This window comes from Echiichthys vipera (genome assembly GCF_963691815.1).
Source record: "Echiichthys vipera genome assembly, chromosome: 13".
In the NCBI taxonomy this organism is placed as follows: Eukaryota; Metazoa; Chordata; class Actinopteri; order Perciformes; family Trachinidae; genus Echiichthys; species Echiichthys vipera.
The window spans coordinates 1,790,310-1,862,398 of NC_139838.1; the positions used below are offsets into that span (position 1 = coordinate 1,790,310).

At 42.5% G+C, this 72,089-nt stretch overlaps 1 protein-coding gene across 1 annotated transcript; it reads left to right on the plus strand.

Moving 5' to 3' along the window:
- Nucleotides 1-4,705: 4,705 nt before the first annotated feature.
- Nucleotides 4,706-50,331, plus strand: ccn2b (cellular communication network factor 2b). Its single transcript, XM_083926054.1, has 5 exons — nucleotides 4,706-4,835; nucleotides 28,831-29,047; nucleotides 34,498-34,749; nucleotides 36,065-36,321; nucleotides 49,702-50,331. The coding sequence occupies exons 1-5, from the start codon at nucleotides 4,782-4,784 to the stop codon at nucleotides 50,005-50,007; spliced, it is 1,086 nt and encodes a 361-aa protein (XP_083782180.1). The 5' UTR covers nucleotides 4,706-4,781; the 3' UTR covers nucleotides 50,008-50,331.
- Nucleotides 50,332-72,089: the final 21,758 nt, after the last annotated feature.

Here is a 72,089-nt window from a genome sequence, read left to right on the forward strand (position 1 = left end):
GAGGCGTCACATTTCTGCTAGGGAATGACATCGCTGGTGGCAAAGTGATGCCAGTTTTAGAAGTTCTAGAACGACCTGAGATTTTGCAGCCTGATGTGTTGGCTCAGGACTTCCCTGAAGTGTTCCCTGTGTGTGTGGTCACACGTGCTCAAGCACGTAGTTTGGGTGAAGTAGTTGGTTTGTCGGATACTCTGTTCGCGACTGAGTTGACCGGCCAGACTGTTTCTCCACCTGTGTTTCCTCAGTCTTCTGCTGAGCCGAGTGTCCAGCCTAAGGTTCAATGTGATACTTCCACCAAAGAGACAACTAGTTTGCCTATGATAAGAAGTAATCTTATTGCTGCTCAGAAAGAGGATGTGACTTTAGCGAAGTGTTTTGATGCGGCTCTTGCTCCAGAGAGCGCTAAAAATAAAGACAGTGATTATTTTGTTGAAAATTATCTCTTGATGCGGAGATGGAAGTCTCGCGCTGAGTTGAATAATGAGTGGACTAATGTCTTTCAAATTGTTGTACCTACACCGTACCGACAGTCCGTTTTATCTCTGGCTCATGACCATCTCTGGTCTGGTCATCTAGGGATTACAAAAACCTATGACCGAGTGTTGCGACAGTTCTTCTGGCCAGGTTTGAAGCGAGATGTGTCGTTGTTTTGCCGTACATGCCATGTATGTCAGGTCACGGGGAAGCCTAATCAGGTTATAAAGCCCGCGCCTCTTCACCCGGTCCCAGCTATAGGTGAACCATTTGAGCATGTACTTGTGGATTGTGTTGGCCCTCTGCCAAAAACGAAATCCGGTAACCAGTTCCTGTTGACCATAATGTGTGTAGCTACCCGGTACCCTGAGGCTATCCCTCTTAGGAGCATAACAGCCCAGTCAGTAGTAAAGGCCCTGATCAAGTTCTTTTCTACTTTCGGCCTCCCTAAGATTGTGCAAACCGATCAAGGTACCAACTTCCTTTCTGGGATTTTTGAGCAGGTTTTAACATCACTGTCTATCTCACACAGGATCTCGAGTGCTTATCACCCGGAGTCACAGGGCGCGCTCGAAAGATGGCATCAGACGTTCAAGTCAGTGTTGCGAAAATACACTATCGAGAGTGGTAGGGAATGGGATGAAGGAGTCCCTTTGGCTTTATTTGCGGTTAGGGAAATAGTGCAAGAGTCACTAGGATTTAGTCCAGCAGAGCTGGTGTTTGGTCACACAGTGAGAGGCCCGTTAAGGATGTTGAGAGACCAGTTAACTGGCGAGAGTTCGCCCATCCAGCGAAACGTTCTGACCTACGTGAGTCGCTTCAGAGAACGACTGCACGAGGCTTGCAGTATCGCTAGGGAGAGTCTCCCTGTTGCACAACAGGGTATGAAGCGGCATTTCGATAAGAAAGCACTTCCACGGTCTTTTAATGCAGGTGACTTGGTTTTAGTGTTGCTGCCCATTCCAGGTAGTTCAATGAGTCCACGATTCGGAGTCCGCAAACTCCGAAATGTTGTTAAAACTACCGTCTTTAATGCATCATTTAAGAAGGGAACAGGAAGCTGACCTACTCTGCCTTATCTCTGAGTTCCCCTGTCTGTTTGGAGATGTGCCTACCCGCACCACGGTGTTAGAGCACGACATAGAGGTGGGTGATTCCAGACCAATTAAACAGCACCCATACAGAGTAAATGCTTTCAAAAGATCTCTGATAAAAAAAGAAGTTGATTATTTATTGGAACATAATTTAGCACAGCCCAGCTCTAGCCCATGGAGTTCTCCGTGCTTATTAGTTCCAAAGCCTGACGCTACTGTCCGATTCTGTACAGATTATCGTAAGGTAAACCATGTAACTGTACCTGACTCTTTTCCTATGCCCCGCGTGGATGATTGCGTGGATACCATAGGATCAGCTCGATTTGTCACAAAGTTAGACCTATTGAAAGGTTATTGGCAAGTTCCCCTTTCACCACGGGCTTCTGCCATCAGTGCTTTTGTGACTCCAGATAATTTTCTACAGTATTCCGTGATGGCTTTCGGGATGCGAAACGCACCGGCCACTTTCCAGAGGTTGGTGAACATTGTATTTAGTGGTGTGCCTAACTGTACTGCATATTTGGATGATGTGGTAATACACTCGTCTGAGTGGCCTGATCATGTGGATTCGCTCAGAACCGTGTTTCAACGACTGGCTGATGCGTCTCTGACATTGAACCTCGCGAAATGTGAGTTTGGGAAGGCGACGGTGACCTACTTGGGTAAACAGGTGGGCGGAGGCCAAGTGCGTCCCTTGGAGGCCAAGATCGCAGCTATTACGTCTTTCCCAGTACCCACCACTCGGCGAGAGTTACGCCGATTCCTCGGAATGACAGGTTACTATAGAGGGTTCTGTAGGAACTTCTCTTCTGTTGCAGCCCCAATGACTGACTTGATCAGTCCATTGGTTAAGTTTGTATGGTCAGATAGGTGTCAAATCGCCTTTGAATGTTGCAAAGCGTTATTGTGTAATGCCCCAGTACTGAGTGCTCCTGATTTTAATAAACCGTTTGCCATCGAAGTCGATGCGAGCTGTATTGGTGCTGGTGCAGTTTTAACTCAGATGGATTCTGAGGGTTTGGTCCACCCTGTAGGTTTCTTTTCAAAGAAATTTAATAGTAGCCAAATGCGCTACTCTACAATAGAGCAGGAGACGTTGGCTTTGCTGCTCGCACTCCAATTTTTCGAGGTGTATGTTGGGTCCAGTGCGGAGCCTGTGGTGATTTACACAGACCACAATCCACTGGTGTTTTTGCATCGCATGCATAACCAAAACCAGCGACTTATGCGTTGGTCTTTGGTTATCACGAATTACAACCTGGTGATCCACCACAAAAAGGGCACCGAGAATGTATTTGCAGATGCTCTGTCTCGGGTGTAACTAGTGTGGGTCAGTAGTTACTGGGGGCAATTTTGATTGATTTTGATTTTTGTACTATTAAAGTTGTGTTTACGGGATGGTTTGAGGTATCAGCCATGGGCTGACTCTTAATGGGGGGGAGTGTTACGTACAGTGTTCTGTACGTCATTTATGTTATACATGTTATAGGCCTACATGTATAGTGTTCTGTTTTGTGTAGTATGTTTGTGTTGTTGTTCTGTCTCCTCCTCCTGTTTTCATTCTCCAAATTCTCAGATGTGCACACCTGGTCCCAATCACCAAATCACCACACCTGGTCCCAATCACCAAATCACCACACCTGTTCCAGATCTCCCATCAACCATTCCCCTTTAAATAGTCGTGTTTGTTTGTCAGTGGAGGAGTGCTTTGGTTTGAGCTGTGGCAGAGCTTTGGTTGAGCGCTGCTGGCTTGTTTTTTGGAGTGTATTTTGCTAGTGTTTACTAGTGGTTGCGAGTGCTTGTGAGTGCTTGGCTTCTTTGTTAGTTTATTGTCTTTGTCTTTGTTAATTCTTTTGTTGTGCGCACAGGGTCACTAAGGATAGGTAAGATACCCCGGGGTTTACATATTTCATACACGTAGGTTTACCTGTTGTTAATGCCCTAGGTTAGAGTGAGCACCACCCACTGTACTTTTGGGTGCAAAGCACCGTCAATGGGGGGGTGGGTTTTGTTATGTTCTTTTATTTGGTGCCACTGACAGTCCTTGTTGATCCCTGTGTTGCCTTTTTGTAAATAAACACTTTATATTGAATTCACCTTTTGTCCTGGATTTTGTGTGACTGCACCCTCACTTGCCCAAACCTGTTGCCCTTATGTTGCGTCCTACTCCGAGCCATCAGGGGGCGTAACATTAGTCCTAAACCATTCGCTTTGTAAACCAACAGAAGTATTTTGAAATCAATTATTGGACAGACAGGAAGTCAGTGTAAAAATCTGAGGACTGGAGTGATATGATCGACTTTTTTGGTCTTAGTGAGAACTCGAGAAGCAGCGGTCTGGATTAACTGCAGCTGTCTGATGGACTTTTTAGGGCGACCTGTAAAGACACTGTTACAGTATTCGGGCCTGCTAAAGATAAATGCATGGACAAGTTTTTCCATGTCCTGTTGAGACATAAGTTATTCAATCTGTGATATATTCTGTAGGTGATAGTAGGCTGACTATGTTATTACTTTGATGTGGCTGTTGAAATTCAGGTCTAAATCCATGACTACACCTAAGTTTCGAGCTTGTTCGGGGTTTTTAGCATTACCGTTTGAAGCTGGGTGCTAACTTTTTAATTCTTCTTTGGCTACTGTTTTACTACATTAGCAAAAGAAAGAAACCTGTAATATTTGTTGATGCTCTCTAATTTGAGAGCACACGCCTGCTACAACAAAGAATAGGCTCCTTCTTATCTCAAAGTTAAAACGTCCCTAAATGGCATTTTCAATTCAATTCAGTTTTATTTACAGTACAAAATCATATCAAAAGTTATCTCAAGACATTTTACATATAGAGTAGGTAAAAACAACACAATATGAAATATTTATGATTTAGAGACCAAAAAATTCCTCCATGAACAGCAAGAAGTCACACTATCTTTAATAAACATAGTAATTATTATTACCATTTTAGCCACCTATACACCTCTATGGACTAAAGAGATGACTGAGGAGCCTGTCTCTGTAAGAAGGCCATTTGATTTTGAATATGTTCACCTATCAGAGCAGAATGGCATGGCTCTGGTTTCTCCTGCTACACCCATGGGGCTGGTATTTAAGTCAGTTCCTCCTCCCAGGCTTCATCAGTCAGCAGCTGGGAGAATAACAAGAGTGAGCCTCCTGCCACAGGACCCAGTACAACTCAGTGGACTGCAGCCTGCAGAGAAACATGTCTGTGGAAACATCAGCTACATTCTCCCTTCTCCTGCTTATTATCTCATCGGTAAGTTTTCTTTTAACAAAAAAAAATTCTTTGTCGAAAAAAGTCATTTGGGGAGGAACTCATAGTAAGATTGAGGTATTGTGCTGCTTTGGAAATCTGATTAATCTGATTGAAGTCTTCCATCATAAAAACGGATCCTCTGTTGTTCAGGATTGCTGCATTTGAATAGAAGGGATCTCCTGCTGGTTCTGGCCGTTCATAGAAGTAGTTTTCTTCACCATTTCCCATCTGTTTCTGTCTTGTTTTCTTTCTCCAAACCTGCCCCCTCTCTGTTGGGCTGATGCTGAACAGTGGGATTGAAACAAACATGGAAAATAGTTGCTGGCTCATGTGATCATAGTCTGTTGTCGCCATCTTGTGGCATTCTTTGCAATCATTAAAGACCACAACAATAACAGCCTCACTCCAGAAGCCTTTACTACATTTGCTATAACAAAGAATCTGCTCTCTTTGTAAAGTGCAGTGGTAAAAGTATTCGGAACCTTAACTTAAGTAAGTGGCAACACCACAGAGGGAAAGTCTTGCTTTGAAATCCTTTCGCAAGTAAATTATGTATTACCAGCAAAACTACTGTTCTTAAAGTGGGAAAAGTATTCATTCTGCAATGTTCCCCCAGTGTTTTACTATTATAGAAGGTGTTTTTGGATTATTATTACTGCTGCAGTAAAGTGTAAGTGGCAAGTAACTAGTAACTAAAGCTTTCAGAGTAAAACGTTTTTTTTTTAAATGTTGAAGTGTAAAGTTGCATTAAATGGAAATACTCAAGCAAAGTACGAGTACCTTGAATTTGTACTTAAGTACAGTACTTAAATATAGTAAATGTATTTAGTTACATTTCACCACTGGTTAAGTTTATTCTCACTTCTCACATTATATGTAGTAAATGTATTGATATATCGATAATTGTTACATTTTTTATAGTTTATTGTGGAAAATATATATTTTTCACCATGGCATCAGTTAGCTCTTCTTCTACCACTTAAGTTATTTTTCATAAGCTATCAGTGCTGTCATGTGTAGCTCTGCAGGTTTGCTTTCTATTCTACTTACTGAGCTCTTGTCTGCCAACATAACACAGAGCCCTGCACCACCCAGAGCAGGTAGCAATTTGTGGTGCAGGGCCGTACAGAGACCTTTTGAGGAGCAGGGGCTCTGACCTCTCCTCGTTCAGACTCTGACAACAGACCGATGATAGATAGCAAGATGACATTCAGCCAAAACGTTTTGAAAAAAAAAAAAAAAGAAAGAAAAGCAATTAAATGAATAATACTGATTAAAATAAATAAAAAATACATGGTTCAAACAGGGGATTCAGGGAAAAAACTCTTCATAATGACTCGGTAAGGTTCTACTTTTTTGTTATTTAACAAAATCAGAGATTTAAGCAAGAGCTCCGTTCCAGGAGGAAAGGAAAAAATTTAGATATACAAATGTTTGTTTGTGAATAAAGGATTTTGCGTATAGGAGAACTAAATTAATCAGAGGTTCAAGAGCATTATCTTCTGGGTTAACATAGTAGCAAATAACATCTTTAAGGGTCAGAGAGTAGACAGAGAGAGTTGGCAGCATCAAAAAAATTAGATTCAACATCACTTCAAAACATCTTTGAAATATCACAGTAAAAAAACAGATGTGACATTGTTTCTGTGTTCATTTGTCAAAAAGTCAAGAAATCATCAACATCTATAAACTTCTCAATACTAACTGGGAATATATTATGCAGTATTTTAAAATGTACTTCTTTGGCCTTGTTAGATATGCAATATGTGTGGGGTAGAAGCCAAACTCTTCTGCAGTTTCTGTCCGCTATTAAGGATCTCCAGTAAAACAACTCCATTGATACTTTGAATACACTGGTGAATATGTTTATTATTACACTTATTTGCTGTTGGTTCAGTTCCACTCAGCCTCAGTACAGGCTGACTTGTTTTATATCCACTGTAACTCAAGTGTTTTTTTACAAGTTGAATTAACTATTGGAAATGCACGGGTTACAGATAGAAATGCTCTGGAGGGAACAGGAAAACTGAACAGACATAACGTTCATAAAATAACACATTACCAGCATTATCAAAAAGCTCAAGGATATTGATATCTCTTTCAAACCATTTTAGAAAGAATAGGGACTTGTTTCTTATAAGCATATTGCTATTATTCCAGAGGAAAGCCTTGTGGGGTGAGAAATTGTGGACAAAAGCAGCTTCATGCTAGAAGAGTTTTTTGATGAAATTTTGATAGTGTAATTGGTAATATATTGGGTAAAATAAATTACATTTCAAAAGAAATGAAAGACCTCCATTTTTTATTAAAGATGTAGTTTGAGATGAGAAACCAGATAGAGTCAATATTTCTGAGACACTTTCTCAACCAGTTCACCTTAAAGGTATTGACAGTGTCGATAAAATGTAGGACTTCCTTCTGCCTTACTGTTGGAGACAGTGGCTAAAAAATGTTATTGACTTGTGTGGTAGTTGGTTCACTTACAAATAGGGACAATGCTGGATATACAAAGCGAGACAAGCCATTTCCTTCCATTGGCGCTGACTGAAATTCAGAATCACAATCAGCTCAGGAAAATCTCCACAACAGTACTTACAAAACATTAACATTATATTGTTGTATTTAAAGTTACATGTTCAACACATCCAGATAACCTAATAATACCGCCTTGAATCTGCAATCAGTCATCATATAATATATACACATCATATGTTAGCCTGTTAACTTGTTCTCAGCTTACCTCACTTTTTTTTTTAAATTATATGTTTATTGATTTTCCATAAAGAAGAGAAAAAAAGTAAAGAACACAGCACATCAAGCCTTACAACAATACGCCATGGTCATACAATTGGCGTAAACAAAAGACAGACTATAAGAGCACAGAAAACAATAGTTAAATAGGTCTGTAGACTTATACAAGATCATGTTCTTGTACAATAGTCAGTGTCTATGGGCTCCTATTTTTAAGGTAGTTCCATACTGGGTCCCATGTTTAATCAAACATATCCCCTCTATCATCATTGTAGAGTCTCAGTCTCTCCAGATGTAAAGTGTTTGAAAATTTTCCCAAACAATAGGTTATAGGTAGGCACAGAGTCTTTTTTTTGAACTCCTCTTCTTTCAAATGTATTGACAGAGGAAAGGACACTTGTGGCCCCTAGAATGGCGACCAGAGGGTTGGGTGCCAGATTTTTACCAAAAGCCTTAGAAAAACACTGAAAAATACGTTTCCAAAATAAATGAAGTGTACTACATGCCCAGAACGAATGTGTTAGAGTACCTATTGAGGATTCACATCGGTTACATGTTGGTGGGACATCCAGGTAAAATTTATGTAGCTTTTCTTGCGAGTAATGGAGTCTATGGAGGATTTAATACTGTATTAGGTTGTGCCTTGTGTTAACTGAACACTTTTGTACGTTTCGCAGACATTCTTCACAAATCTCGTCAGTTATTTCCATATTTAACTCGTCTGTCCATGCTTTTTTATAAGTTTAAGTATAAGATAGAAAACAGCGATTGCCCAACGAGTGCCCGGGTCCAGACTATTGATAGTCTCCAGAGAACAGTGTTTATTCAAAACTTCAAAGCTTGATACATTTTTTTTTAACAAAATCTCTAATCTATAAAATCCTGAAAAAACCTGAGCCAGGTAGTCAATATTTGGCTTGTAGCTGTGTAAACAAGGCAAAAATGTCATCATTTATGTTAACAATACCCTTCCGTTTCCAAGCAGAAAAAGCAATATCATTTAGGTCTGGTATGAAAGCGTGATTATCACAGATTGGAGTATCAATATATACACTTGGGGCCTTGATATGAAGTTTTATCTGCTCCCATGTGCGTAGTGTACCATTGATTACAAAGCTGTTATTATACTGTGACTTCTTAATTTTGGTGGGGCTGTTGAGCAATGTTAGCAAGGAGGTCTTGTTACATAGCGACCGTTCTAAGCATTACCAGGCAGGGCAGGAGTGTGAAGAGGAGGGGGGGGCCTTTCCTCCACCAAGCAAGTAGACAAATGAGCTGCCCATCTCATCTCAAACTACATCTTTAATAAGCTGCCCAATTATTGTACCTTCCTAAGGAAAGATACAATAATTGAATCTAATTGTTTGAATCAGTACTGGGCGATGTAACATGGAAGAGATTAAAAAAGATGTAGGAAATGTGGCAGCGCAATCATCTTAATATCATTAATCTTTCATACAAGAGTAATCGGAAGAGTCTTCCAATAATTTATACTTTGTTTAAGTTGCTCCACTTTATTATGCCAATTTTTTGTAGAAGGTCCTCAGGTTTTTTTGTGACAATTATACCAAGATATGAGAAGTCTTTAAATGCCTTTTTAAAAGGAGTGGACTGTATATATGTCATATCAACTTCGTAAGAGATTGCCATTAACTCACTCTTATCCCAGTAATCCAGAGAGTCTGCCAAAGTTATTAATTAAAGTCAAAAGATGAGGTATGGAGACTTGGGGATGAGAGATGAATAAAAGAATGTTGTCCGCGTACAGTGAAATATGATGTTCTTGTCCGTGAATGTCGATAGGAGATATTAGGCGACTTTGTCTAATACTAACTGCTAACGGTTCTATAATAATCGAAAACAGGAAAGGGGGGGGCACCCCTGACACGCCCCGCGACTGATCACTAAAGAGGGTGAGATATTTTGATTGGTTATGACTGAGGCAGTTGGGTGAGAATAGATAAGCTCGACCCACTTCATAAAGGAGGGCCCGAAACCAAATTTTTTTTTAGTGTAAACATCATATAGGGCCATTCAACATGATCAAAGGCACGCTGTGCATCTGGAGAGATTATCACTGATTCCTCAATATGTTCGATATACAAAATATGGAGCAGGCGGCGTAAATTTAAGTACATATGTCTGCCTGGCACGAAACCCGTTTGGTCAGGAGGAATAATAGAGCAGATGTGCTCCTTTAATCTGTTGGCTAAGACTTTCCCAAGTATTTTGGTTTAAATAGGTAGCAGGGAGATAGGACAATAAGAGGAGACCAGATGAGGGTCACTCCCAGGTTTGGGTATGAGAGAAAAATTAGCCTTATATAGATTAGGGGGCAATTTACAGACTATCAATGAGTGATTATACAATTTTAGTATAAGTGGGAAAGTTTATGACTAAATACCTTGAAGAATTCAATGCAAAAGCCATCTGGCCCTGCTGCCTTATTGCTGGGAAGAGAGGAAATCACTTATTTTATCTCATTCAAATTTAGGCCTGCATCTAATGAGGATGAAGATTCTCTTGACAGGCAAGGCAGTCCCAGATTTTCCATTTTTCCCCATATTCTCTGGTTCAGATCCTCCCTGTGACAAGTTTGTAAAAATTAGCAAAACATTCATTAATTTTTTCGGGATCCCTCAGGGGAGACCCATCACCCTCTTTCGGTGAGTGTATGGACCTGAATGCCTAAGATTGTCTTAACTGGCATGTAAATAACCTTTGGGGTTTATCCCCAAACTCAAATTCTTTCGTATTACCTGAACCAGCAGATGCAAAACATTTTTGGACAGTATAGAGTTGTACTCATATTTTAATGCTGAGATCTTTTTCAGTACTTCAGGCTGGTTATCCAACCTATAACACGCCTCTAGATTTGATAGTTGACTATCTATTTCAGTTCATCTAGCCATAGATTTTCTTGTTTCCGCTGCCTCATAAGATATGATGTGGCCCCTGAGAACAGACTTCATGGCCTCCCACAGTGTGGAGTCGCCAACTTCACCATTATCATTAATGTCTACATAAAGATCAATTTTGCTTCAGAGGAAAGAGCTAAATTCCTTCTCTTTCATTGAAGTATTATTTAGCTGCCAATTGAATTCTCAATGTTTATGATTCAGACTAAGCTTTAAAGAGACCGGGGCATGATCTGAAACTAGAATGTTATAATATTTGCATTCTGTGACTTTCGACAATAATTTAGAATCCAATATAAAATAATCAATCCTTGAATTTGATGTATGAAAGGCTGAGAAATATGAAAAATCTCATGCTGTGTGATTAAGGAGCCTCCAGAAGTCTACCAAATTATAGGACTGTACCAGATTATTAAGAGTGATACTGCTCTTTGATACATTAATTTGGGAGTGTTGCCGATCGAGGACTGAATCCAAAACACAATTAAAGTCTCCACCCAAGATTATATTTGGGATAGACATATTGGACGTAGTATTGAAAAGATTTTGAAAGAAAATGGGGTCATCAAAACAGGGCCATATAAATGTATCATCATCATAATTCATCAGAAATATCCTCAAAGCAATTTCAGTCAAAAACAACTGGACTGGTTGTTTGTCTAGGAAGACGCTTCACCTCTTATCCAAGAGGCTTCATCAGTTCATGTACACATCTGACCAGGCTGGGACTGGTCCAACTAACTGGTGTGAGATTCAGGTATTTAACCTCTCACAAGGCCAATGATGTCACTGAAACCCTTTGTGCTCCAAATGCCCACGCCCGTCGTTAGAGTGACAGTCGTTGGTGGGCAGTTGGTTTCGACTTCATTAGTGCTCCATTGAGTCTGATCGACAGTCGTTGGGGTCCCACGGGGCCATGTGTGAACAGTTGTCCTTTGAGGTTAGATTGTTGAATCTCCTGGGAAGGGCTGAAAGGGCAGCATTGTAAATTGGAGATAAGTGGTGTCTCAGACCTCCTCCTCTGTTTAGAGATCTTTCCCACCCAGAGAAGGAGGTCTTAGCCAAGGGTTTGAACTTTGCCATGACACCAAAAGAGGTACCCGTTGTGGAGTTGATTACGGCTATGGAATCGGCTATAAAGAAAAACAACCTTAATGGAACTGAGGCTGAACAGCTAAGGTTGAAAGTGTCAGCAGCGTTGTCCCAGGCTAAGGTCCCCCCATCCAACCTCACCATTGAGGAGAGAAAAGCAGTAACGGCACTGAGCAAAGACCACAGCATCACTATCCTTCCAGCAGACAAGGGTAGATGCACAGTTGTTCTCAATACAACTGATTATCAGGCAAAGATCTCTGCATTACTCAGTGACTCTAACACTTATGAAACTCTGAAACGAGACCCTACCAGCGGTTACAAAAAGAAGGTGATAAATGTCTACAGCAACTACAAAAAGAAGGAGTCATTAGCAAACCACAGTATTACAGGCTTTACCCCCAGGACTCAACCCCCTGCTTATATGGACTCCCAAAAATCCATAAAGAAGGGGCCCCGCTCAGGCCCATTGTCAGCAGCATAAACTCGGTCACTTATAACATTGCCAAGCATGTTGCCAATATTCTGGCACCACTGGTGGGAAACACCCCACGCCACATCCAAAACTCCATAGACTTTGTGAACAAAGTCCGAGACCTAAAAATGGATCCGGATGAAACCATGGTGTCCTACGATCTGACTTCCTTGTTCACCTGTATTCCAACCATGGAGGCCTTGGCCACGGTAAGAGAGCGGCTCACGCAGGAGAATTCCTTACAAAACCGAACAAATCTCAAACCAGACCACATTTGCCAACTTCTGGATTTGTGCCTGAATACCACATATTTCCAGTTTAATGGCATTTTTTACAGACAGAAACACGGCTGTGCCATGGGTTCAGCCAGTATCCCCTATTGTGGCAAATCTGTACATGGAGGAGGTAGAGGACAAGGCGTTGAACTCCTTCAAAGGAGTAACCCCAAGCCATTGGTTCAGATATGTGGACGACACATGGGTTAAGATCAAATCCGAATAGGTGCAAACTTTTACTGAACATATCAACTCAGTGGACAGAAACATCAAGTTCATCAGAGAGGAAGTTAAGGACAACAGCTTGCCCTTCTTGGACTGTGACGTCCATATGGAGAATGATAGGAGCCTCCACATAGGGGTATACAGAAAACCCACTCACACGGATCAATATCTACTTTTTGACTCTCACCACCCTTTCGAACACAAGCTTGGTGTTATCAGAACACTGCAGCATAGAGCTGATAACGTACCCACTAGCTCACAGGCTCAAGGGGAAGAACGCAAGCACCTGAGAGGCGCCCTCACAACTTGTGGCTACCCTAGCTGGACCTTTGTTAAAACAGCAGCTGCCTCCAGAAAGAAAACCAAAGTGGTTGAGAAAGAAAAAGATAACAGGAGAAACAACATAGTCATCCCATATGTGGCTGGGGTATTGGAGAAACTCATTAGGATCTTCAACAAACACTGCATCCCTGTGTATTTCAAACCCAGTAACACACTCAGACAGAGACTGGTACATCCGAAGGACAGAACACCACACACCCACAAAAGCAACCTGGTGTATGCTGTCCAATGCAACGAGGAATGCAAAGATCTTTACATTGGAGAAACAAAACAACCACTGCATAAACGCATGGCCCAACACAGGAGAGCTAACTCCTCTGGCCTGGACTCCGCTGTCCACTTACACCTCAAAACACCCTCATTCCTTTGACGACAGCAATGTCCAAATCTTGGACAGAGAGGACAGATGGTTTGAAAGAGGAGTAAAAGAAGCCATCTATGTAAAAGTGGAGAAACCATCTCTAAACAGAGGAGGAGGTCTGAGACACCACTTATCTCCAATTTACAATGCTGCCCTTTCAGCCCTTCCCAGGAGATTCAACAATCTAACCTCAAAGGACAACTGTTCACACATGGCCCCGTGGGACCCCAACGACTGTCGATCAGACTCAATGGAGCACTAATGAAGTCGAAACCAACTGCCCACCAACGACTGTCACTCTAACGACGGGCGTGGGCTTTTGGAGCACAAAGGGTTTCAGAGACATCATCGGCCTTGTGAGAGGTTAAATACCTGAATCTCACACCAGCTAGTTGGAACAGTCCCAGCCTGGTCAGATGCGTACATGAACTGATGAAGCCTCTTGGATAAGAGGTGAAACAAAAGGACAAAATATCCTAGCGGTTGTTTTTTAATATTTGTTTCCTGGAGGAAACATATATCAGCTTTGAGTGTACGTAAATGAGCATACACTTTTCCTCTTTTTAATGGGCTATTTGTCGCCCTTACATTCCAGCTGACTAGAGTCATTTACTGTACTTTCTTGGACCTCTTAGCATAGATTGATAGATATTGTCTACAGTGTAAAGTGATGTACTACATGACCATGACAAAAGGGATGAGCAATAAACTGAGAAAATACTGATGTGCTGAAACACAGAGAACCCTGTACAGTCCCTGAACATATGGACACGTCCCAGGAGAAAACAAACCCACCAGAGGTGACACCATACCCCAAACTCAAAGTCGAAGCTAGACACTGGCGCTGGGTTAAAGCCCAGGTTAGCATATAACTACTTATCTCCCTACATACCACGGCAGAAACCACCTCATGACCATGAGATAATGAGGCCTTTAATCTCACCCAAATCACAGTGAAATTGACATTACAGGCCAAAATTCAGTCCAAGTCACGATCTTGTCAAATGTCTGTGTCCCAGTCCTTGGCCGCCCGACTCAGGAATTTCTCAGCTTTTGCCGGGGCACTGAAAGTGCTCATGACCAATAACCTTGCTGGATGCCTGAAGCCGCACCAAATTCTCCTGTGTAAGCTTTACACATGCCAATCGTATAAAATAAATTAATGAGTGACACCTCTCAAAACAAATAATCATAAAATAATAAAACTTCTATGAATCATCAATCTGTGGATTGTTTATATATTCGGTATATTTTTTTATATATTCGGTCATCAAAATATTTTAGCAAGGGCTACATCCTCACCCTTCTAAATGTCTGGATGTCCCCATCAGACCTAAATGAATAGCTAAACACTATCAATCACTGACTGGTTTGCTGTGCCCTGGTTACCGGTCTCTTTGGCTGCGTTGTCCATTCTGATTGAGTGGGCATTCTCACCAGGTAACTAATGGGTAGCAGGTGGTCTCGGTGTATTGTTTTCACAACGCCAGTTCCTCTCTCCGGTTTTACCCAATACACAGGGATATTAGATAACTTGGCAATCACTACATAGGGTAGTGAGTTCCATCTGTCTTGTGTTTTCCTGTGATGCCAAGATTGCTAACTAGTACCCAGTCACCTTTCTCCAAAGTCTGACTTCAAACTCTCGCATCATATCGTTTTTTTGTTCTGTTCATGGTTCTTGGAAGCTGCATTAGCTGCTAGCTGGTAAGCGTTCCGTAGTTCCTTTCTCATGTTGGCCACATACTGGTGATGTTTCAAATCATCATCATCTGATCCAATGCCAAAACTCAAATCAACTGGTAGCCGTGCCTCTCTTCCAAACATAAGGAAGTAGGGCGAGTGCCCATTGACGTAATGTCTTGTGCTGTTATAAGCATGCACTAGCTGAATTATATACTGGCTCCATTTTGGTTTCTGAGCTGGATCAAGTGTGCCAAGGTTAAACCGCTCAGGCTGAGGATCACCCTGAGGATGGTAAGGTGATGTTCTGGACTTTCGGACGCCAAGCGGGGTTAAGAGCTCTTTTATGAGTTTGCTTTCAAAATATCAACCTTGGTCTGAGTGTATGCGAGCGGGCAAACCATAATGCACAAAGAACTTTTCAAAGAGGACTTTGGCTACAGTAAGAGCTTTTTGATCTTTTGTGGGAAATGCTTGAGCATATCTGGTATAATGATCAGTGACAACTAGCATGTTATGCCTTTAAAATCGCGCTCAATGGAAAGGAAATCTATGCAGGCCAGATCTAGAGGGCTGCTGCTTGTAATCTGCTGTAAACGGGCAGCTTTCTGGGGGACGGATTCCCTAGCTACACACTTTCCACAGTTCTGGATGTATGTCGCAATTTCAGAGGCCATTTTAGGCCAATAAAACCGGTCCTTAACCTGTTCTTCCCAGAAGCCCCCGCCGGCGGGGGCTATCAGGCAGTATAACAGCATCCCCCTCTGCAGCGACATGTAGCTTGCATACAGACACACATGCTGCATACCCACAGAAAGATAAGAATCTCTTCTACACGCTCATATAAACCTTTTTTTATGACCAACAAACAGAGTTACAACACCGAGCGATCAAACAATGTGGGCGAAAACACAGAAATACTAGCGACACAGACAAATAAAGCCGGCGCAGTGGCTGCTCTGATGTCAGCAAGATTTCACTGCATCCACTCCATAGCAGAGTCTCCACACGTTCCAACAATACTATTTTTATCCCTCTTCCCAAGTTTCACTGATCCAGCAGCCAAATATGACAGAAAACAATAAGCGCATTTGATAATACCAGAAATGCTGTCTTACCTTTGTAGTATCAAAGTGAAAAGTTTAATCCACAGAAATAAAAACGGCTGAAATGGAAGGACTACATCTCCCAGCATGCTTTGGATGTCTTTCTGGCTTCTTTGACATGCTTAGCCCGCTTTTCAAAGGCCCTGGTTGGGTCAAAGCGCCTGTCCGTCATGTAGTGTCGCTCATCCTTATCGCTTTGTGATTCGCTAGTCGTGTGGTTTAACTGAAAACAATGCTCAGAACTTGATTCTATTGGTTCTTACGATTCCAACGAGGTGTCATGCTTCAAGATTGACCAATGGGGACGGAAGATATTGCCGCGCGTAAGGACAATGGGGCTCTGTCGCGCTAAAAGGTTATGACGCATAGTGACACACTGGAGGCTAGCTTGACGCAAGAATATACGGACTGACATTCGCTTTTCTGCTGCCTTTGTGTATTTTATCTTCCTGTGGCTGTGCAAGTCAAGGATTTGTGTCTTGTACATAGTTGTTTGCAGAATATTTTGTTGCTTTGCTGTTGCTATTGCACTTTGTTGTGGCACTTTGTTGTTGTTGCTGATGCACTTTGTTGTTGTTGCTGATTTCCATCATTATTGTTACTATTTTTTATTACTATGTCCCTACGATAATTATATTATTACAGTTATTGTTGTATTATAGCGAATAAAGTAATCTGACCCTGTTGGAGACAAATGTAGTCCTTTTGTAGGGTCTCTGTGTGTGTGTGTGGGGGGGGGGGATTCCTTTTTATTAATTTATTTTTCTTCAAAAACTGTTTTTCTTAGACCCATAATGACATTTAAATTAAATGAAATTAATTTTACAACTTGGTACCTAAGAAATCTCAAATGGCACTAGTGGTGCCAAATTGTGCCTAACTTGAGCTTGAACTTGAGGACGCCTATATATTTCTTTACTTAAACCTCTATAATTTTTTCTCTGCTTTATTTCAGCAGCATCAAACTTTCACAGGTGATGTCCAGATGTTGTTCCATGGCTTTATTGAGTTTTTTCGCTACTGTGGCATTATTTTCATAGGGATATTTATATAAAATGACATTTTTTTTTTGGCGAGGGAAGAAATTCTTCCATTATGCTCCATCTGCATTTACTCTGACACAGTTGCATTAGTAGTGCTGCTTACACTTCTGATGGAATCTCACAAGTGTTACCTTTATTGTCATACCAAGATAATGCACATAAAGCTTGTAATTACAGAGATATACCCTATTTATTCTGAGCATGTCATTTTCGAGCAGGAACCTCAAAAAGGGACTCAGGGAAGAACAGGTTAATGAGCTCAGCGGTTCGGTCTGCACTAATGTTGCACGGTATACCGAAATTAGAAAGGTACCGCGGTACCCAGCCGTTAAGAACGATACTTTTTCATGTTTTATTAGTATCGGTACTTTCTGAATTTTCTGCGACAGCGTGTCTGTGCAGCTTCTCTCTGCTTCCTCGCTGCCTGCAGACGGAGTGGGCGTGGCTTTACGGTGACAGACAGTCACAGAGCAGAGCGAGACAGACATGGCCGAAAGTCTCACGAGTGCTCCTGCCGACCGTCCGAGGCTTGTTGTAAAAGCAGACGCACGGAGCGAAATATGGAAATATTTCGCTTACATTGCAGACAGCGAGGGCAAGCCCACGGACACCACAAGGCCCGTATGTAAGAGATGCTATAAGTCGGTGATGACCAAGGAAGGCAACACGTCCAACCTGGCGAAGCATCTCGCGGACAGACACCCCGATTTGCACCGAGAGTTCAAAGAGCTGCAGGTTAGCAATAGATAACGTTAAATATCCCCCGGATGAAGTCAAGCGAACTGTTTTCCCCATCAGAATTGCAGGAGGCAGTCAGGGGAGAAGCTGTTTAACAGTCCGATGTGGTTCCACATATCTCTGTCTGCTAACGCAACGTTCACACTGGTGACATGAACTTTACGATAACATGCGCTGGTGTTCACAAGTATGATAATCAACAACACTCATTTTAAGTCAACCGGTGCTAGTAATATAATCATAGCATGTACATTATTGTCAAAAATCTACAAGATATATTGTAATTTACATTATTAGAAAATGGTATGGTAAGAGCACAGACCTCCACCGGGTCTGGGTCATTTGTGTTATACTTTACTGCACTAATGTAGTTTGCAGGCTGATAATACAAGGTTTGAATTTTATCAACTTAAAATACAAATTGCAAATTTCCCTTTTGTGGGACGAATAAAGTATTATCTTATTTTATGAATTGCCAGATTTACAATTATTTTTATGCTGAATAGAATTGTAGTTAATGTGCTGTTAATTTTTTTCTACTACAAACACTGAGCTTTAAATGGAAAATCAGGTCATTAAATAATCTGTGAGAGCAAACAAGACAAATAAACAACACAAGACACTTGTCTTTTTGGACACAGAGATGCTTGTAACCACATTGGCAGCTAAGTTAACTATCAGCCTGAAATAATGATGATAATATTAGTAGTATTGAAGCATAAGCATAATTTATCCATCTCTGCCCCCCACCCCATGCAGACAAACAAACAGATGCAAGCACAACCTACAACCAGCAAGTTGAGGCAGTCTCCCTTCCAGCTCTGTTTGATAGCAGCAGAAAATATGAGAAAGACTCAAAAGATGCAAAAAGACTAAACAAAGCAGTAGCTGAGTTTATTTGTCTTGATCAGGTGCCAGTATATACAGTGGAGAAAAGTGGATTCCGGAACCTTGTGCAGCAGCTGGACAGAAACTATGACTTGCCTGGGAGAAATTATTTCATGTATAGTGAAATACCAAAGCTGTACACTGAGACCAGGAATGTTATTCAGGCAGAACTTGCACACCATCCTTCCTTCGCCTGTACTACCGACATCTGGACGAGCAGGGCAGCTGATGCATACATGGCAGTCACAATCCAGTATATAACTGAATCCTGGGAAACACAGTCATGGTGTTTAGGATGTTCAGCTTTATATTCAGATCACACATCAGATAGTCTCCATGAAGCCCTAGAGGAGATTGTGTGTGAGAAATGGGGACTGAACCTGTCAAACATGGCCGGGATAACCACTGACAATGCCTCTAACAACAAAAAAGCATTTGAGAACTATACTTGGATTCCATGTTTTGGCCATAACCTTCATCTGGCTGTAGGCAAGGCTTTAAGCCTAGACCGTGTCTCAGCATGCTTGTCCAGACTCAGAAAAACCGTGTCTGCCTTTTCCAGGTCAAACAAAATGATCAGGAACTTGAAGGAGAAACAGAAGACCTTGAACCTACCTGAACACAAGCTCATTCACGACGAGCCTACACGCTGGAACTCCACCTTTGAGATGGTGGACAGATTCTGTACACAGCAACAAGCAGTCTGTGCGGTTTTGGCTGAAAATCGCAAGAAGTGGCACCTGATGCCTAAAGACTCAGACGTGACAACCCTGGAAACTATTAGAGAGGTCCTTGGCCCACTAAGCAGCTTCACAGATGCATTGAGTGGAGAGAAGGACCCCACATTGTCTTCTGTGCTGCCCCTGAAATGGAAAATATTTTCCTGTCTGATGGTGAAGGATGGAGAGAGCATTCTTTCACATGATATGAAAGACAAAATAAGAACAGACTTCACAGCAAGATATGAAAGCAGATTGCTGGACACTCTCCTCAACACTGCAACATTCCTTGACCCTAGATTTAAGGACACTTTTGTTACCAATGAGGAAGAGTTGAAGGCAATACTGATGCAGAAATGTGATGAAGCTCCACAGCAGGTCGAAGTAGCAGAGCAGCAGCAACAGGAAGATCAAGGAGGGGCAAAAAAAAGAAAAACTGATTTGAAAAGCCTGCTGTCAACCATCAAGTTTGAGAAGAGGGAGGAGGCAGGTGGGGCTGAGAGCAGTGTGGTTCACTCCACATCCCGTGCTGACCAACTTGCAAGTGAATTCTTGTTGTACAAACAAATGAAAGAGATAAGTGCTTCTGAAGACCCTCTCACCTGGTGGAAGAACCATGCAACCACTCTGCCAATTCTTGCACATTTTGCCAGAAAGTACCTGTGCATTCCAGCCTCAAGCTGCGCTTCAGAACGTGTGTTCAGCACATCAGGCTTCATCTGCAGTCCTAGACGTGTGAGGCTGACTGAGGAGAACATTGACATGCTTGTTTTCCTGGCCAAGAACCTTAAATTGGCCAAAGAATTGTCCAGATAATAAGATGTTCTGGTTTTCATATGTCCATGTTCTGTGACAAATCTTTTAATTTTTTTCACCAGCTGCATAATAATTTTGTTGTTGTTGTTGTTGTTACAAGTTAAGTAGCTATAAAGTTCTGCAGCTTTGACAAAAATCTCTATATTTATTTTGACTTTTTAAGTTTAAGTGTTGTAATGAATAAAAATAAATAATTTTAAGTTCCACATTTTGTCATCTAATATTTTATTCCATTACTTTTGCTGATGGTTTAGTTTTCTGCCGTGGTATCGTTTCAGTATCGGTATCGAGATATTTTAGGCAGGTATCGTACCGAAGTCATAATTTTGGTATCGTGACAACACTAGTCTGCACCGATCATGTACTGATCTCAATACCATCTGTCAACATTTAGCAGGTAAGATAAGGTGACTCACTTCTCTCCCAGAGGGTCTTTTGGTGACTCTGAGCAAAAGGCCACGCTTTACCTTAAGTTTGGAACTTTCTCTGTGCAGCAAGGTCACATCTGGGTTAGGGTGCTTAGGAGCTGGGGCACCTTCTCCTCGAGCAACTTGAAGCTTCACTACACCTATGACCGGAGAAAGTCTTGGGCCTCCGAAAGCTCAGCTGCTCCAGCTTGCTCATTTCAATCTGAGTAAGGCCAACATATACAGCAGGAATTGCGTCCGGCAGAACTCCTAACTGGTCAACAAATCTGGTGGTGGGTTGATGGGAACCCCCAGTGGTAATCCTACGACACAGGGCTTTTATGCTATAGGGAGGTATAGCCACCCACCCATCTCCTGTTTCTTGCAGACTCCTTGACAGTAAGTCAGCATCAATATTTTCCCGGCCAGGCTTGTAGCAGATCATGAAGTCATAGGTGGAGAGGGCCGCTAACCACCGGTGGCCTGTCACATTTAACCTTGCAGCCGTCAAGACGTAGGCAAGTGGATTATTGTCTGTTCTCACCGTAAACTTTGGACCATACAAATAGTCATGGAACTTATCAACCACTGCCCTTTTGAGGGCTAAAAATTCTTGCTAATGGACTAGATAATTCCGTTCGGCTTGACTCAATTTGAGGCTGGCAAAAGATACTGGGCGGAGGCCTTCTGGAAACTCTTGATTCAGCACAGCTCCCAGCCCATTTAGACTTGCGTCTACATGCAGGATAGAATGCTTAGTGGGATCAGCAAAGGCCAAGATCGGTGCATGCGTGAGTCTGTAAACAATGTTCTGAAAAGCATCATCACAAGCTGGAGTCCAACGACTACCAAAAGGCTCAGAGACTTGGAACTAAGTAGCTTTCTTTCCTTTGATGATATTCTTGCGACTCCTCTGTGCAGGAGTATATCCTTTGGTCAGTTTGGTGAGCGGGCGGACAATGGCAGAATAGCTCTCAATGAACGACTTGTAGTAACCACAAAATCCTAAAAAAGATCTTAGGGACTTTAGGTCAGTAGGTTTCTTCCAGTGGGTCGCTGCCCTTACTTTCTCTGGGTGGGTGGAAACTCCAGAGGCAGAATTGACTCCGTAATTCTTTGTTTATTCCAGCCGCCAAAAGTTCTTAGAGATGACGAAGAATGTCCTCAATGTCCGTTGGGGCGATTCTGCGGGATCTCTCCCTGAATGGCCTGGAGTCTCGCAGCCTGATGTGGTGAGTCACACCTTTTGCTAGACCGACGTCCCACTCCTCCAATGAGAAGACATTGGCTCTCTCGGCTAGCTATGTGGCTAACCTGGCTTTCCACGGCTCAGGGATGGGAGAATCCCCAAAGTTAAACAACTCAGGGTCAATAGACTTCTCTTTGACAGAGGTCTTCTTTAACTCAGTGACCATGTCCACTGGATACACCTGGGCCAGCACTGTGTCAGCAGTCTCTGTTTGGGACTCATTTCTTACCAGAAGTGTGAAACCATTGGTATCCATTGCAGAAGGTGGCAGTACAACAGGTGTGACCAGTACACCAGCAGGGAGGTTTATGATTTCATCAACCTAAAACATCAGGATACTTTTGCCCAGGGCTGCTGCTGCTCTACTTTATAAACAGCATAACGCTCTCCCCGCGGGGGAATGGTAAGAGACCCGGGGCCTTGCCACTTCACTTGACCAACCACACCTGGGGGTAGGGCACTAGGCAATGAGAGGTGTTCCGGTGGGCGAGTATCTATCCTTAGTGAATCAACCTCACTATTACCTTTAAATTCTCCACAGTGGGTGAGCAAGGAATGCAGTTTCTTTGAGATGGTACCAAAAAATGGCGGGAACTGGGTCTGGGCTCTTTAGGTCAGGGCATACTAGAGCCAAGACAGTGACTGCCTTTTCAGCTCCCTTGGGGTTGGGGGGCTCAACTGCCACATATCCACTGTATGGGTAAGTAGAATCATTCAGGCCCCATATGGCGAGGTCTGTGAACGGAAGAACGGGAGCATTAGGGAGGTAACGGGTGTACCAGCTCTCGAATATGATGGTGACTCAGGAGCCACTGTCTAAAAGGGCTATACATGGTTGTCCTTCAATAGTCACATTGGCCATCATGGATGGACCAACTAACCCTTCCGGCAAATCACTGCATGAAGGTGTGTGCACTGAGCTTTTTATGACCGAACCAACCTCCTTTGACTCAGCAGAGCCTTTTGAAGCCCCCTTTTCCTCCTTACTCTAGCGCAGCGCCCCGAGTAGTCTCTGAATTACTTTGGTTGTTTTCTCAGGGGCTATGCATGCAGTGAGTGGCAATATGGCCGTTCTCGCCACACCAGCAGCAGAAAAAACTGTGGTTTACTTACGTCGTGCTGTCTCATATTCTTCCTCTTCCCAGATCTCATTTAGTTCTCCTATTGAACATCTGTAGACAGCAGGGCATGAACGTCATTAACTGTTTTTCTTCATCGTTCATTAGCTCGTTGAGCTTGGCTAAGAAGTCATTAGCCGAAGTGGCAGATTCTACAAAAAGGGATATTCACAAAGAACTAGGCTTTTGCTTGTCTGAGTGTTAAGTCTTGCGTCTCTTACTTTCACTCTTCCAAAAGCTTTTAATGTCTCAGCAGTCACTTCAATGTCTGTTTGGTCTGCATTAGCAGGAACGTTATGTAGTACAAAGGCCCGTTTTGGGTCTCACTGCACCAGCAACTAAGGTCAGGTGCTGTCTGAGAAGCATTCTGAGTAGTCATTACTCTAGCTCTACTACTGGTGTGATGAGTTGTTTAAGACTGAAAACAAAATGCTCCTTTAAAACGGAAAAACAAAAAAATTAAACATGGGAATATCCCAGCGGTGCCTCCAAATTGTGTCACACCCAGCTCATGTGCCTATGGGCGGGGCCTGGGTTACTCTTATGATATTCCCTTTGTTTTTATGCTTATAATTAAAATATAAATTACTTAAATGAACACCCAACAACAACACTTGGAATGCAAATACTCCTTTAGTAGTAGGTATTAAAGTTCAAAATAATGAATAAGTACAAAATAAAGCACTTGGGTTCAATGAATAATACTAATTCCTAAACAGAAATGATACCTATTTGAAGTACTGTTCAGTCACTTGTAAGTATCAAATAAAACAGCATGAACCATGAGGAAAGACCGATGATATAATGGACCCACGCACACTCTCTCACACACACACACCAGGGGCCTGTTTCACAAAGCAGGTTCAAAAAACTCTGAGTCTAACCCGGAACTCTGAGTTGATCTACTCTGAGATAGGAAACTCTGAGTTTTCGGTTCCAGAACAGCAGATTTGCGTTAGGTTGATCAACTCAGAGTAGTTTGACCTGGAGTTAAGCGCGTGCACCACAAGTAAAAAAAGACAGCATCAATGGAGCCCTGATTCGACGAGTCACCATGGCAACGGGGAAGCGAAGGGCTACGCTACAACTGGAATTGGAAATATTAATGCGCTCATACGGTGAGTTTGAGCAGGTTTACACCGCTGCAGCAGCAAAAGAGAGAGAGACGGTGCGGGAGAACATTGCGGCTCGGGTCAGTGCATAAGTTTAAATGTAGTCCAGTTGCAATCACAGTAATATCACAGGGGGAACTGCATGAGTGGGAGCCTATTAGTTTATTTCATTTAAGTGCAACCCCGCGGGGGTGAAGCGCAGCTTAAGATGAAACATAAAAACATTTTTCAAACAGGTAAAACCTCAGCACAGTCTCATGGTGACGCCTCATTTTGAGCATGTTTTACATCGTTAAGTAAATATTACCGTAAGTGGCTGTTTTTTATACAACATATCAATGTTGTATAAAAAACTCCCATTTGCAAAAAAAACGCAGCGCAACACACAATATCTGCTGTGATATGAGAGCATTACTGGTTGTTAATGTTGGAAATGTAAGGAGGGATGAGATGGACTGTGACATGAAGCGGTGTTGTGCCGTATTCAGCCCCCTCGCATTATAGGTGATATTCTGGATCAGAAGGCTGTTGTTTCCACCTATAGGAGTAGTTTATATACCGGTAACCCAATTAAAAGCACACACTTTTGAACCTATGAATTGCAAGAAAAGCTGGAATTATATTTAGAAACGCTAAGTCAAATACATTCAACTTGCTCAAAAGATCCATTTCATTAATTTTGTAATTTAGCTGCAGTATATTAAGGACGTCTATGCGCGGTCTGATAATCCTCTCCCGACGAATATTTAATTCTCTTTGCGAAATGCGTCACCTTCATTCACGGGATCGTTATCAAAAGGACATGCCATGGTAGTGTAAATATTCACCACTTAATATAACTTCTAATGTAGGCCTACTGAATGACTTTTATACGTTGTATACAAAAACTCCTGTTTGCAAAAAAACGCAGCGCAACACAGAATATCTGCTGTGACATGAAACGGTACCGCTCAAAAAGAGAATTGCCTGGAAATGCAAGAACATCTATAATCAATAGTTTGATAATCATCTCCCGACGAATATTTAATTCTCTGCGCAGTAATGCTGCAGCTTCATCCACGGGATTGTTATCAGAAGGACACGCCATGGTAGTGAAATAGTCACCACCTAATATAACTTCTAATGACTGATGTTTGCAGTGATTTTCTGAAAAAACAGACGGAACTATAGCAGAACTATACTTCGCCAAAACTCGCCCGCTGACTGAATGAATGAGGAAATCAAACACCGTGTGTGGCTGAAAAAGGGCGGAGACAGAGAGAAACTCAAGGTTTTCTGAGAAAAACCTGGTCCCGACCAGTTTAGTTTCAGAGAGCATGTTACCATGGTAACTGACCGAGAGGTTAAGTTACCTCTCTTTGTGAAACGGAAAACTCAGAGTTTCCCTCATTACAGGGTTAACATACTCAGAGTTTTCACTAAACCTGCTTTGTGAAACAGGCCCCTGGTCCACAACAGTCTGTATTGTTGAACAAAACCCTTGCAGGACTGTGTTGTTGCTTGGGTGAACCGGGGCCTAAAACAAACTGGCCCTTCACTTTCAGTAAGCCAAACAAAATGCACGCGCAAATAATGTACTCGCGGCTTCCGACAGTAAATAGGGAAAAAGGGGCATGAGCAGGTCACCGACAGGGTGCAGCAGAAGCTCCAGTCCCCTCCTGGCCACACGCTCCACAGCTCTCAAAACACACGCAGGAATGAGCAGACTCTTCGTAGTTCACAGGAGCTTTGCTTCTTTCCGTAATACCGTCAAAATGTCCGCCTTTCTCTCCTGAAGTAAATACACACATTTCAAGTCAATAAGCTGTATCAGACCGATTTAGCATGGACTAAACAAACACATTTACAAACAGCGGAGGGTAAGCTAAGCAAAAACGAAGCTAGACTAAAGCTAACGGCTAGCTGCGGTTAGCGATAAAAGTCCGTTGTTTACAAAACACTCATGTTCTCGGGTTTATCTCTCAGCAGTTCACAAAAGTTCCTAACATCCGGATACTGTCAGTTTCCCACGAATTATGAACTGAAATTAATGAAACATTCTCTCACTGTCTTGGGCCAACATGTGTCTCCTCTCTTTTTTCTCTCCCGTTCTGCTTGCTCTGCTTGCTCGGAACCACAACATGGCGATATCTCCCGCCCCCTCACCTAAAACTGCTCTGTGATTGGCCGGAGTCACTGAAGCTTCACACATGCCAATCGTATAAAAGTAATTAGTGACTGACACCTCTCAAAACAAATAATCAGCATACACCTGAAAACATTATATCAGCATGAATTTACTATTTGTTTATATGCCATGAAATTGAATGGCATTAACTTGTATTTTTAACAAATACTTATCTTACATTTTGACCTATTCCTGTATTTTAACCATATTTATAATATTTTAAACATTTAAATACGCAATGAACTTCTATGAATCATGAATCTGTGGATTGTTTATATATTCGGTCATCAAAATACATTCATTATTTTAGCAAGGGCTACACCTGGCTCTACACTTCTCCTTGATATGTTGAAAAGCCATCCACTTCTTCATGGTTGCTGACGTTAGGTCAGGAAAGATGAATACAGGATGCCTCATCAGCGGTGCCTTCTCCCTCGCGAGCCTCAGTATCAGCCCTTTTACCTGGAAGCGGTGCAGCCTGGTGATGATAACTCTGGGTTTCCCGTCTTTAGCTGGCACAGCGGTTCGACGGACCCGGACCACGTCCACAGGATGGTCAAAATGCTCTTCTCCCAGTAGCTCCGGAAGTAACTTAGCAACGAACTCCATTGGCCTGCCGTTCTCAGCTTTCTCCTTTATTCCGATTATGCGGATATTTTGCCTGCGAGAGCGGGCCTCCAGGTCGTCTAATTTAGCTTGCTGTAGCATACACTGGGAGGCTAGGCTCTTGTGTAGCTCGTCGAGACGTATTTAGAAGAAGAAGAAGAAGAATTACTTTATTAATCCCACACGGGGAAATTGGATTTTTTTTTTCACTCTTATTATTATACATGCTACACACACAGACCCGAAATACACAGATGCACAAACAGGGCCTATACATGCAATTGAGGAGAGATGTCAGAGCGAGGGGGCTGCCAGTGACCAGCGCCCCGAGCAGTTGGGGGTTCAGTGCCTTGCTCAACAGCACCTCGGAAGTGCCCAGGAGATGAACTGGCACCTCTCCAGCCACCAGTCCACGCTCCATACATGGTCCACACTGTGACTTGAACCAGCGACCCTACGGTTCCCAGCCAAGTCACCTATGGACTGAGCTACTTCCGCCCCAATTTCATGCGTTTCAATGGCATCCTCTGTTGTCGACATACGTTCACCGACGGCTGATAAAGCCGATTTAAGGCTGGAAAGGGACCCTTTGAGCTCGTCATATCCACTGTCAAAGGCGCTTTTCTTCTAGTGTATTGCTGATAGAATATTTTCGTTGGTAGCTGGGATCTCAAAGTTAACAGCAGTATCACTAGCCGCAACAGTAGATAGCTTATTTAAGACTTATGGGTGAGGTTAATAAGCAAGATAAAGGTGGTGCTTCCAACACACACAACTACTACTACTACTACTACTACTACTCAGGTCCCGCCATCTTCCCCTTACCTCACTTTTTAACATGATTTTCCTCTCATCAGCTAAAGCATATAATAAATAATCCATGTCTTGATCAGGTCAAGTAATCCAGTTGGAAAAAGAAGATTTCTTATGCACCAGTTCAGGTAAAGCTTGCAATTTTTTTTTCCTAGATTATTTTTTTGGCAGTTTTCAAGCCTTTTATTAGATAGGACAGACAGGAAATGGGGTGAGAGAGAGAGGGGGAGACATGCAGCAAAGGGCCGCAGGTCGGAGTCAACCCATGGCCACTGCCTGGAGGACCTTCAGCCTCTTTACATGGGGTGACTGCTGTAACCACTCAGCCACCAGCCGCCCCAAGCTTGCAATTTGCAAAGTTCCTGCGATTTTACCTCATTATTCCCATAAATGTAATGTCTGTAACATTATCTGAGGAAAAGAAAGTAAGACAATTTCGACAAGTCCCGAAAAGTATGGTTAGCCGTTGGAAGCTCTCACCCGTCTGCTAGTGTAGCCCTCACCCATTAAAGCTGATAACAAGATTCAAACATCTGCTGGATTTCCAATTAGAGACAGAGAGAATTTCAGAACATTAGTCAAGCTTCTTCACCAATCACAGTATCCACACACACACACAGAACAGGTTTCAATAGGGCTAACATCAATAGTTAGCTGGTAAATAAAACCGTCATTACTGTATTTTAAACAACATACAGCTGTAAGCATGTGACACAAATTGAAAACTTACGTTGTTTATGCACGCACAACGCTTATTTCCCCAGCTCCGCTCTCTTGTCCAAATATGGTCACCCCAGCCCTGGCGAAACATTTATTTAAACTTTCCTACACACTCTGTTGTGTAGGAAACGCATGGTCTTTTTATAAACTAAGGTTTACATACACGTCCCTGCTGATTGGGTAACACCTCTGACCCACCAAAAAGAGGGAGAAATCGTACCTCACAGCCTGTTGCACATTTATATTCAGCTCTATGAGGATGTGTTGGGAGACCAATTATGGTTATGCGTGTGAGTTTGAGAAGAAGCAGGTGAATCCTGCTGCTACTTGCGTCATGTGATCTTAACCTGTGGTTTGTGTATTTGTTACAGACAGTGGCCCAGGACTGTTCTAAGCCCTGTGCCTGCTCTGCAGACATCCCACCCTGCCCGTTGGGCACCAGTCTGGTCTTGGATGGCTGCGGCTGCTGTAAGGTGTGTGCCAGGCAGCTGGGAGAGCCCTGCTCCCTGCTGGAACCCTGCGACCATCACAAGGAGCTCTACTGTGACTACACTCTGCTGAGTGACACTGAGACTGGCATCTGCATGGGTAATACATTCGCCTTAAAATCCATATAACATCGTTATTCACCCCCATACTGGTAAAACATATTGTATAACATTCAAGACACAGGTGCAGTTTGTGTTGTGCAGGGGCTGGCTGATGTAGGGATTTAAATGGTATCTTTTTCCTTTTTAAAATTACATATAATACATATCTAACAATGTATTGTAATGCCTTGTTCTATATAAGGGTAAGGTAACTGTGCATGATTTCATAAAATGTTGGTCCAGGTCATAAATAACTATTAGTTCTGTTTTATTTTTTTGTTATTTTCATTGCAGCATTTTCAGTTGTTTCATTGCTTACAGGATAATAAGAAGGGCAGGTCTCCAAGCATGAGCAGGTTTCTGAATGCAACAATACCTAATATATGCCATTCTGTTGAATATTTCCACCCTGAATGGACATTATATTGAGAGGGTCTCGGAGTAGGCAAGGCAAGGCAAGGCAGCTTTATTTGTATAGCACTTTTCATACACAAGGCAGACTCAAAGTGCTTCACAGCACAACATGTCATGAATTCAAATGCGTTACAGAAAGACAAAGAGAATAAAAACATAGACAATAATCAAAACAGTGCGGACGTTAAAAGTGCGAAGATTTAGCAGAAAGCTAAGGTGAACATAAAAGTTTTCAGTCTAGTTTTAAAAGTGGTCAGAGTGGGTGAAAGTCTCAAATCTTCAGGAAGTTTATTCCAGCTGTTTGTTGCATAATGACTGAAAGATGCTTTCCCTTGATTTGAGTTTACTCTGCGAACCACTAACAGATTGGTCTCAGAGGATCTTAGTGATCTAGAAGGCTTATGTAGTGGGAGCATATCAGTGATATACCTCGGCCCTAGACCATGTAGTGATTTATATGTGAGCAGGAGGATTTTGAAATCAATTCTCTGACGTACAGGAAGCCAGTGTAATGATTTAAAAATTGGTGTAATGTGTTCACATTTTTTGGTCTTTGTTAGAACTCTAGCAGCAGCGTTCTGAACAAGCTGTAGCTGCCTGACAGTTTTTTTGGGAAGACCTGCATGGAGACCGTTACAGTAGTCTAGTCTACTGGTTATAAAGGCATGGACAAGTTTTTCTAAGTCTTGAGCTGACATGAGCCCTCTAAGTCTTGTTACATTTTTAAGGTGATAATAGGCCGATTTTGTTACTGATTCTATGTGACTGTCGAAATGTTAATCAGAATCCATAATAACCCGAAGATTTCTGGCTTTATTTGAGGTTTTCAGGGACAGTGATTGAAGGTGTTGGATGACTTTAAACCTTTCTTTCTTAGCGCCAAAAACAATTATCTCAGTTTTATCCTCATTTAGTTGAAGGAAATTTTGGCACATCCAGTGTTTGACTTGCTCAATGCACTGGCACAGTAGATCTATGGGGCGATAGTCATTTGGTGATAGCGCTACATAGATTTGGGTGTCATCGGCATAGCAATGGTGGTCAATGTTATTATTTTGCATGATTTGTCCTAGTGGGAGCATATAGATGTTAAATAAAGTCGGCCCCAAGATTGAACCTTGGGGGACTCCACACGTTACGTTGGTTTGTTCTGATACAAAGTCGCCAATGGAAACAAAATAGTTCCTATCTTGTAGATATGACTTGAACCAGTTTAGGATTGTGCCTGAGAGCCCCACCCAGTTTTCCAACCTGTCCAAAAGTATTGAGTGGTCGACAGTGTCAAATGCAGCACTGAGGTCCAATAGCATTAGTACTGAAGTTTTGCCAGAGTCTGTGTTAAGACGGATGTCATTTATAACTTTAATAAGGGCCGTCTCTGTGCTATGAAAAGGTCTAAATCCTGACTGGAGGTTGTTGTGGCAGCCAGTAGAAGCCAAGAAGTGAGTTAGTTGTTGGAGTACAACTTTCTCAATTATTTTACTTATGAATGGTAGATTTGAAATTGGTCTGTAGTTGTTGATAATAGAGGCATCTAGGCTCCGCTTTTTTAGAAGAGGTTTAATGACTGCAGTTTTGAAGGCCTTTGGGAAAATGCCCGATTGAATAGAGTTATTGACTATTTGCAATACGTCTGTTGATAGGCAGTCAAAAACATTCTTAAAGAAGTTGGTAGGTAAAGCATCAAGACAGCAGGTGGTTGCCTTTAGATCGGTCACTGTTTCCACTAGAGTTTTAGAGTCTATGGCATTAAAGCTTGCCATCATTGCTGTGATATTTTGGCCTAAACGGGGTGGTGATCCAACTTTTTTGTTTGAGATATTGATGGCACGTCTGATGCCTTCAATTTTATTAGTATAAAAGAATGCAAACTCATTGCATTTCTGTGTGGAATGGAGTTCGGCTGGTATTTGTGTTGGGGGGTTGGTCAGTCTGTCGACAGTTGCAAATAGGGTTTTGACCTTATTAGTGTTGCTGTTTATGATATTGGAGAAGAATGTTTCTCTAGCACCTTTTAAGACTAAATTGTAGGCCTGGAGCCTCTCTTTATAGATGTCATGGTGAATATGAAGTTTTGTATTTCGCCAGATTCGTTCAGCCTTCCTGCACTCTCTTCTCTGGGCTGTTACAACAGCAGCTTTTCTCCAGGGTGCCTTTTGCTTACCAGAAATCGTTTTAACTGTAACCGGTGCAATGACATCTATGATATTCACAATTTTGGAATTAAAGTTGTTTACAAGATCATCAGCATGGCATGGGTTTAGAGGTGGTAGCGAGGAGATGGCATTTTTAAAGAGTACATTAGCATGTTCATTGATGTAGCGCTTTTTGACATTCTTTGATTCTGTTTGTGTCTCCGGAATTAAAGAAATATTAAAGAAAACACAGAAAGGATCAGACAAGGAAAGATCAGTCACAAGAACGTCAGAAACATTGAGACCTTTTGTGATAATCAGGTCCAGGGTGTGTCCTTTACAATGAGTAGCCTCTTTCACATGTTGAGACAGGTCAAATGTATCTAAAATAGTAAAAAGTTCTTTTGCACCCTTGCCATTCGAATCGTCAATATGAAAATTAAAGTCACCAGTTATAACTAGGCAGTCAAAGTCAGTGGAGATACTAGACAATAATTCGGTAAAATAATCGAAAAAATTTGCTGAGTATTTAGGTGGCCTGTATATAATTAACAGAAGAATTTTGGGAGAGCATTTCAACACAGCACACAGGTATTCAAATGATGTAAAATCACCAAGTGACATCTGTTTCCCCTGAAATATGTTTTTAAATATAGCAGCAACCCCTCCCCCCCTTTTCCCAGATCTACATACATCAATAAAGTTATAGTTGGGGGGTGCTGTCTCGATCAGAATGCTTGCACTGTTATATTGCTCCAGCCATGTTTCAGTTAAAAACATAAAATCAAGTTTGGAAGTAGTAATAAAATCGTTGACTAAAAATGATTTGTTATTCAGAGACCTAACATTGAGCAGACCCATCCTGATGGTGTTATTGACAGGCTTCGATGTTGACTTTGTTTTGGAGAGGATAGGAATGAGATTGTTTAGGTTAGCAGGGTGTCTACGTTTCCCAATGTTCTCTCTCTTGGTAGTCACAACAGGAATGTAGAAGGTGCCAAGCTTTGACGTAGGCAGCCTTGGGCCCAGCTGATAATGTGGTCTACTGCTGAACCCCTTTCTGTATCAATAATATTCAGGACTGCTGTCAGGGCGGGGCGGGGGTGGCCATGAGGGGGAGGAGGAGTGGGCAGCGTCAGAGCTGGAATGAACTACTGGAGGTGGACGTTGAGGGTGTAGAGGGGGTTTACGTAAGAGGGGCGGAGTAGGGCTGAGGGTTTGTGAAGCATGCCTTCGTGGAGGTGGGGGAGGAGGTGGGAGGGAGGTGTCACTGAGATGACGCTGAGGGGGGGATCGCTGAGGTCGGTCAAGGGGGGTAAAAATAGGGGTAGGGCGGGGGGTGGGTGGGGGTAGCTCCCGGAACTCCAAAGGGGATAAGGGGGGAGAAAGGCTTACTTGAGGAAGGGAGAAGGATGGAGACCTGGATTTAGGCTTGGGGGGTGTGGGGGAGGGATCTTCCCGCCCATTTGAAATGAAAGGGGAGGTAGAGGGGGATGGACACGTCTCCTCTTTGCTCCGGTGTCTCTCATGGTCAGCGCTATCCTTTTGCAATGGCGGTCCTCCTTCGACGTTCATGATAAGCTGTGTTGTGTCTGTCTTTTCCGTTGGTTCCTCTTGTCTCTTGTCCTTGGAAGTGATGATAGATGGATGACGCAGGAAGTAAGACATGTTGGTCATGAAAAGCTTTACCCCTAGCTTATTTAGACAAAGTCCGTCTGCCTTAAAAAGATGCCTGCGGTCCCAGAAAAAGCTAAAATTGTCAATAAAATGCATCGAACGAGCAAGACAAACGCTGGAGAGCCACTCATTCAGCGAGTAAAGTCGACTGAATCTCTCAGCTCCTCTCCTGATCGGGGGTAGAGGACCACTGATAAACACCTCAGCATTCACAGCGCTGACTGTTTCAAAGAGTTTATTGAAGTCCTCTCTCAGCTCCCTTGATTGTTGTTTTTCAATGTCATTAAAACCAATGTGCAGAATGATATTTTTCACATTTGGGTGTGCAGCCACAATATCCAGGATTCTTTTTTCCAAGTCAGACACCGTATCCTTCGGAAAGCAGAGTACTTTGGTGTTATTATTGCTTTTCATATCTTTTACAGAAAAGTCACCCACAATCAGATTTTCAGGCCCACTTGTTAGCTTTCTCGGTGGTTTTAAGAGTATAGATATTTTCTTTTGAATGGATCAGAAAGTTCTCTTTATATTTCACATTGACACACTGGTCAGGAAGCTACAACAAAAATGGGATATTTGTACAGAGAAGAGCTTATTTTCCTCTGCTCTGTGGAAAGCAGATAGTTAAAGTCCCAGTCTGCAACATTTGTTTGATCTTATTCCATTAGCCAGCCTACCTCTGATGAGAGAAGAGACAGGTCTCAGGTACACGCACACTGGCGAGCACGGAGCGGAGGAGCTTGTGGTAGAGGGGGAGCGGCGAGAGTTGTAAACATTCGAAATTTGACTGAGTCTACTCAATCTGCCAGACTTGCCGACTGCAGCTTTAAGGCCATCTTCTTGTCTGTTGTGGATTATGGTGATGCTATACCAGCGACAGTATTCTGCACATGCAATGTTCTACACACTTATTAAATTAAATATAATACATTTGACTAGTTCCAGAGATTGGCCTAATGCTAGAAGTCCCATTTGCATTTGGGAAAACTGTGCTGCACACACTTTAGACATTTTTAAAACTTAACACGACTGTAACTGTAAAGGTCAATTTAAAACCATGGCCACAAACTGCTCTTGAATAATGCTTTTAACTGTGTTCTGTTGTTGTCTGGCATTTGCTTTTCTTTGTTAATTTTATTTCTGTTTTAATTGTACCTTCAACATCATTGGAAATGAGAGGATGTATGTAGAAGTAACAATGCTACATGTTTTCTGTCTACAGCTCAGGAGGGTCAAACATGTGACCTGGGGGGTGTGATCTACAGTAGTGGGGAGTCTTTCCAGCCCAGCTGTAAGCACCACTGTGTGTGTATGAATGGAGAGATTGGCTGTGTGCCAATGTGTGCCAGTGATGTCCCGCTGCCCACCCCTGACTGTCCGTATCCTCGCCGCATCCAGATCCCTGGGAAATGCTGTGAGGAGTGGGTGTGTGACCAGTCGCCTCAGGATCACCACTACCAGTCAGTGATGGGCGGTCAGTACCAACTCTGTCACATCCACTGCTCTTAGTGTTTTACTCTTCACCATTCAGCTGATGTTTTACACTGATTGACTGTTTGAGATATTATGCTGTCAGCTTTGATAAGTAGTTCTGTCCATTGTAAGATTTGGTAAACCTTTATACATTACATACATGTATACTGTATAACTCCAATTCACATTCACACATTCACACGAAGTTGGGAAGTTGAGTAAAACTCAAATAAAAACAGAATACAATGATTTGCAAATGGGTTTAAAAGGAGCATCCCTGAAAGGCTCAGTTCTTCACAAGCAAGGATGGGGCAAGGTTCACTACTTTGTGAACAACTGTGTGAATTTAGGAATGTTTGTCAACGTACAATTGCAAGGAATTAAGGGATTTTATCATCTACAGTCCATAATATCATCAAAAGATTCAGAGAATCTGGAGAAATCTCTGCACGTAAGCAGCAAGGCTGAAAGCAACACTAAACTACTGTGACCTTCGACCCCTGAGACAACACTGCAGCAAAAACTGACATCATTCTGTAAAGGATATGAACAGGTGGGCTCAGGAACACTCCAGAAAACCATGGTCAGTTAACACAGTTCGTGGCTAGTAATCCCACCTACAACGCTTCTACAATTAGTGTACTCAGTTCCCAAACACTTATTGAGTGTTGTTAAAAGGAAAGGTGATGTAACACAGTGGTAAACATGCAACTGTCCCAGCTTTTTTGGAATGTGTTGCAGACATCAAATTCAAAATGAGTGAATTTTTGCAAAACTATTTACATTTTACACAACATCCCTACTTCATTGGTTGAATTTAGCTGATGCTTTTATCCCGAGGGTGTCCAATCCTGCTCCTGGAGGGCCACTGTCCTGCATGTTTTAGGTTTCTATCTGCTCTTGAACACCTTATTCTAATGATGTGCAATGATGTGTTATTAAGCAGCCGAAGCTCGTCCCAGGTTTGAAAATCGTTAGAATCAATTGATTTTTTAAAAATGGGACAAGCTTCAGCATAAAAGGACCTCTTCAAATTTCAGAAACAGTGACCTCTACAGAAATTTGGACTTCTACAGGATAAAGTTAGACTAAACCACAGGAGCAGTTAAAACTGTAACTTCTGAGGACACAGCAGTAGGGTTTAAGTGGTCATGTGACTTTGACCCAGACAACACAGGTAGTCATGGACTGTCTGACTTAAGTTCTATTTGGTTCATCATGATGCCTGCCAGCTCGGACTCTCACTGCCAAAAGATCACTTGACTTTTTCATCACTTTTCTCTCCCCACATCTCTTTCTTCTTACTCTTCTTGCAGGAGCCTCTCAGATTCAGCCTTTGCCCTCTTCAAATCCTGTCTCAGTCTTAAGACAAGTGTCACTTCATGGACCGTCGGCAGAGAGTCCCAGTTATAACTGTATAGTCCAGACTACAGAGTGGAGTGAGTGCTCGGCCTCCTGCGGCATGGCTGTCTCATCTCGCATCACCAACGACAACCAGCACTGCCAATTGGAGAGGCAGACCAGGATCTGCATGGTTCGACCCTGCAACAGCCAGCAGGAAAAAGAAATCAAGGTCATTGGGTTTCCCTTAAACAAACAGTATTCCACATTAGCTACAGTACAGAAATTATTCCATTCATATTTTCAATTGTTCTGATTTCTAAAGGGTCTTAATAGAACCCAAACCTCCTCATGCTCTCATAAGAGTGTGATTTTTTTTGTTTTGCTGTCTGCTGACAGCATGACATTTGCTAGTTTCACTGTGCCCATTTGCTAGTTTCACCGTGCCCAAAGGTCGATGATCGATTTTGTGATCGTATCATCTGATCTGAGGCCGTATGTTTTGGACACTCGGGTGAAGAAAGGGGGAAGAGCTGTCAACTGATCACCATCTGGTGATGAGTTGGATCAGAGGATGGGGTAAGATTCTGGACAGACCAGGTAAACCCAAACGAGTAGTGCGGGTGAACTGGGAACGTCTGGAGGAGGCCCCTGTCCGAGAGATCTTCAACTCACACCTCCGGCGGAGCTTTTCTGGCATCCCTGTGGAGGTTGGGGGCATTGAACCGGAGTGGGCAATGTTCAAAGCTTCCATTGCTGAAGCTGCAGCGGTGAGCTGTAGCCTCAAGGTCTTAGGTGCCTCAAGGCGGGGCAACCCTTGAACACCGTGGTGGACACCGGTGGGCAGTGAAGCTGTCCGAATGAAGAAGGAGGCCTTCCGGGATATGCTATCCCAGAAGACTCCGGAGGCAGTTGCAAGGTACCGACAGGCCAGAAGGGCTGCAGCCTCTGCTGTGTCAGAGGCAAAGCAGCGGGTGTGGGATGAGTTCGGAGACGCCATGGAGAAGGACTTTCGGGCGGCACCAAGGTGCTTCTGGAAAACCATTCGACATCTCAGGAGGGGGAAACGGGGAACCGTCCAAGCTGTTTACAGTAAGGACGGGACGCTAGTGACCTCAGCCGATGAGGTAATCGGGCGGTGGAAGGAGCACTTTGAGGAACTCCTTAATCCGACTAACAAGCCCTCTTTTGTAGAGGCAGAGTTGGAGGCTGATGGGGAATCATTGTCAATATCCCTGGCGGAAGTCACTGAGGTAGTCAAACAACTCCACAGAGGCAAAGCCCCAGGGGTTGATGAGATTCGTCCAGAAATGCTGAAAGCTTTGGGTTTGGAGGGGCTGTCTTGGTTGACACGCCTCTTCAACATTGCATGGAAGTCTGGGACAGTGCCAAGGGAGTGGCAGACCGGGGTGGTGGTTCCTCTTTTTAAAAAGGGGGACCAGAGGGTGTGTACCAATTACAGGAGTATCACACTACTCAGCCTCCCTGGTAAAGTCTACTCCAAGGTGCTGGAAAGGAGGGTTCGTCCTATAGTCGAACCTCAGATTGAAGAGGAACAATGTGGATTCCGTCCTGGACGTGGAACAACGGACCAGCTCTTCATTCTCGCAAGGATCCTGGAGGGGCCTGGGAGTATGCTCATCCAGTCTACATGTGTTTTGTGGATCTGGAGAAGGCATATGACCGGGTTCCTCGGGAGATACTGTGGGAGGTGCTACGGGAGTATGGGGTGAGGGGGTCACTTCTGTGGGCCATCCAATCTCTGTACACCCAAAGCGAGAGCTGTGTCCGGATCCTCGGCAGTAAGTCGGATTCGTTTCCGGTGGGGGTTGGCCTCCGCCAGGGGTGCGCTTTGTCACCAATTCGTGATTTTCATGGACAGGATATCAAGGCGTAGTCGTGGTGGGGAGGGGTTGCAGTTCGGTGGGCTGAGGATCTCGTCTCTGCTTTTCGCAGATGATGTGGTCCTGATGGCATCGTCGGTCAGTGACCTTCAGCACTCACTGGATGGGTTCGCAGCCGAGTGTGAAACGGCTGGGATGAGGATCAGCACCACTAAATCTGAGGCCATGGCTCTTAGCAGGAAACCGGTGGATTGCTTACTCCAGGTAGGGAATGAGTCCTTACCCCAAGTGAAGGAGTTCAAGTACCTCTGGATCATGTTCACGAGTGAGGGGACGATGGAGCGTGAGTTTGGCCGGAGAATCGGAGCAGCGGGGGCGGTGTTGCAGTCGCTCTACCGCACCGTTGTGATGAAAAGAGAGCTGAGCCGGAAGGCAAAGCTCTCGATCTACCGGTCAATCTTTGTTCCTACCCTCACCTATGGTCATGAAAGCTGGGTCATGACCGAAAGAACGAGGTCGCGGGTACAAGCGGCCGAAATGGGTTTTCTCAGGAGGGTGGCTGGAGTCTCCCTTAGAGATAGGGTGAGAAGTTCAGCCATCCGTGAGGAACTCGGAGTAGAGCCGCTGCTCCTTAGCGTTGAAAGGAGCCAGTTGAGGTGGTTCGGGCATTTAGTAAGGATGCCCCCTGGGCGTCTCCCTAGGGAGGTGTTCCAGGCACGTCCAGCTGGGAGGAGGCCTCGGGGAAGACCCAGGACTAGGTGGAGAGATTATATCTCCACACTGGCCTGGGAACGCCTCGGGATCCCCCAGTTAGAGCTGGTTAATGTGGCCCAGTGAAGTTTGGGGTCCCCTGCTAAAGCTGCTGCCCCCGCGACCCGACCCCGGATAAGCGGATGAAGATGAGATGAAATGAGACCATGCCCAAAGAAAACCACTCAGTGTCTCTGACGGAGTGTCAGTAACTGCTCTGAGCTCCGATCAAACTGTGAAACTAGACAGCACTGATCAAATATGAATTAGTATTCTGTTACTGTATTACTTATATCACACACACACACACACACGTACACACACACGCACGCACGCACACACACACACACACACACACACACACACACACACACACACACACACACACACACACACACACACACACACACACACACACACACACACACACACACACACACACACACACACACACACACACACACACACACACACACACACAAACACACACACATCCATCAGATGGTAACACAACAAACATTTTCAACCACCTAAAGAGACAGCATCCTAAACAGTCTGCTGAGTGAAATGGCGAGGAGTCCAGCCACACCTAAGCCAGCAGAGGCAACAGGTTGATTTAGGTAGCGCTTTGTTAAATTTCCATTGTATTTGGCACAAGTTTACAAAATTGCACAAACTGATAAAAAAAAAAAATCTTCATAAAGGTTCTTTGGCCTAAATGCTTTGTTAAATATTTTCTCTTTTTGGGGTTATATTTTTACATAGAGAGTACTTTGGTTGCACTGTTCATTAACTTGCAAAATAATTAAAAATCAATGTAGAAATACTGTGATAAAATTGTGATCGTGATTTTACTGTAAAAAAATCGTGATATGATATTTTTGCCTTATCACTCAGCTCTAGTATGCGGCCATTAGTACGGATGTCTGTGTAAAAGGGTGAATGTGACAATTAGTGTAAAGCGCCTTGAGTAGTCAGAAGACTAGAAAGTCCATTTGCAAGTCCATCTCCCATGTTAAAGTCCAATGTTTCATTGATCTAAAGATCCACCCAGACCTCCTCCATACACAGACTTTGTCAGTCAATAACAATGTCACCTAATTTCCTTCTTTGCTCTCATCATAATTACTAGAAGAGTAAGGGCATTCTCAACAGTGTGAAATCTTGATGCAAGACGTCTGTCAGTCTTGTAAAATACATACTTTTATTTAACATTGCAACTCAGCTACAAATTAGCTTTTGGTTGATTCACCTTGATGAATTAAGTAAAACACTTTGCATCAAACTATTAATTAATGATTTGTTCAACCAGGTAAAATCACTAACTCATTATACTGTATAATGTAATGTTAGACCAGCCCTGTGCCATCAATCCTAAATATGAAACATGTTTAAAATGATCTCAATGACTACAACAGGCACTGGATATGTTAAAAAGGAAATTATTAGAACCCTTCAACACTATAAACTGCATGATTGTTTTTTTTAACAAAATATGAAACCACAATGTGAGAATGTATAGTTACTTGACGGCAGAGGTGGTAACTGGAGTTTGAGACTCAGACTCGAGTCGCACTTAAATTGCACACAAATGTGCCTTGAGACTTGACTTGGACTCGCCTCCCAAAGACTTTAGAGTCGACTCAGACTTGAGATTTGAGATTTGTGCACAATGTTTTTATTTATGTACTTTTTCGAGCATTAACATCCGGAGCAGAAAGTCATTCTCTCCCACAGAGATGCATGAGCGATATGACATGGAGAGCACATCACCTGCTGCTGATGATGACAGGGGCGAAGTTAGTTCTAATTTGGATATTCAACAGATTGACTCCGGCCCTAGCCTATCAGAATATTTAACTTTAAACTAACTTCAGCCCGGTCTGCTGCTGCAGTGACGATCTGGCTCCACAGACCAACTGCTGTCAGCAGCGTCACTAACATGGTGGCTTATTTACATCTAGTCCGCAAATGTCTCCACAGACACAGATATTAGAATATTCGGCAATAAAGAACATTGGGAGAGCAAAGAAATCGTCAGTCTCAGCAAAAAAAACAAGAGTATCTCTGAGGAGCTCACAGAAACCACAAACCTTCTGAACAACAAAGGAACTAAACTCCTATAGAGCGAGAATGCTTGGCAAGCAAAATCTAACACTCTCAAGGTGAAGTTCTCCAAGGATCTGGATGATAGAGAGAAACAAATTCAGGACTTCAAGAAGGAACATAAAGGGTGCCTGGACATAGTGGAATTTGAATTACAGAAAAAAGTAAACCAGATGGTGGAGGGAATCCATGTGAGGGCCGCTGAAATCTTCAATATCAGCAAGGTGAAGGAGAGTCTCTCTCAGAAACTCAAAAAAACTACTGAACAGCTGAGCTGCAAAGAAGCCGAACTCTTACAGAGCATGAATGTCTGGCAGGCAAAATATAACGATCTGGAGGAGTCCAGAAAGGTGCTGTCTGAGAAACAACAGAGCTTGGACCTGCTGCAAATTGAAAACCAGAAGAAAGTGGACTCCAAGGCTGAACAAATCCAGCAGAGGAACACTCAAATCTTGGATATCTGCAAGGTGAAGGAGAGTCTCTCTCAGAAACTCAAAGAGACAACGAACCTGCTGAAGAACAAAGGAATTGAACTCCTACAGAGCGAGAATGCCTGGCAGGCAAAATTCAACGCTTCTCAGACGTCCTGGCCGAGAAACACCAAAACTGGGGGACTAAAGTCAAACAGATGGAGAAGGAGAAAAAGGAGCTGGAAAAGAAATCCAGAAACGTCCTGGCCGAGAAAGAAGAAAGCTGGGAAACAAAAGAAAATCTAATGCGGGAGGAGAAAAAGGAACTGGAGGTTATCTCTGAGGATGAAAAACAAAATGAGAGGCTTGTTTTGCAAGATGGGGGACAGAGAGGTAGAGCTGTAGAAAATTATAAGCAAAATGTACCAGAAGCAGATGAAATAGAAAGAAAAGACGGACAAAGCTGAGATGGGAAACACAGTAAAGGTGGAGAAACAAATGGAGGTAGTTTTTCAGCTGGATGCACAAGAATGTTACGGCCACAGTAAGGTGGAGGAGGCTGCTGGTTGTTCAAGTCAGTTTGGACAATAATAGCTCCCACTTCATCCCCCTTCACCCCCCCCCACCCATCCTCAGCAGATCCTCCCTCACCCTAAGCCCAATCCCCTCTACCCCTCCACCCTCTCATCCTGCTGAACGACGGGCAGCACAGTGGCTCAGTGGTTAGCACTGCAGCTTTACAGAGACACCTCCACCTGTCTGTCTGTGTGGAGTTTGTATATTCTCCCTGTTTCTGTGTGGGTTTTCTCCTGGTGATCAGGGGCCTGTTTCACAAAGCAGGTTTAGTGAAAACTCTGAGTCTGTTAACCCTGAAATGAGGGAAACTCTGAGTTTTCCGTTTCACAAAGGGAGGTAACTCAAACCAGAGACAGAGGGGTAACTCTAGCCGGTTTCACAAAGAGAGGTAACTTAACCTCTCGGTCAGTTACCATGGTAACATGCTCTCTGAAACTTTTTTTCTCAGAAAACCTTGAGTTTCTCTCTGTCTCCGCCCTCTTTCAGCCACACACGGTGTTTGATTTCCTCATTCATTCAGTCAGCAGGCGAGTTTTGGCGTAGTATAGTTCCGTCTGTTTTTTCAGAAAATCACTGCAAAAATCATTCAGTAGGCCTATTTAGAAGTTATATTAAGTGGTAACTATTTCACTACCATGGGATGTCCTTTTGATAACGATCCCGTGGATGAAGTTGACGCATTACTGCGCAGAGAATTAAATATTCGTCGGGAGATGATTATCAGACCGCGCTTTGACGTCCTTAATATACTGCAGCCATAATTACAAAATGAATGAAATGGATCTTTTGAGCAAGTTGAATGTATTTGACTTAGCGTTTCCTAAATATAATCCCAGCTTTTCTTGCAATTCATAGGTTCAAATGTGTGTGCTTTTAATGTGGTTACCGTTATATAAACTACTCCTATAGGTGGAAACAACAGCCTTCTGATCCAGAATATCAACTATAATGCGAGGGGGTCTATTTCACGGCAGGGAAACACCGTTTCATGTCACAGTCCATCTCATCCCTCCTTACATTTCCAACATTAACAACCAGTAATGCTCTTATATCCCAGTAGATATTGTGTGTTGCGCTGCGTTTTTTTGCAAATGGGAGTTTTTTTTGCATCATATAAAACAGCCACTTACGGTAATATTTACTTTACAATGTAAAACATGCTCAAAATGAGGCATCACCATGCGACAGTGCTGAGGTTTTACCTGTTTGAACAATGTTTTTATTTTTCATCTTAAGCTGCTGCCAAGTGCGCTTCTCCCCCGCGGGAATGCACTTAAATGAAATAAATTAATAGACTACCACTCAAGCAGTTCCCCCTGTGATATTACTGTGATTGCAAAAGACTACATTTAAACTTATGCACTGACCCGAGCCGCAATGTTCTCCCGCACCGTCTCCCTCTCTTTTGCTGCTGCAGCGGTGTAAACCTGCTCAAACTCACCGTATGAGCACCCCGTTGCCATGATGACTCGTCGAATCAGGGCTCCATTGATGCTGTCTTTTTTTACTTGTGGTGCTCGCGCTTAACTCCAGGTCAAACTTCTCTGAGTTGATCAACCTAACGTAAATCTGCTGTTCTGGAACCGAAAACTCAGAGTTTTCTATCTCAGAGTAGATCAACTCAAAGTTCAGGGTTAAACTCAGAGTTTTTTTAACCTGCTTTGTGAAACAGGCCCCTGGTTTCCTCCCACAACACAAAGATATACACTTTAGGCTAATTCCACACTCTAAATTATCCCAAAATTTATTTAAAAAAAAATCTATTAATCATGAAACCTTTATAGGCCCATTTGACACACACACACACAAAAAAACTATTTATTCATGACTAACTTTAGGCTGATTGGACACTCTTAATTACCCCCAAATACATAAAAAAATCAAAATAACTATCCTAAATAACTTTAAACATCATCATCATTCATCTTCAACCACTTGTCCCTGTCGGGGTCGCGGGGGGCTGGAGCTGATCCCAGCTGACATCGGGCGTGATGCGGGGTACACCCTGGACAGGACGTCTAATCAAATAAAAAAAATCAAATTAAAGTTCAATGTGTCTGTGTCTCTAAATGACATTATGGTGATATCATAGAAGTGCGGGTATCTGTTTATGTCATGATTTAAAATGAAAAAAAATGATTGAATCCTCTTTAAACATTTTTAATTATTATTTACTCTAATTTAGTTTAAATATTTTGATGAACTCTTTATTTGTATATATTTGTACATTTTTAATAATGTTGTAAGGCAAAATGTGTAAATCACGCTGGAAAAGTATACTGTATATCCTTTTATGTATTATCATTTCAGGATTTGAAACAAAAAAAGTGACTATTTCAAAACAGTATAATGACTTTCTATAGGCACTGTAAACAGGGCTGCAGTGCTATATTTTTTTACTACCGGAGCACACCCACACATGCACATGTGTGCACGCACATTATTAAAATGGTACACTTTTTCTAAGGTTGTGTGTTCTGTCTTTTTCATCTGATTAATTAATTCACTTTAATATATGTTTCTCGAACTGTTGTTTTCCTCAATTTCACACAGAACGTGTTTATTACAAGGTGAAACGTTATTTTTTCAGATCAAGGTCAATTTTGCATAGTTAATAAATAATGAATCAACCAATCAGGTTGTCTGTTTACTTTAGCTTCTCCTGCTTCAGTTTCCTGACTGTCCAGAAATCACAGGAGGAGACGCTTTTATTTTGCCTCCTATCCAAAGTCTCCAGTGTTAACCTCCGTCACTTCACTCAGCAGCAGAAAGAGGACACGGCTCCTCCTGAGCTGCTGTGAATGTTCAAACCTTTTATGTTTATATTCGCACTGCTGCCGCTGTGAATAGTGCCGCTGTCATTCAGTCTTTCCCTACTATTGTTCAGTCCTTTACCGCTCTTTGACAGCAACTGGAAACTTTAAGACAGCACACATGGGCATTTTACGGCCCACGGGCCGGGAGTCTAAGTCCAGCCTGCGGCATCCACAGAGGAGAAAAGAAAAAAAAAATTCCCGCATTACAGAGGCATATGAGTTTGCACTGCTATACCATCTGATTGCAACAGAGGGCACGGTTTTGATTTGGAGCGCTTCCTCGCCTCTTCCTCGACAGTTTGATGGTCGTCAGGATGAGTGCTGTAAAAATGAGGAAAGTTGATTCGGAATGTCGTGTTTTTAACACAGAGTGGACTTCAAAGGCTTCTATGCCTGATATGCCAAAATGCAATTTCTGTTTTTAAAGAGTATAATATTAAGAGACATTTTTCGACGAAGCATGCCAACTATGCCACCAACCTATCATGATTTTCCTACACTGCATAATTCACCAAGAATCCCTGTGTAAATCTGTGCTGCAAATGGATCATGTCACCAAAACGGTGGTAAAACTCGTAAACTTAATCCGGACTCGAGGGCTCAACCACCGCCAGTTTATTCAGCTGCTGGAGGAAAGCGGAGCAGAGCACACGGACGTGCTGTACCACTCCAATGTTCGCTGGCTGAGCCTGGGAAAGGTGCTTCATCATGTGTGGGAGTTGAGAGATCGTGATGTTTCTGGGAAATGTAGGTAAAGCAGAAGAGTTCACAGAGTTGCAAGACTTGGATTGGATGTGTGATTTTGCATTTGGGGTGGATGTACTGAGCCATCTAGACGACCTAAACGTGAAGTTACAGGGGAAAAACGCGTTTGTGCATGAGCTGTATTCACATGTGACAGCGTTCAAAGCCAAGCTGATTCTGTTTTCACGACAGATGAGCAACAAGTCTCTCACACATTTCTCAACGCTGGCTACACTGAATGTGCCACCCGGCCACACTGACAGATACTCCGCTACTCTGACACACCTCCACACTGAGTTCAACCGCCGCTTCGCTGACTTTGAGATAATTCAACCAGAACTGGAGCTGGTGTCCACTCCCTGTCAGATCCAGGGCAGGAAAGAGGACTCAGATGCGGAGGTTTGCGGTTAAACACTGAATTTATTATCTTGACGACTGGGACGTGACACAGGGAAAAAGCCACAAACAAAAAAATCACTCCGCACAGGAGGAACAAAACCAAAGTCGTCAGTGTAAAACCAAAGTACCAAATCAAAGCGCTCCGTACAGGAGGAAAAAACAAAAGGCAAAGTTAACAAATAAATCTCAAAATAAGAACACTCCGTACAGGAGGAATAAACAAATATAAAGTGAACAAAATAATTAATTAAATAAAGACGCTCCAACCTGGAGGAAAAAACAAAGTCTCAAGAGAATTCAAAAAGGGAAAACTTACTTGGAAGAATAAGGAGTACAAAAACCTGAACAAAGATCTCAAGAACATGAACAAGACTGTGGAACAAAACACTGGATACATTCGACGCACGGTAAGCAATAATCTGGCACAGAACAGGGGTAAAGACACAGACTTTATACACATGAGGGAAGGGGAGCCACAGGTGGAAACAATCGGGAATCAGGGAATGACGTCAGACCGGTGACACAAGAGGAAGAGCAAGTGACCTGGAATGAGAGGAGAGTTATCTTTCAAAATAAAACAGGAAATTTACAAGACAAAAAACCCAAAGACAGGACAAACCTCACCACGGCGTGACAGTACCCCTCCCTCTAGGGCCGACACCTGATGGCCCAGGGAGTTCAGGATGAGCTTGAAAGAAGTCCCTGATTAAGCTAGGGTCCATGATGTGGCGAGAGGGAACCCACTGTCTTTCTTCGGGTCCATATCCTTCCCAGTCCACCAGAAACTGTCAGCCCCGGCCCCGGTTGCGTACCGCCAGTAACTGCTTGACCTTGTAAACTGGTCCCCCATCGATCACCTCCGGGGGAGGAGGGGGTGCCACTGTTGGTACCACGGAGTTCTCCTTCGCTGGTCGGGGCCAGGTTAGTTTCAGAAAACCTTGAGTTTCTCTCTGTCTCCGCCCTCTTTCAGCCACACACTGTGTTTGATTTCCTCATTCATTCAGTCAGCGGGCGAGTTTTGGTGTAGTATAGTTCTGTCGTCTGTTTTTTCAGAAAATCATTGCAAAAATCATTCAGTAGGCCTACATTAGAAGTTATATTAGGTGGCAACTATTTCACTACCATGGTGTGTCCTTTTGATAACGATCCCGTGGATGAAGGTGCAGCATTACTGCGCAGAGAATTAAATATTTGTTGGGAGATGATTATCAAACTATTGATTATAGATGTTCTTGCATTTCCAGGCTATTCTCTTTTTGAGCGGTACCGTTTCATATCACAGCAGATATTGTGTGTTGCGCTGCGTTTTTCAAAAGTGTGTGCTTTTAATTGGGTTACCGGTATATAAACTACTCCTATACAGCCTTCTGATCCAGAATATCATCTATAATGCAAGGGGGTGCATTTCACAGCAGGGGTGCTGAATACGGCACAACACCGTTTCATGTCACAGTCCATCATTTACATACACAGCCTCATCCGTCCTTACATTTCCAACATTAACAACCAAAGTCATGCTCTCACATCCCAGCAGATATTGTGTGTTGCGCTGCGTTTTTTTGCAAATGGGAGTTATTTATACAACATATAAAACAGCCACAGCCATTACGTTTAAACTTACGCACTGACCCGAGCAGCAATGTTCTCCGACGCCGTCTCCCTCTCTTTTGCTGCTGCAGCGGTGTTACACTTTCGGCTCAACATGCTCAAACTCTCCGTATGAGCGCATTAATATTTCCAATTCCAGTGGTTGCGTAGCGCTCAGCTTCCCCGTTGCTATGGTGACTCGTCGATCAGGGCTCCATTGATGCTGTCTTTTTTTACTTGTGGTGCACGCGCTTAACTCCAGGTCAAACTACTCTGAGTTGATCAACCTAACGCAAATCTGCTGTTCTGGAACTGAAAACTCAGAGTTTCCTATCTCAGAGTAGATCAACTCAGAGTTCAGGGTTAGACTCAGAGTTTTTTGAACCTGCTTTGTGAAACGGACCCCTGCACAGGCATGCATGGAGGATGCTTGTTTTGTTTGGCTCCACCTATGTCTGCGAACAAACATTTTCCGTGATGAACTACAACAAGTCACGTTACAGATCACAGCTGACGGATGAACATCTGTCCTCTGTGTTGCGCATTGCAACAACACAAATGACGCCAGGCTTTGATGAACATGCAAGAGGAGGTGACCGTCTGCATTGTTCTCATTAACTGACAACACTTACCCCACCTGTGCACAAAGCTGCAGACATGTACACAGACAGTGGACACAGTGTTTTTCTGTAAGTAAAAAACATACAAAAGCTTAATTTTATTTTGTTTTGTTAGTTTTATGGTGATTGGTTGTTGTTTTTATTTTGTTTTCTTTTGTTTTACAGCAAGAATGTTGCGAAGTGACAGATTACTAGAATAGTTAGATATGAGGGGCAGGCAATATAGGTTGTTGATGTTTCTTCTCCCTGCTCCCTTCCAACCAATGGAAGAAATGTTGTGATGATATTGTCAAATTGTGAAATTGCCCTTGGTCGGAATAAATAAAAAGAAAGAAAGAAAGAAAAAAAGAATATTTTCTTCATTGAGTGACGCAGATCTGTTAAACAAAAATAACATAGAACTTAATTAAGTAGTTCATTGTAATATTTAGGAGTAGCCTATGATCATGTATTTGTTTAAAAAGGGCTGGTGTATAACACATCAAATCCACCAAATCTATGTACAGGTAGTTTAAAATAATTCTGTACTAAATATTCCATGTTTAAATTTTATTTCCAATTGTGTGGCCCTTCACTTACTTTAACGGAGTCAGTATGGCCCACTGGAAAAAAATATTGCCCACCCCTGATCTACAGTATGCCAATGTTAAAGACGCATGAAGTACATGGGCATTAACGGGTACATCATTTAAAATTAATGTATCACTAAATTAAAAAGGGTTGCACCACACAAATTAGTTCATACATAGGAATTGTAACAAAATATTTGCACCCAGTAACTGCCGTGTTTAACTGTTGGCTAACTGACAAATGTATGTCAAGAATTGAATGAAAGGTTGTTCTTGGAAAAGAGGTTTTTAATCTCAAAAAGTTGTTTTACCTGGTTTAATAAAGGATATTGAATATTGAATAATGGGGTCATCCCTATGTTCCCTGGTCGCATAAGCCTTTGCCCTCGCGGATTTAATTCAGCATTTTTGTTAAGGTTAGAGTCAGGGTTAGGGGGTAGGGTTTGGCACTGATTGTAGAAAAGATAACAGACAGGGGAACATTGGACCCTTATTTTTGAATAGGTGACTTCAATACGGTCTGTAGTTAACACAGCCTTAAGATTTTAACGATTTGTTCTACAAGATAAAATACATCAGTAAACTCATCTTGTGAATTTATAGGGAAGGTTTCCGTTGCCACAGTACTCTACAGGGGAATTGTTGGGTCTATGTAAATCATAAATAAGTCATAGAGTGTGGTCCATACCTACTCTGTAAAGTGTCCTGAGATAACTTTTGTTATGATTTGGCACTATAAATTAAATTGAATTGGATTGAATTTTGAAGCTTGTATGTGTCTCAACAAGTGGCTAAATCAGACTGCTAACATCATCACCTCATACAAGAGAAATCGGTTGGAAACTAGTGGGTAGTGTAGTTTGTTCATTGCCTAATGTTAGCTTTTTACTTCTGCCGATTGCATTTATGCTTCAAGAATCATAAAAGCGCTGTTCATTTGTTAAGATCATCTTGCTGAATAAAACGTGTAGGTAACATACAGTTTTGTTTGCCCCAGACCCCTTTTTTCTTCAATGATCTAAAATCCAATGGAAAAATCCCATTGGCTTTTTTGTCAAGGGAACCCAGGGTGATGCTAACTTATGGGCCAGCCTACAAAAATATGTCATCCCTACTGGACTGTACAACTAAAAGTACACTGTGTCTATGATGATGACATATCATTCACTGATTATCATCTCTGTCCCACAGAAGGGGAAGAAATGTGTCCGGACACCAAAGGCCCAGCAAGGAATGCGCTTCGAGCTGTCGGGCTGCTCCAGCAGTCGGCTGTACAAACCTAAGTTCTGCGGTGTGTGCACAGACAATCGCTGCTGCACACCGCACACCACCATCACAGCCAATGTGGAGTTCCTCTGTCCAGAGGGAGAAGTCTTCATGAAGAAGATGATGTTCATCAAGACATGTTTCTGCCATCATGATTGTCCACAAGATAATGACATTTTCTTGTCTTACAACACAAGGCGGATGATTGGAGACTATGAAAATGAGATGTGATGGGAGGGTTACTCACACACATTCACTCATACAAATCAAGACTGCATTCCATCATCAAACTCTACCCCTACAACTACACGCCTTACCTTCGGTGTATTCAAATTTAAAGTAGTGGGACAGTAATTCATTACTTTTTCTAAAAAAGAAAACATTTTCTTGCTGTTGGCAGTTGAAAAGATGAGTAGTCATCAAGCCAATGTTGCGTTGGTCTGGAAAACATCCATTGAGAGGTGGTTCAACCGGAACATGGAAATTTTAAATAATTGCCTCAATCAACCTTTATTTATACTCGCAAGACACTGAGGTTTCCCTCATTTAAAGCAACTAAACACGTAGTAACTAACAATCAAAAACACAGAATTACACAGGGTAAAAGGTGTGGTAAAAAACAGGATATGATAAAAACATGAGGTAAAGTCAAGGATCAAAGATAAAAGACAACCATAAGAAAACAGTTAAGGCAATACATAAAGAAAAAAGATGAAAACAATTATATTTAACCCGGCTAACCCCAATCCAGCCATGATTTTCAAAAACTGCTGTCTGAAGGGCATCCATGGTGAAACAATTGTCACACAAACACACACAATATACACGATATAATCCCAGCCAGAAAACTAGAAAAAGCAATTCTTCATTAGCAGCTGTTCCTCTTTATCCTGGTAGCCACACAAAAGAGGAAAAGCATGCCCACACTTTTATGACCAGTAAAGGTACACGTGCAATTTGGTAGAGAGACACGCTGACAACGAAACGTAATGACATGTTGCAATTTGTTTTTTTCTTTGCATCAAAACAACATCCCACCACTGGGCAGTTGCTGGTGGTGTACTCTGGTGCTCAGGGTTTGGTTTTAGTACCCCAGATTCAAGGGAAAGCTGTCAGGTCGCTTGAATAATCATATAAAGAAATGCATCATGAAGGGGCAAAGATGATACATTTCATGTGATAACAGGTGGTTGTATATCAGGAAGATAATCACACCCCTGTTAAAAAAAAAGTGTTTGGTATCAGCGAACAGCCGTAGAAAGATCAAGGCAGACATTCCCAAGTGACTCCAAAGACCATTTTCGAACAAAGAAAAATCTCACTTAGGTCACATGAGGCCGGACATTGTCCTGCACCAGGAGGAGCCGAGGTCTCACTGCAGCAGAGTAAGGTCTGTCAGTCACTCTGAGGATTTCACCCTGGTCCCTAACAGCAGTCAGGGTACTGTTGGCTCTGACATGGAGGTCTGTGTGATCCTCCAATGATATGCCTCCTCAGACCATCACTGACCCACCACCAAACAGGTCATGCTGGATGATGTTACAGGCAGCAGAACATTCACCACAGCGTCTCCAGACTCTATCACTCCTCACACATGTGCTCAGTGTGAACCTGCTCTCACCTGTGAGGAGAACAGGGCGCCAGTGGTGGACCAATTCTGTTGTTCTCTCTGAGTGCCAGTGGAGCTGCACGGTGCTGGGCTGTGAGAACAGGTCCCACTAGAGGACATCAGGCCCTCTTGGAGTTTGTCTCTGACTGTTTGGTCAGAAACATGCACACCAACAGCCTGCTGGAGGTCATTCTGTAGGGCTGTGACAGAGCTCCTCCTGTTCCTCCTCTCACAAAGGAGCAGATACTGGGTGTAATGGCTGGTCTCTATGTTAGCAGGACAAGGACACTAGCAGCGGTGTACTTGTCTTGATTTTGCCTCCTTTGCAGCTGTTGTCGCTTTCATTTGCACCAAAGAAGCTGAAACTGATTCAATCACTTGTTTCTTCCTAAATGGAGAGATTGATGTCCCTGAAGTTTAACTCAGTTAAAGTTAAAGTTTAGTGTTCCCCTCAGTTTTTTCAGCAGTCAAAGATTGAAAATGAATTTCCATGAATACAACGCAGTAGGGATGTAACTATACACTGAACTAACGATGCGATACAATTTGCGATACTGAGTTCACAATAGGATTTTCGCAAAAAAAATTTCAACAAGACACTGACGACAAATTATGAGTGAAAAGATCAGTTTTTTAAAATCCATACAATATATACAGCTGCCACTATATGACTATTATTCTACTGATGAATCTATCACCAATATTATATTGATTCATTTTCCTTCAAAAAATCAAATTGATGTTAACCAGTACTGACAACGTAGTGTTTACTTCACCTTTCTCTCCTCTGCTCTCTCACCACACGAGGCAGTGGGCTTCTGTGCAGCCATTGTGTATTATAATGGACACTCTTTGCTGCTCTGTAGCGGGTAGCAGCGGCAGACGTCTGTGCCAGGGTCCCTGCTTGTGTATTTGACCACTTGATGAAATTTCAACAGCGCCACTTATCAGCACCACCACATTTTACCACAGGTCTACAAGGGAATTTGCGATTAATTTTTCATCTCAACCAATTTAAATCTTTACGCATTTAAATTGATTTTAAACCGTCTCGCTATGCATCTTTACATCCTTACAATGCAGCCATGGTGTTTGGTATTCTGCATAGGATTCTGCATGTTTAATGACTTTTGATACTTTCTCAAATATTTATGAAAACGAAAAGCCAAAAGCTTGATTTTCCTGATTTTGTATGTAATCTTGAGATAATGGTATTTAAAGGTTCCGTGTGTAACTTTCAGAAAACCCCTGCTTTTAGTGAACTGCAGTCAGCATTCTGTTGCTTGCTGTATGTTCGCACAGTCCATAGCCATGAGTGAGTATCGCCCAAAACACATATACATATATATATATATTACTTTCAATATATACGTCCACTAAAAGATTGAGTTTTTTGTCACTGACAGGCTCAGATTGTTAGTATAAATGTCTCACTACGTTGGTGAAAGATGGAGAAGTTTCCATTCTCCTGCCATTCTTTGGTGTGTATCTACTGATGCAGGTCAACACAGTAACTTGTCTACTCCTGCAACTGCACTTTTTGAGACAAGAGGGCCACGGCTAGAGTTTGAGGTGACAGACAAACAAAAAAATGCTAAATCCTCCTGCTTCCTCAAAATCACCAGTGTTGAAACATTTTCCTTCAAAAAATAGTAACACTCAGACATGGTGCATTCAGGTCGCAGAAACTTAAACAGTTAAAAGTACCCTTCTGCCATCTAAAGGTACTGTGTGCAGGTTTTATGTACATTTTTTGTCTATATAGCATTTGTTTTCTTTTTGTCATTGTATCAGGGGAGGTATTAAGTATTGTTTGTTTTTGTTTTTTTAATACTAGTATCATATCGAAATTCAAATTCTGGGATTATGACAACCTTATAACCATCTACTATAGAACACTGACCATACAGCTTTACGCAAAATTTGATTGGCTGTATCGAAATATAAGGTCTCAATCTCAGTGACGTGCAGTGAGGGTTGGGGTTGGGGAGGCACTAGGAGGATGCCAATAGGATAGGAGGAGAGAATAGGATGCTGAAAACCATTTTAAAACACCAGTGCAACTGTATATTGCAGTATATCTGACCTTTACTGTAAATGACTATATATTGCAGTATATCTTACCTTTACTGTAAATGACTATATATTGCAGCATATCTTACCTTTACTGTAAATTACTGTATATTGCAGTATATCTTTCCTTTACTGACTGAAAGTCCAGCTTTGAAAAATGTCTTAGTTTAGAAATCAAATCCTCCATTTTCAGGGCGAGAAATGACAGCTTGTCTCTAAGCTCTACAGCGTCGCACAGCACACTTCTTGTGTTTACTTTTTGCACACAGGTCAGAGTTCACCGTTATCTGGCTGCAGGCTATCAGGCTGCTCACTATCGCCGCCTGCCTTGAGGCAGAGGTACTGCCTGCCTCAAGCCAGGCATTTCCCCTGTGGATTTATGTCACATCAATAAGATGTAAATATTACACACATACGTAAAATATATTACTGAACACCATGGAAAAGAAGACGTATGCTTTTATTACATAAAAGTGTCCTCAACCATCATATTGGAAACATACACAGAAATGGGAACAAGCACGCGCAGAGGGCACGCGCTCAATCCAGTTTGTGAGTGATTGCGCAATCTGGAGGGAGGCACGGCTGTCCGTGCCTCACCTCTCGCATCCGAAGAGACTCCGTTTATTTAAATAGGAAATACGGAATTTTCTGCCATTTTTACTATAAAAACGGTCAAAATACATTAAGAACCACACCAAAATCATAGTCCAGAGGACAAATATTAATACTTGTGTTATTTTATTATTTCGTTTCTTTTTCCTCTCATGATGACAGGGGAGGCACAGCCTCACCTGCCTCCCCTGACCGCACGTCACTGCTCAATCTGCATAAATGGAATGCATGACGATTTTTTGCAAAACTAGGACATCATGACATCACAAAACCAAAAAATATATAAAATAGAAATGTCTCCCTTTTGGTTTCATTTTTTTCTCCCAAAGTAGAGCACAAGACAAATGTTTTACAGAGCAGATATATAAGCCTATGCTACAGCAGACAAAAACAAACTGTTTAGTTTGAGTTGGATATTAATATGACGCATTTAATCCTAATTCCTCTTCAGAGGCTGGAGGTTAGTTTTGTGTCCTCATGCACATCATATTTGACAGTATGGTCTAAAGACCAATGGAGAAGAGAAATAACATGTCTGAATAATTGCTGTTACTATTATTTACTGTATAAAAATACAGGAAGGATGGACAAATTTGGCATTTGTCAAATATAGCTCATGTAAATACTGTAGACCATGTACAATTTTGTACTTTAATGTATGCAACTTGTTAAACACAGTGTTACAGTAGCTGTATCAAATCTTTTTTTGCTTTTTCACTGTAACCACCTAACTGAGATAAAAGGGAGTTATTCTCTGTTGCTCTTTTGCCTCTGTTCCAATAAACAAAGTCTATTTTTATAGATACACTGCGTGTTAGTCTTGTTCCTGTAGCTGAAAATAGAAAGTGTAGAGCAGGTTGTACTTGTTGGTGTCAGTTCTCCTGCTCTAAAAACAACAGCTGTGAATTTTAGATGAAAAGGCACAGCAGCAAACTCGCGTGTTATGTAAAAACTTGGGTAGAGCTTTAGGGAGTGATACAGAGGCCAGGCTCCTGTCTGGCTGGTCAGACTCACAGTTAGAAAAGGTAATTCTGTTGGTATGGGTGGATTTCATGTTACTAAGGTAAACTCTTCAGCTTTTATAAAGAATCTTACAAGACAAAAGTATTAGCAAGGCTGGATCACCAACTAGAAAACTGCCCCATAACCTCAGGTTCACTGTAATTACTTTTTATTCATTTCATTATTGCTGATTAATTTGCACCACTTATGCACTTTGCAGTTACTGCATTAATACATTATTTTGCCCTGTGCCATTTTTGTTCATATCATGCATATATATGAAATAAATCATCTGAAGGCTGGTAACATGAAGATTGATTTGAGCTGCACATCACTGTGTCATGTTATTCTAGTCCATAACAAAGATGAATTGACTAATGAATCAAAATTGTCAAAGTGTACAAAGGCTTAGAACATTATGTCGGAAGAAATTCTGAGCAGGAGAGGTGATCTATGAGGTATAGCCTACAGTGTTCATTATTTTAAAAGCTCTACATTGGAACAACTATCTTGATTCTGCCTAAAATGCTGATCCATATCAGTGAGTTTGTCACTCTTTGCACTGATGTTGCACGTTATTTAGCCCACCAAAAACTCAACTAAAGAAGTTCACAATGTTCTTTTTCTGTTATGACTGGCAAACTATTTAATAAAAGAAAGGCATTTGTTCATGTTTTACACACCTGAGTACATTTCTCGGTAGGATGTGAGCAGGGAGCATGCAGAGCCTGAGACACCTAATTGTTGAAGGGTGGGAACAAGGATCTGGTGGTTTACTGTGTCAAATGCTGCAGAAAGGTCCAAAAGGATTAGTGCAGAGGAGAGAGAGGCTGCTATAGTGATGTGTTAATAAGATGGGTGAGAAAAGGAAGAAGGTCAGGTGCAATAGATTGAAGAAGTTGATCAGGAGATGGGGGGGTGAAAGAAGATAGAGAAGGGGAAGAAGATGAGATGGATGGAAGGGTGAGATCCGGAGGTGGGGTGGAGAATGAAGAGCGTATGTCATCTAACTTTTGATGAAGTAGTTGACAAAGTGGCTTGGTAGAAATGAGGATGGAGGAGGAGGACTGGTGGGGTCAAGGAGGTTAGAAAATTCTGGGATTGAATTTTAGTCTGATAGGATGACTTTTTGGCAGCAGAGATGAAGGCAGTGAAGGAGGAAGGAAGAGATTGATAGGTAAGCAGGTCATCAGGGTTTTTTGGTTTCCGCCATTTCCTTTCTGCTGCCTGTATAGTGGCTCTCTCAGCACGCACTGAGTCAGACAACCATGGGGCTGGGGAGGACTTACAAACCCGCCGTTCACATGTCTGAAAACAAAAGGAACAATGACAAGAATGAACTTAACCCACGTAGCTTCCCACAAAGACTCCTGCACGGACTCCTTTGTCTTTGTCTTCCCGAGTCTTCGCCTGAAGAGGCTGCTGCTGAAGAAGCTGCCGCTTCAAACAATTGCTAGCTTTTTAAATAACAGACTTGAAGCTGGTTGGCTACAGCTGGTCTGACCATACACCTGAAACTGTCTTCAGTAGCTAATAAAGCTAGTGAAGAGTCACTGAGCAGGAGAAACTTTTTACCAAGGTGAGTTTATCATAATAACCAAGTGTAACTTCTAAACTGGTTCAAAGTAGTCAATTTACCCAACAAGTAGAAAGTAAATCCGAACTTAGCTCTAGTCTGAGTTAAAATCAAATCAAGCCAACCTGAACTCTAACTGCTACTAGCTAACTTAAAAATCTGAGTAGCACAGTCTTAGATCAGAAAACAGCACAACAAAGCAGACAAGTAAACCTTCGACAAACTGGTATCTGATTGGTATAGGCCAAAAATGGTATCTAAAAGAATTCAGTTTTGTGTAGCTTTTGTCCTGGCAGCTCTAAACCCTTGGGAGACCTCTGGTTGTAAGTTAATTTTGCTCTGTAGAAACTAAGAATGAATAAATGCCCATAATATAACCCATTTCTAAACATAAAAATAATGCTAATGTATTTATCTCCCAGTTATGTTATACAAATGACGTGTGTATAAGCTATTTATTTTTTGCACATGTCACATTTTTACATAATGAGTTCAGTGGAAACTCATGTAAACTCATCACAAAAAAACCTCAACATGGGGCAGTACAGTGGTGTAGTGGTTAGCACTGTTGCCTCGCCCAGCGTCTGCGCAGGTTCTCTCTGGGTTCTCTGTCTTCCTCCCACAGTCAAAAGACATGGACATGTTAGGTTCATTGATAACTCTAAATTGCCCGTAGGTGTGAATGCAAGCATGAATGGTTGTCTGTCTCAATGTGTCATTGTTACCGGCACCAGACCTAGGGGAAATCTGGACCAGCAGCAAAGGATACACAGGCTAGGGAGCACTGCGTAACCATGAACTTTAAACGTTGTAGCTCTGCGGATCGATAGAGAGAGGACCAAAGTTAGCGCCTTTCTCATTCCAGAGCTTGTTTATTTCTGAGAACAAATGCCTAAAATTCTCACAATACATTGCAGCACTACGTTCTCTGGTTAAGGTGCATTACACAAATACTTCACAAATGAAATAACAAAAGGTGTAAAACTGACAAATAATATAAAACAATCTGCCTAACGGAAAGTAAGTCCACTTCAATTCAAAATAATTTAGAATATTTCCATATAAACAAAAAATGGCTTAGCTTAAAACACTAAATGTACCAAAATAATATACCTCCACATACACATTCACCTTACATGAACATCTGCTCACATTTATATAAATTAGAATCAGATACAAAACATTTCAACCATATCACACACTACTCTCTTACACACTTAACCGTGACGCTTAACAAAATTGCACGGCCCGACATGTAAGCGGTAACCGGAAATGCAGAAATAGTTTGAATATAGTATATTTCTCATCACAGTCTCCTCACTACTGGCTGGCTTGTACGCTTAACAGGATTTAAAACATTTCCTTATTGAATACTATATCAGTTACTTACAAACTACTGTTAATCCAAGATGGCGCCGTGGATGGCTGCCTCGTTTTGTTGGTGCGCTTTGTTTTGTCTTGTTTTGTTTGTAAAACACGTTTTTTTGTTTAGGTTCACGGCTCTCTTTCACCAGAGAACAACTCATGAACATTCGGGTAACAACTCCACGGGGTTTGTTTCCTGAATTTCTGGCTCCCACATCGGTTCTGGTGAACTTTTAGTCAAAGGTGCCCTCACCTTTACAACTTTACGCCGTCGCAGGGGGAAACGAGCCGGTGCGCTCGTGCGCCTTCGTCAGAGGGGAAGACGCACGCCGCTACCTGGAATATTTCTCTCCAACGTGCGCTCACTGGGCAATAAAATGGACGAACTTCAGCTTCTGTTGAGGAGAGACAAGGACTTCAATTCATCCTCGCTTTTGTGCTTCACCGAGTCGTGGCTGTGTGAGAACATCCCGGACTCTGCACTACAGATGGATGGATTCCAGCTTCACCGAGCGGACCGTGACACGCCGCTCTCTGGCAAAACAAAGGGTGGAGGTATTTGTTTCTACATCAACAGCGGCTGGTGCAACGACGTAACGGTGATACAACGGCACTGTTCTCCCCTCCTTGAAACTTTTATTATTAACTGCCAACCATTCTACTCCCCACGTGTGTTCTATTCCTTCATTCTGGTCGATGTTTACATTCCACCGGAGGCCAAAGTGCAGGACACACAGCGCGCGCTCGCTACAAAGGTAACCTCAGTCACGAATTGCCAAAATACAGACAGTTTATAAAATGTGCAACCAGGGACGGGAACACTCTGGATCACTGTTACACAACAGTCAGTAACGCCTATCACGCCGTCACCCGTGCTGCACTGGAACACTCTGACAACAACATCGTCCACCTGATTCCTGCCTACAGACAAAGACTAAAACTCTCTAAACCTGTGGTGAGGACATCAAAGAAGTGGACCAGTGAAGCTGCAGAGGACTTAAAGGCGTGTCTGGACTGTACTGACTGGGATGTCTTCAGGACTGCTTCCACCAGTCTGGATGAGTACACAGAAGCTGTGACCTCATACATCAGCTTCTGTGAGGACTGCTGTGTACCAACACGCACCAGGGTGAATTATGATAATGACTGCGACAGTTGATGTCTGACAAGGAAAGGGCTTTCAAAAGTGGCAACAGAGCAGAGTACATAGAGGCCAAGTACAGGTTTAGCAGGGCGGTGAGGGACGCTAATCAGCTGTACTCCAAGAAGCTCCAACATCAGTTCTCCTCTAACGACTCTGCCTCTGTCTGGAGGGGGCTCAGGCAGATCACCAACTACAAGCCAAGAGCCCCCCCTGCTGCTAACGATCAACGCCTTGCCAACAACCTCAACGACTTCTACTGCCGCTTTGAAGATCACCTGGACAGTACTCACACCACCCCCCACCACACTATCCACCAGCTCCAACCCACCAGCCCTTCTCCCCCCACCACCACAATAGAGACTGTAAACCTCCTACCACTACAGCTGCCCCTCCCCACCTCCCCTCCACCGACACCTCTGTCTGTCCTTGAAAGAGATGTTAACCGGCTCTTCAAGAGACAGAACCCCCGCAAAGCTGCTGGGCCAGATTCCGTGTCTCCATACTGCCTGAAGCACTGTGCAGACCAGCTGTCCTCTGTTCACGGACATCTTCAACACCTCACTGGAGACATGCCGTGTGCCAGCTTGCTTCAAGGCCTCCACCATCATCCCAGTCCCCAAGAAACCAGGACCCACTGGACAAAACGGTTACAGACCTGTCACCCTGACATCTGTGGTCATGAAATCCTTTGAGCGCCTGGTTTTGTCCCACCTCAAATCCATCAAAGACTCACTCCTGGACCCCCTGCAGTTTGCCTACAGAGCCAACAGGTCTGTAGACGATGCTGTTAACCTGGCCACACACTTCATCCCCAGCATCTGGACTCTGCAGGATCCTACATCAGGATCCTGTTTGTGGACTTCAGCTCTGCATTCAACACAATCATCCCGGCCCGTCTGCAGGACAAGCTTTCACGACTCAGGCGTCAGGTAGGCAGGAAGGAGGCAGGAATGAATGACAGAGAGAGAGAGCACAATACACACACAAGCACACACACACACACACGATGGTCATTTATGATTTACCATAAGGCTTCATGTGTGTAGTCTATTATACAGAAAGCCATAGGCCGATGTAGCTGAGTCAAGTAAGTTAGTCCATTATGTAATGCAGTATATTTACTTGTGCAGTGCCTCTGAACTGAGCCCACACTCATGCCAGTGAAAATCAATCAGTTCAGATTAAAGGTTGACTATGGAGAATGAGCAGAACAGCTCCATCTAGTGTCTCAAGATCGTAGTCAACACAACAAAAAATAATTCCAGAAGTGGAGTTGCCATGTTTGTTGCCGAGTGTGTCAGTGATCAGCCTGCTCCATGTCAGTGATGCATCATTCAGGGGAACCACTCATTTGGACTCATCAATTCATTATACAACAGTATTTAACGTAAGCCAGTCTTCAGCAGAAGTCTTTCTTTGAGTGCTGTGGAATCCATCAGCTAGCTCTCAACTCAAAAGGATTCTTGTTTCTGTAGCAACAACAGACAACCCTTGCAACCAGCAACGCTACTGGCTGCTACAATGGAAACAGAATGGGACAGAAAGTCATTGACAAACACTTCAAAAAAATTCTAAATATTAATTAAGTAAATATATTTTGTTATGGAAAAGCAATACTTTCATCCTGTACCCCTCAAAACGACCCGAGGGTGTTTTAAAATTTTTTTAAATAGAGCTTTTAAAAACGTGCCCAACTCCACCTGGTGGATCACTGACTTCCTGACGGACAGGAAGCAGCACGTGAGGCTGGGAAGCCTCACTTCGGAGTCCAGGACGATCAGCTCTCCGCAGGGCTGTGTTCTTTCTCCCCTGCTCTTCTCCCTGTACACTAACAACTGCACCTCCAGTCACCAGTCCGTCAAGCTCCTTAAGTTCGCGGATGACACCACCCTCATTGGACTCATCTCTGGTGGGGATGAGTCTGCCTACAGATGGGAGATTGACCATCTGGTGACTTGGTGCAGGGAGAACAACCTGGAGCTCAATGCTTCAAAAACAGTGGAGATGACTATAGACTTCAGAAAGAGCACAGCCCCACCCTCCCCCATCATCCTGTGTGACTCTCCAGTGGACACTGTGGAGTCCCTCCGATTCCTGGGCACCATCATCTCCCAGGACCTCAGGTGGGTGCCAAACATCAGCTCCCTCATCAAGAAGGCTCAGCAGAGGATGTACTTCCTGAGGCAGCTGAAGAAGTTCAATCTACCGCGGACAATGCTGGTCCACTTCTACACTGCCATAATTGAGTCCATCCTCACCTCCTCCATCACGCCTCTGCCAAGGACAGATGCAGACTGCAGCGTATCATACGTTCTGCAGAAAAGGTGATTGGCTGCAACCTCCCTTCTCTCTACTCTTCTAGGACCCTGAGGAGAGCAAGGAAGATAGCTGCTGATCCCTCCCACCCTGGACACTATCTGTTTGAACCTCTCCCCTCTGGCCGGAGGCTGCGGTCCATCAGGAACAAAACCTCCCGCCACAAGAACAGTTTCTTCCCCTCTGCCATCAGGCTTTGGAATTCTGTTAAAGACACTTAACTATCATTCGTTATATTAATGACATCTGGAACTAATACGTTATATTAACGTACCCAAATCACAGGTGTTATATTAACACCCCCCCCCCCCCTTTTCACTGGACAATTTAACTTGCACACTACCACCTGCAATGGTCATGCAAACACACTCACTTATATTTCATGTATATAATTCAATGCTATATGTTTAGTTTGCTTGTGTTCATGTTTATATTTATGTAGGCACTGTCAAATCAAGTCAAATTCCTTGTAATGAAAATTGCCTGGCAATAAACCTGATTCTGATTCTGATTCTGATGAAACTGAACTTCATGGAAAAAGCTACTAAGCATAATGAAGCACATCGTAACAATTAGCTACAAAACGAGGTATGCTTACGCTTAACACTGATCTCAAAAACAACCTTTACACAGTACAAACACTTTATAATGCATTCACATTAGTTTCTGACCCAAGCTTAATATTGAAAAGTAAGTTTTGCAGTACCTGTGGATTGATAGAGAGAGGACCAAAGTTAGCGTCTTTCTCATGCCAGAGCTTGTTTATTTCTGAGATGCGCATGAGCAGAGCTTGTAACTATAGTCTCCCTAGTGGGTCCACAGCAGCACCAGAGCAACATCTACTGACGTAAGTGTGTATTACACCTGATGTAAAGTCAGTATTAACAATGTTAGAACGGTTCAAATATTACAAAAAAATAGAGGGGGGGTCTGTTTAAATAAAAACTAAACATAAGGCATTTTCCAACCTACTACGTCAGCCCTGTCCAGGGTGTACCCCGACTCAAGCCCCCGTGACCCTGACTGGGATAAGCAGATGCAAATGGATGGATGGATAACTAACATATATAGATGGATAACTAACATATATTGTAATAACAAATTCAAATGTAATTATTTATGTCCGTTATTTGATATATAGCACAATTCCCATTCCAACCATCACATAATGGTCTGCATGATCGTTATTCCAATTGTGCATTATTGTTACGGCCTCCACATAAACACTGTAAATTAAAGCTCAAAAGGGGTTGGAGGAAACAACATATAATAGGATGCCGCGACACAAACCGTAACAATTAACAAAAACTTTATATTAAATTAACAAGTATTTTCAAACGTCAACCAGGAATAATCAAAAGGGGCTGAAGCTTGGGGAAAAACCTCATTACTGCTGCTGCCTGTGTGTGCGTGTTTCTCCATCTGCCCCTGTCTCTGCATTCCCTGTCTCACCTCCCCCACTCCACCTGAACACTGATTACACTCAAGTGTGTTCAGGTAGGCAGGAAGGAGCCAGGAATGAGTGACAGAGAGAGAGAGCACAATACACACACACACACACAGAGCAGAGGCACAAGTAACATGTATAGTGCCGTCATTCAAATGCAAACCACATTATGCATTTATAGTGTGATGTCATGAGAGGCTTGGATGCAACAAGTTCTACAAACAATCATGGTATCCAGTAAAAGACTACAAGACCCAAAAATAGCAGGGCAGAAATGGTGCTGCCCAACTGAACCACATATTGTTTGGCTTTAATAACTTCAGGCACAGCCAGAACAAAAGAACCCCAGAATGCAATGTCTTTGTTAAGCTCAGCTGCATAAACTATCAACGTTAGCTTATTACTAATGTTAGCTTTGTGAGAGATTAACGTTTAGAATGGCGTCCATTAAATTCCATATTTTTGAAAAGTGTTTTCTTGACGGTGCTGCCATCATCTGCTGGCTAACGCCGTTAAACCTGGGAGAAATACACGTTAATTATTAATGTCAGCTAAAGGCAAGTTTGTGTTACAGGTTTATTGTTGACCACATAACGTTAATGTTTCTGCGTTATTAGCTTTAACCATTACACTGCGTTTGAGAGGCTGGAGGATTGTTTATTTATTTCACAGGAAGAGCTTGCTGACATTAAACATCTCTTTTTTAAGAGCGTCCTGAGACAGACGTCAACGTTTCTGACAAACATAATGAGCAGCCAATACAAAATACATGACTATAACACAATAAAAAGATATCAAATGACAAGTGAAAACAACAAATATACATCAAAATCAAGCATAATCATGAATATGTAATGCAGAATATCTACAACCAGATGTGTCGGCCTCCAGGTTATTATCAAACTTCTTTAAAATCCTCCAATGAGAGCAGGACCAGGAGTTTCAGGTGTGTCTGTAGCAAGGACTTTCTTTATTTACACTAGATTATAAACTGTCATTAGTTGGGACTTTGTGTAATTATACAATACGGTGCACTTCAACTCTATTTTATTATTTATTAAAACCATAAGAGACTCGATTAGGACTTACTGCTTCCCTCAGAGACTTGAGACTTGATTTGGACTTCCCCTTAAAGGCTTGAGACTTGACTTGGACTTGCAAAAAGTGACTTTTGACCATCTCTGCATACTCCAACATCAACATTACACAAAACATTACATATATATATATATATATATTATTATTATATATACCCAAAGACCCTGGAAAGCTTTTGTCTCATTCAGCTTCTTAGGAGTGTTAGACATGATGGGTGCTGATGTATGCCAGCTCTGCTGCAGTACTGCTGCCCTCAGCTGCACCTGTGTTCAGACTGGCAGGCAGCCAAATCATCTAAAGAACATGTGTGTCAGATCGGCACCAAACAGCCAGCCTGGTGCCAGATGGTCATTTATGATTTACCATAAGGCTTCATGTGTGTAGTCTATTATACAGAAAGCCATAGGCCGATGTAGCTGAGTCAAGTAAGTTAGTCCATTATGTAATGCAGTATATTTACTTGTGCAGTGCCTCTGAACTGAGCCCACACTCATGCCAGTGAAAATCAATCAGTTCAGATTAAAGGTTGACTATGGAGAATGAGCAGAACAGCTCCATCTAGTGTCTCAAGATCGTAGTCAACACAACAAAAAATAATTCCAGCAGTGGAGTTGCCATGTTTGTTGCTGAGTGTGTCAGTGATCAGCCTTCTCCATGTCAGTGATGAATCATTCAGGGGAACTACTCATTTGGACTCATCAATTCATTATACAACAGTATTTAACGTTAGCCAGTCTTCAGCAGAAGTCTTTCTTTGAGTGCTGTGGAATCCATCAGCTAGCTCTCAACTCAAAATGATTCTTGTTTCTGTAGCAACAACAGACAACCCTGGCAACGAGCAACGCTACTGGCTGCTACAATGGAAACAGAACGGGACAGAAAGTCATAAATATTAATTCAGTAAATATATTTTGTTATGGAAAAGCAATACTTTCATCCTGTACCCCCTCAAAACGACCCCCCCCCCCCCTTTTTTTTTAATTTTTTTTTTTACTGTAAGCCACTGTATCTTGTCAATGGACAGGATTCTTCTTCTGTGGAGGTTTCTGCAGGCTGCCGTCATGTTTCCGGTATAAGTGAGGCAGTTTGACGCAGCATTTCCCGAGCCCCCGGCGACCACTCCTCCGCGGCTCCGCGGTGCGTGGCGGACCGGTGTCGGTGTGATGAGCTGCTGTTGATGTTGGCTTGATATACGCAGAAATCCAGCCAGTTGAGGCGGATGGAAAAGACCGACATCTGTCAGCGGAGAAGAGGAGCAGGGCCGCTGTCAAGTTCTCAGGTGCAGTATCTGTGTCTGCGTGATGCTGCTGTTTCTGTAAAGCTACTGCTGCAGTAGTTGGCTCACAGTAGGAATAGCCTAGTTGGAGTGTAAAGCAGTCTGTCTATGGATTATTTTTTTAGTAGGAGGCAGAATGAATATTACAGATCTTCTAAATATAAATGTTGCTATTTTCTCTTTAATCCTCATGGTGGGTTTATGGTCTCTGAAAAAAGCATACACATGCATTTAATACATATTTTATTTATCTGCCACAGCTGCTGGGTGCTACTCATATGTCAAGTTTTTCTTATTTAGCAAGGCCACAGTCTGAAATCCTGAAGAAGTCTTTTGTTCTGGTAAATTTGGTGTTAGTAAAATAGAATTCCAGTGTATATTGGTGGTTTCATTTTCATCAAAAACATTTAGGATTATTCTAAATTGTGTTATTTTTGAGGCTATGTGTTGATGGTGTATGCGGATCTGAACAGTGGCTCCCAGCAGCTGAGAAATGCCTGAAATGATTTTCAGTGAGCGGACAGCAGAATGTTTGGGGGCTGTGGCCTGTCACCCACGCAGAATTCACTCCTCTGTGTCCACGCTTCCACAGCACATCCTTGATAAATATCCCTGACAAATGTCTGCCTAGAGAAAGAGCTGAGGCTTCCCACTGTTGGTGCAAACATAAGCACTGCAGACATCAGAACAGAAATCCTGTGAGTCTGACTGAGCAGAAATATGATTTATTGTTGGTGGGAATGATGAAATCACGGTGCTGATGTTGATCCAAACAATTTTGAGGCTGCTCTCTGCAGGCAGAATACAGATCTCAAGTTCCTTTACTGCCATAAAGTAAACACTACACCACAACATAAAGGTTGGTCCTGTGAGGACCTGATGACCAGAATCAACCCTGTTGCTCCTCCCACAATAAGAAGTTGTATCCTCCCAGACCAAAGCCAATGCCTTGTGAACTCGGTATTCACAATAAAATAGAATCGAAAATAATCCATGTAGAGGAATTTGTTTTGGACTCATGTTGCAGTTCCAAATATAGTCAATACAGATACAACACCGATAACATGTACCGACAGTACTACATGCAACTATATCGCAGTTCATTCACACTTCATATCATCTGCCAAATAAGTTGGAACTCAAAGTGAAGAACATGAGCTGGGTATAAGACCCTGCCCATAGATCATATGGTGAAGCCCCTAATGTCACATTTTGGGAAGTTAATGACGAGGTTGTTGTTCCATGATACTGTGTTTACAGCAGAGGTGTTCAGCACGCAAATGAACTAATCTATAAAGCATACAGCTGGTGATGTTCTTTATTTTTTCATTAAAATCCCAAACCAACGATGTGTTAGTCCATCTCCAATCTCTACAGACAAATATCTGCATAGAAATACAGGATCTGTTGGAGATGGTACAAGCTTTTGGTACTAGAAGTGGTCTTGCTTCCATATGTAGCCACATAGTATGGAGCCGGTGCTCAAAAGAGGAAGACTTATTTGTTATCTGGTTATCCACTGGATCCTCTGAATTGCCCCCTGAGGCTAAATTGTAATCAGACTTACTCTCAATACTTTGTGACTTTCCATCCCTGTCTGTGGCTTTTGACCCCAAGCCAAGTGGTTCTTACTGAAGACATATATCTTGAAAAACAACTCAAAATATATTGTATACGTTAAAAAGGCTCAGTTATTTCCTTAAACAGCCGGTCACTGTAATAAAGTGTAGTGAGTGCATTTGTTCGGGACTATATTCGGTGGCGGGTTAATCCATGTGTTGCTCTAGTTAGTATAAGAATGGTGTACTGAGTCAAAATAAATGACAGTACTTCCATGATAATAAAGGAACATTTGTATGTAGATTCATTCATTGTTGGTTTGGCTCTGCACACAGGATTTGTGGTGATGGGATCACACCAGCCCCGACACCAAATCAGGCCAGGTGCATCACATGGTGGAGCAATGGTCCCTTCCCATCTTCCCAAAAGACATATATACACATGGCAAAATACTGAAAACAGCCACTGTGGAAGCTCCGACTACAGTAGTACCAGTAGCTCCAGCACCACATTTTACAGTGATGACACACACAGAATCACAAGGTTAAAACAATATACTTAGACTTCTCTTTATTGATCTTTTGGGATGAACTCCCGCAAGGAAACTGAGTTTCCAGCAGCTTAAAAAACACATGGGAGGTATAAAAAAATACATCAAAGGAAAACAAAAAACTCTTAGCTAAATAATTACAGAAAGTATAAAAACACAATAATCAGTAAACAATAAACTTAGTCAAATATATATGAGGTAGATGTAAGAATACAGGTCAAATCAAATTTACAGAAAATTAAACGAGATAAGATAAATGTAGAGGAAATGTATAAGATAAAATATGTATGAATATCATAGCTGTTGTGGCTGATAAAAATATTGAATGTCACCAGACTGATCCTTTAAATGGCAGACAAAGTGTACCGATAGGACACTGGGGCACATTCTATGATACAAGTTAGAATGCTCTACATTCTGAAAATCAGTTTAGCCTCTGAGACAGATTTGAAAAAAGCACCCCATCCCCAACCAAACCCCTCCCCTTTTCGACCAACCCAGACCTAATTCTAGTGCTGGGCTGGTGCTGTTTCACTGTTGGTTCAACTTGGGAACCTTCTCAGAACCTGTTAGGTTTTCGCACAGGCTAGACAGCCCAGAGAGAGTCACGTCATTACTTCACTGTATACGTCTGAGGTTTCTTCAGAAATGCTAACGCCCCCTTCAAGCACAACAACAACGGTGGACTACAACACACTTGTTCTGCTCGTCTTGAATACAATGGATGATTTCGTTTGAGAAGAAAGGTAATTATCTAACACTTATCAACACTGAATGTAAGATGTTAATGTTAACCTTTGTTTGAGGCTAATGGTAGTGCTAACTAGCCTTACCTAGCAGAGACTACCTGCAATTGATCACATTGCAGTCAAAATGAATGATCCATTTATGTCTTTAGAGGTAACGTCAGAATCAAGTGACTGCAGCTGGAGCTGTGTTCAACGTCAGAATCAAGTGACTGCAGCTGGAGCTGTGTTCAATGAAAGTTGCCATTACACCAGACACATGTTTATGTTTGCTCGCCAAATTGTTAATATTTTCTTTGATTTTCTGAAAGGAACTGTGTATAATTATTGTGCATAGGTGTGACTTAACATTTTTAAAAAACTTAACTTAAACCATGTTTCTCTGTTGATTAAGCACACTAAAGAAGACATGTCTCTTTACAAAAGTTGTTAATTTTGACAAAAAAAAACAATAATAAAATACACAAATTCTAAAATCACAACATTTGCAACAACAAGCATGCAAGAAGTGGTGCAAGTTCAAGACCAGAAAAGAGTTGGTGCTATTCTGGAACTAGTTTTCCTGGCCGAGAGCCGGTTCTTTGGCTGTGGAAACAGGAAGAACCGGTTCAAGATTGGGGCTCTTAACTGGCCCTCAAAATATCTTGGTTCAAAAGGGGTATCAGTGTTCCACGATTCTTCCCCCTGAGTTCGTATCGCCCTCCCTCGCCTCCTAACGACACGCCCCCTTCTGGCAGAGCAAGTAGCCAGCCGGCTAGAAACACATGGCTTACGTATGCTAACGTGTGTTGACGTGTGTTTATCAGACTCCTCACCGTTTCACTCTCAGTACCCGGTTTCTATTTTATTCGTGTCCGCGCATTGATAGCCGATCAAGAAGTTGACATGATTATTTATTTATTTTATTTATATTCTAAACAACACCTCCTCATTTCAATACGAATCCTAAAGAAATGTGTTGTTGAGGCTAAACAGTCCAGATAAGGTCCATTCAGAATGAGCTCAGAGGTAATGATTCTCACTGCAGTGTGTGACTGTGTGGCAGGTTTAGCTAGAGGCTCCTCTGTGAAGTCATGCTCACTCCTGTTAAACACATAAGAAGTCCGCTGGTGCACGGGACATTTAACAGTTTCTCAGGGGCATTTTTGACAGTGTGTTCAACAGATTTTATGGATAAGTGTGGACAGACAGCGTGAAAGTGACGCGATAATCTGATGCTTGTGTGCTGTTAGGACACATTTTCAGCCATGACTTCCCTCTACTCTCTGAGTCAAACATGATGGGGATGAGAAATCCTCGTCACTGCCTGTAGTTCTCTATGATTGGTTGATCGGCGTGTCTTTAGGGCAGTGCATGAGGCAAACTAGCCGATAGTGTGATTTGGATGAGGAAAAGAAAAACCTGATGCGTCTTTGCAGAGAATAGAACAGCAGTGGATAGAATGAGCCCTATAGACGATACTACGATCTCTCTGCTTTGGCAGATCTTCAACACGTTCTGATCCTTCACCATCTGATACCGTCATATCGCCCACCCCTATATGTGTATTTTCTTTAGAGTCACATCTTCTTACAACAAATTAAACCAAGGATGCATGGACAGCCTTACTAATAAAACTCTGATCACTGCTCTATTATGACAAGTTGATCAGCTGTTTTCCAACCAGATGCATGCTGATCATTCCAAAAGCAACTGTACAGTATGAAATTCACTGTGACTCAAGGTTAATCTAAATTGCTGTGGTATTTCCAAAAAAATAAACCTTAGCCACTGGTCTCTTATATTAATATCACTAGGAAGCCTGTGCAACGATGTAGTTGCCTGACATCCAACAACTGAGCTTCCTCGACATTTTCCTGTGTTGTCGTTTTATACAGAGGTCCCAACAGATTGTGAATCAATGCTTCTGAAATACAGACTGTGTACATTTGACAGTGGGTTGACTGTTTTGACATTTCTAAGGTACTTAAATAGCCCCTTGACCTTAGTGAATGTAAAAACAGGCAGGAAATTTCAATTTTGAGGATATGGGACCTGTAAAAAGTTTTCTGACGTAGTGAAAATAAGAAAGAAAACACATCACTGTAGGGTGTATATGTCAAATGTTTGTTTACTTGTGTTGTAGAGCTCAGGGATTTGTGTGGACAGTAAAGGATTCCATGAAGGAGGTTAAACCTTGGATTTAGTTTGTGAATCAGTTGTTGTTAGTCGGGTTTCTCCACAGTGTAAACAGGGATCTGGTCAATGCTAATGTATTCAGCTACAATCTTGTTTGTCTTCTGTGTTTCACCAGAATGAACGTGTTCCCATACAAGGTCCTTTGGGCCCCCCAAATGTCCACTTTATATTCTGTCCCCATATTTATTGTTTTTATAAAAATCTCTTTACAATCATATCGTCGAGATGTCTGATTTGATCAATTACTCATGTTTTGACGGTCTTTCTGCTAACCGTGCACCCCCCTTCAGCCTGCAGTAGATGGACTATTCCATGTTACGCATTGCGCTGCATGCCTGCGGAAATGATCACGGTGTAAAATTCAAAACAGTAAATAGCGGTAAGATAGAGAGCGGAGATAAAACGAGACAGAAATTAAGTGAATATACAAAAGTTGGTCACAGAAAAAGAAGAAGAGGGACCAAAGGCAGGAGTTTTGTTTCAAAGCTGTCAAAGCTATCAAGCTTTTTTACAGGAACTGTGGTGGCAGCGGGACAAGAGCAGCTGTCTACACCGTTTGTGCTCACCGGGTAACGATACAGCTGAAGCTCTCACCGATGACAGCTCAGAGATGGAGACAAACTGAGAGAGAGGAGAAAAACCAAGCTCAGAGATGAAGACAAACTGAGAGAGAGGAGAAAAACCAAGCTCAGAGACAGGACAGAGGAACCATAAAAGCATTCAGGAACAAATGAGGAAGAGAACAGCCCAGTAAGACGAGACAGGCGAAGAAAGAGAGTGAAGAGGTCAATGATGACATATAAGGTTAACAGCCTGTGAAATGTTTCACCATAACCAATCTTATTGTGTTGTGTGCTATTCTCTTGGTATGTTGGCTCCTGGATTCACATGTGTAAAATGATCGAGGGTCGGCTTGATCTATTTATATTTACTTTAATGACAGCACAAACATCTTAACCAGGGCTGTCCAACCCTGCTCCTGGAGGGCCACTGTCCTGCATGTTTTAGGTTTCTCTCTGCTCTAACACACCTGAATCTAACGATGTGCTCGTTATCAAGCAGCTGAAACTTGTCACAGGTTTGAAAAACGTTAGACTCAGGTGTGTTAGAGCAGGGAGAAACCTAAAACATGCAGGACAGTGGCCCTCCAGGAGCAGGATTGGGCAGCCCTGATCTAAACATGCATAAGAAAAGCATCTTCCGTAACCAAGGCAAAAAAACATTAAGTGCAACAACAGCACAGTTGTTGTGGCAACATTAGTTCCATTATGTTAGCTGGACACCCTGACGACCGTGGCAGAGAGGAGGATGCTGTCCAGGCTCCGGTCTATCCTTGACAATGTCTCCCACCCTCTCTACGACACACTGGCCCAGCAGAGGAGCACCTTCAGCAGAAGACTCCTCGCACCCAGATGCACCACAGGAAATCTTTCCTGCCTGTGGTCATTAAACTATACAATGCATCCCTTGGAGAGTCTGTCACCTTATCTCTGTAATTCAGACAATCTTTGATCATGTATATACTTCACTACTGTAAATATTAATTTCTGTATATTCAAATTTGAGTATTTTCTTATATATGTTTAGTCTTTATAATATTTGTTGTTTGTATATCTGAAGTTGTATAACAAAAATAATTTCCCCCCAGGGATAATTAAAGTATTTCTGATTCTGATTCTGGTTCTGACTCTATATAAATGCCATTGATGTTATGACCAGCAAATGCACAAATAAACACTCTGAATTTATAGAAAATCA

Coding starts and splice junctions, on each gene's coding strand:
- ccn2b (XM_083926054.1), top strand. CDS start 4,782: ATGTCTGTGGAAACATCAGCTACATTCTCCCTTCTCCTGCTTATTATC. Junction 29,048..34,497: donor TGAGACTGGCATCTGCATGG/GTAATACATTCG, acceptor TTCTGTCTACAG/CTCAGGAGGGTCAAACATGT. Junction 36,322..49,701: donor AGCAGGAAAAAGAAATCAAG/GTCATTGGGTTT, acceptor TCTGTCCCACAG/AAGGGGAAGAAATGTGTCCG.